Genomic DNA, 70,485 nt, shown 5'->3' on the forward strand with positions numbered 1-70,485 from the left:
TATTCTCTCCTCTGCCTCTTCAATCCGAGCCGTGGTTGTCTCCATTTTATTTTGCAGCTCATTGATAGCATTTTTTAGCTCCTCCTGGCTGTTCCTTAGTCCCTTGATCTCTGTAGCAAGAGATTCTCTGCTGTCCTTTATACTGTTTTCAAGCCCAGCAATTAATTTTATGACTATTATTCTAAATTTACTCTCTCTTATATTGTTTAAATCCTTTTTGATCAGTTCGTTAGCTGTTTTTTATTTCCTGGACTTTTTTTTAGGGGAATTCTTCCATTTCGTCAGACTGGTGTGTGCCTTCTCTTTCCCTCTCCTAGGAGCAGGATTCACTGTGGGGTGGCGTGGCCCATCTGGGCTACTTGCACACTGCCAGGCTTGTGGTGTTGGGGATCTGGCGTATTAGCTGGGGTGGATCAGCAAGGTGCACGTGGGCGGGAGGGGTAGGCTCAGCTCGCTTTTCCTTTGGAGATCCGCTTCGGGAGGGGCCCTGCGGCACCAGGAGGGAGTCAGACCCGCCGAGGGATGGATGGATGGATCCGCAGAAGCACAGTGTTGGGTGTTTGCGCGGTGCAAGCAAGTTCCCTGGCAGGAACCGGTTCCCTTTGGGATTTTGGCTGGGGGATGGGCGAGGGAGATGGCGCTGGTGAGCCCCTTTTTCCCCCCCAAGCAGCGCTCTCTTGTCCGGGGCTCAACAGCTCTCCCTCCCGTTGTCCTCCAGCCCTCCAGTTCTCCATGCAGAGCTGTTAGTTTATAACCTTCCAGATGTCAAGTCCCGCTTGCTGTCAGAACACACTCCATCTGGCCCGTTCGCTTTTGCAAGCCAAACTCCGGGCTCTGCTGGGCCACCCCTCCGCCCCAGCTCCCTCCCTCCAGTCCGTGTAGCGTGCACCACCTAGCCCCCTTCCTACCCTCTTCCATGGGCCCTCCTCTGTGCTTGGCTCTGGAGACTCCATTCTGCTAGTCTTCTGGCGGTTTTCTGGGTTATTTAGGCAGGTGTAGGTGGAATCTAAGTGATCAGCAGGACGCAGGGTGAGCCCAGCGTCCTCCTACGCCGCCATCTTACCAGGATCCTTCAATTTCTTTCATAAGTGTTCTATAGTTTTCAGAGTACAAGTTTTGTTTTTTTTGTTTTGTTTTGTTTTGTTTTGTTTTTTAATCTCTTTGGTTAGGTTTATTGTTAGGTATCTAATGTTTTTGGTGCAATTGTTAATGGAATTGATTCTTTGATTTCTTTTTCTACTGCTTCATTATCGGTGTATAGAAATGCAACAGATTTCTGTATTCCTTACATTGATTTTATATCCTGCAACTTTGCTGAATTCATGTATTCTAGGAATGTTTTGGTGGAGTCGTTTGGGTTTTCTACATAAAGTATCATGTCAACTGCAAATAGTGGAAGTTTGACTTCTTTCTTGCTGACTTGGATGCCTTTTGTTTCTTTTTGTTGTCTGACTGCTGAGGCTATGTTGACATATGTCAACACTATGTTGAACAACAGTGGTGAGAATGGACATCCTTGTCTTGCTCCTGACTATAGAGGAAAAGCTGTGGGTCTTTCATATATGTCCTTTATGATATTGAAGTATGTTCATCTATCCCTACTTTGTTGAGTGTTTTTATCAAGAATGGATGTGTATTTTGTCAAATGCTTTTTCTGCATCTATTGAGAGGATCGTGTGGTTCTTATCCTTTCTTTTATGAACGTGGTGTATTGATTTGCAAATATTGAACCACCCCTGCAGCCCAGGAATAAATCTCACTTGATGATGGTGACCAATTATTTTAATGTACCATTGGATTCAATTTCCTAGTATCTTGTTGAGAATTTTTGCATCCATGTTCATTAGGGATATTGGCCTGTAATTCTCCTTTTTAGGGGTGGGTCTTTGGTTTTAGAATCAAGATAATGTTGGCCTCATAGAAGGAGTTTGGAAGTTTTCCTTCTATTTCTATTTTTGGAACAATTTGAGAAGAGTAGGTATCAACTCTTCTTTATGTGTCTGGTGGAATTCCTCTGGGAATCCATCTGGCCTGAGGCACTTGTTGGAGACTTTTTATTACTGATTCAATTTCTTTGCTGGTTATGAGTTTGTTCAAATTTTACATTTCTTCCTGTTTCAGTTTTGGTAATGTGTATTTTTTTTACGAATTTATCCATTTCTTCTAGATTGCCCAGTTTGTTGGCATATAATTTTTCAAAATATTCTCATGATTATTTGTATTTCTGTGGTAGTAGTTTTGATCTCTCCTTTTTCATTCATGATTTTATTTATTTGGGTCCTTTCTGTTTTTGACATGTCTGGCAAGTGGTTTATCAATTTTATTAATTCTTTCCAAGAAAGAGCTCTTAGTTTCATTGATCTGTTCTAGTATTTTGTTTGTTTGTTTGTTTCTATATCAGTTATTTCTGTTGTATCTTTATTATTTCCCCTCTTCTGGCCTTATGCTTTATTTGCTATTACTTTTCTAGCCCCTTTAGATGTAAGATCAGGTTGTGTATTTGAGACTTTTCTTGCTTCTTGAGCTAGGCTTGTATTGCAATATTCTTCACTCGTAAGAACTGTCTTTGCTGCATCCCAAACGTTTTGGACTGTCATGTTTTCATTTTCATTTGTTTCCATATACTTTTTAGTTTCTTCTTTAATTCCCTGGTTAACCCATTCGTTCTTTAGTAGGATATTCTTTAAGTTCCATGTATTTGTGGCCTTTTCAAATTTTTTCTTGTGGTTGACTTCAAGTTTGATAGCATTGTGATTGGAAAATATGCATGGTGTGATCTCAGTTTTTTTGTGCTTATTGTTGATTTGTGAACCAGTATGTCATCTATCCTGGAGAATGTTCCATGTGTACTCAAAAAGAATGTGTATTCTGCTGCTTTTGTACAAAATGTTCTGAATATATCTGTTAAGTCCATCTGATCCAGGGTATCATTCAAAGCCATTGTTTTCCTGGTGATTTTCTGCTTACATGATCTGTCCATTTCTATAAATGTGGTGTTCAAGTCCCCTACTATTATTATATTATTAATGAGTTTATGTTTGTGATTAATTGATTTATACATTTGTGTGCCACCAAGTTGGGGGCATAAATATTTACAATTGTTAGATCTTCTTGATGGATAGATCCCTTAATTATGATATAATGCCTTTCTTCATCTCTTGTTACAGTCTTTATTTTAAAATCTAGTTTGTCTGATACAAGTGTGGCTACTCTAGCTTTCTTTTGATGACCATTAGCATGATAGATGGTTCTCCATCCCCTTACTTTCAATCTGCAGGTGTCCTCAGGTCTAAAATGAGTCTCTTTTAGTCCAAATGTCCATTGATAGATGAATGGATAAAGAAGAAGTCGTATATACATACAATGGAGTATTACTTGGCAATCAAAAAGAATGAAATCTTGCCATTTGCATCTAAGTGGATGAGACTAGAGGGTATCATGCTAAGCGAAATTAGAGAAAGACAAATATCCTATGACTTTACTCATATGAGGACTTTAAGATACAAAATGGATGAATATAACGGAAGGGAAGCAAAAATAATATAAAAACAGGGAGGAAAACAAAACATAAGAGATTCTTAAATATGGAGAACAAACAGGGGTGCCTAGGTGGCCCAGTCAGTTGAACATCTGACTTTGGCTCAGGTCATAATCTCACAGTTCATGAGTTTGAGCCCCACATCGGGCTCTGTGCTGACAGCTCAGAGCCTGGAGCCTGCTTCGGATTCTGTGTCTCCATCTCTCTCTGCCTCTCTCCTGCTCACACTGTCTCTGTCTGTCTCTCAAAAAAATAAACGTTTAAAAAAAATTTTTTAAATATGGAGAATAAACACAGGGTTCCCAGAGGGGTTGTGGGAGTGGGGATGGGCTAAATGGGTAAGGATCATTAAGAAATCTCCTGAAGTCATTGTTGCACTATATGCTAAGTTGGATGTAAATTTAAAAATAAATTAATAAAAAAATTAAAACAAAATAAAGAGTCTCTTGTAAGCAGTATATATATGGGTCTTCGTTTTTTTATCCATTCTGATACCCTATGTCTTTTGATTGAAGCATTAAGCCCATTTATATTCAGAGCAACTTATTGAAAGATATGAATTTAGTGCCATGTGTTTGGCTCTGTAATGCTTGTGTTTCTGGTGATGTTCTCTATTCCTTTCTAGTCTTTGTTCCTTTTGGTCTTTTTGCCCCCACTCAGATAATCCCCTTAGGGTCAACCAGGTGGCCCAGTTAAGTTTACAACTTTAGCTCAGTTTATGATCTCACAGTTCATGATACCAAGCCCTACATCAGGCTCTCTGCTGCCAGCACAGAGCCCATGTCAGATTCTCTGTCCCCTTCTCTCTCTGCCCCTCCCACTCTCTCTTTCTCTCAAAAATAAATAAACATTAAAAAAAAAAAAGTCCCCTCTTGTATTTCTTGCAGGGCTGGTTTAGTGAACTCCTTTCATTTTTCTCTCTCTTTCCATCCCGAATGAGAGCCTTGCTGGGTAAAGTATTCTTGGCTGCATATTTTTCCCATTCATCACGTTGAATATATCCTGCCATTCCCTTCTGGTCAAGTTTCTATGGACAGATCTGCAAATCTGATCTGTCTTCCCTTGTAGGTTAAGGACTTTTTTTCCCTGCTGCTTTCAGGATTTTTTCCTTGTCTGTGTATTTTGTGAATTTGACTGTGATATGTCTAGGTGATGGCCAGTTTTTGTTGAATTTAACTGGAGTTTTCTGTGCTTTTTGGATTTAGATGTCTGTAACCTCCCCTGGATTAAGGAAATTTTCAGCTAAAATTTGCTCAAATAAACCTGCCCCTTTTCCCCGCTCTTCCTCTTTTGGGACTCATATGATATGAATTTTATTACATTTTAGGTAATTGCTGGGATTGGGGGGATAGGCTGGGTGATGGGAATTAAGTAGGGCACTTATTGTGATGACCACTGGGTGTTATATGTAAAGTAATGAATCACTAAATTCTACTGAAACCAATAAATAAAACAATAATAAAGTAATACTAATTATGAAAAAAAGTCTCAGAGTTCCTTAAGTCTACATTTGTGATCCATTACCATTGTTTCCCTTTTATTTTCAGCTTCATTATTTTCCATAATTTCATCTTCTATATCACTGATTATTCCTCTGCTTCATCCACCCTTGTTGTTTTGGCATCTATTTAGGTTTGCATCTCGGTTATAGGATTTTTAATTTTGGCGTGACTAGATTTTAGTTCTTTTATCTCTGCAGTAATGGATTCTCTAGTGTCTTCTATGCCTTTTTTCAAGCCCAGCTAGTATCCTTATAATTGTTGTTTTAAGTTTAAGATGTTTAGTTCAATACATCTGTATTGATTAAATCCCTGGTTGTAATTTCTACTTCCTATTCTTTTGCGGTGAATTCCTCCATCTTGTCATTTTTGCCCAGAAAAAAAAAAAAAAAAGATCGTATATGTATTTTGGTCTGCTTGTTAAAGGAAGCTAGATCCAAAAAATAGCAGTAAAACATATATATTTGAATGAATAAAAATTTTAAAAATTTAAAAATATATCAAAGAACAACTTTAAAAGTAAAAATAAATAAATAAAAAGGAAGCTATCCTATTTCCTCTAAAGGTAAAGCTTTGCAGGACTCTATGATCAGTAGACTTGGTTTGCCTTAGAGGTTTGTGCTGGTCTCCTGAGTGAAGGGCCTATTGCACTGATTCTCAGGGCAACTTGCCCTAGTGGAGATGAACCTGCTGAGCTCAGAGGAGCGGGGCTTGGTTTAGCCTCTCTGGTCTCCACTTGGTGGCACTGTTTAGCTCACCGAGGTCTGTCAGTGCTGGTGGGCAGGGGGTGAAAATGTCTTTGCTCCGCTCTCATTTCTGGAGTGGGGAGCTTGTACCCACCACTCCTCAGGAAGCTCTCAGACAAGCAATCAGCCGTCCTGTGTCACAGACTTCCCTTAGATCCGTCTTCACCCTGTGTCCAAGCTGTCTGCCTGCCAGGGAGCACAGCCCTCCTGTGTTTTATCTCAAACATGGCTGTGTTTCAAACTCTAAACTTCAAAGACCCCCATGGCCCAGACCTGCTCTGATCCTCTGGAGGAGGGTCTCACTGCTCTGTGGCTGGTGCCGGCTTGTCCCAGAAAATGGTTGCGTGACCACGCAGCAGTTAGGAATAATCACAGCACAAAGCTAGCACTAGAGTTTACTGCCCTCAGCCTGCGTCTTTGTTCCTATGCTGAGGAATGGGGTAGCTCAAAGCCCTGCAGGATCTTTTGCCACTGGAGAAGCCGTAATGTATCACCTCTCCCAAAAGGCACTCCAGGCAAGGGAACTTTCTCCCCGTGCAGCCAAGGGGATCTTCAGACCATGCTGCTGGCTGGTTGTCCTTCCTGCTCCCCAACGGGAACACTGCCAGGTATGAATGACCCTGGCCACGGCGCTAACCTCTGAAACTTCAGACTCTGTGCTCCACTGTTTGTTTTATGTTTTAACTTTTTTTAAATGTTTATTCATTTTTGAGAGACAGAGTGCGAGTGGGGGAGAGGCAGAGAGAGAGAGGGAGACACAGAATCTGAAGCAGGCTCCAGGCTCGGAGCTGTCAGCACAGAGCCCCATGCGGGGCTCGAACTCACAAATTGTGAGATCATGACCTGAGCCGAAGTCGGTTGCCCAACCACTGAGCAACCCAGGTGCCCCTGTGCTCCACTGTTTATAAAAAAAAACTTAATATTTAAATCATCCTCTTCCTCCCCCCCCCCCCCCCCCGTCTTTGGCTTTGAGGAAGAGTTTTTCCTGTGTAATCCCCTGCACATATTTTCTTTCTTTCTTTCTTTCCTTCTTCTTTCTTTCTTTCTTTCTTTCTTTTACTCTCGCTCTTCTCTCCACAGTCAGGGTTCCCTCCCATCAACAAGGCCCATAGCTCTTTTCACTCCCAAATCAACTCTCACAGTTCCTACCTTCCACCAGGTGGTTGTTTTTCTGCTCATCGATGTGCAGCTTTGTTGTCTCAGTCTTCAGATTGATTTCTTGTGTGTTCAGAATGATTTGATATTTATATAGCTGTGTTCGAGGGAGGAGGCAAGCTTAGGGCCATTCTACTCCTCTGCCATCCTAACCAAGCCCCTGAAGCTCCGTTCTTTAACACCTCTTTATGGTGTTTATTTAACTGATTTAAATTTTTTTTTCAACATTTATTTATTTTTGGGACAGAGAGAGACAGAGCATGAACGGGGGAGGGGCAGAGAGAGAGGGAGACACAGAATCAGAAACAGGCTCCAGGCTCTGAGCCATCAGCCCAGAGCCCGACACGGGGCTCGAACTCACGGACCGCGAGATCGTGACCTGGCTGAAGTCGGACGCTTAACCGACTGTGCCACCCAGGCGCCCCTATTTAACTGATTTAAAAACTTTATATCAAATGTATAGAATAGTAAAGAGAATAGTATAATGAAAATTTTCGAATGTATAGAATAAAGAGAACAGTATAATGAAACTCCATATAGATCACTCAGACCCAATTGTTAACAAAGATTTTACCACACTTACTTAACTGTATCCACTTTTTTCCTGAAGTCATTTAACCTACATTATAGCTACATTACCATTATCATACCTCACAAAATTAATAGAAATTAGAAATTCTATGTATTATTAAATATGCAATTTAGAATTTTATTTCTCTGGATGTCTCAGAAATATCTTTTACTGTTTGCTCAAATCAGTGTCAAAGCAAGGTCCACACTTGACATTGCATTGCTAATTTTTAATTATAAAAGCAATACATGCTCATTGTAAAAATAAAAATTCAAATTATTCAGAAAGTTGTGAAGTAAAAAGTGGAATTCCCCCTAGAAAATTTTAGAGGCACCTGAGTGGCTCAGTCAGTTAAGCGTCTGGCTTAGGTTTGGGTCATGATTTTGCAATTCAGCCCTGAGTTGGACTCTGTGCTTACAGCTTGGAGCCTGGAGCCTGCTTCAGATTCTGTGTCTCCTCTCTCTCTGCCTCTCCCCCACTTACACTTTCTTCTCTCTCAAAAATAAATGAACATTTAAAAAAATTTAATGCATGTATAAGCATATGTCTCTCCACAAATAGGATGATGCCATATATATATATATGTGTGTGTGTGTGTGTGTATATATATATATATATATATATAATAATAATTTTCCTGTAATGGAAAGATGGCTGTCAGTACATCTAGATCTATGTTTAACAGCTACAAGTTATTTCCCTATATGGATGTGGCAAAATTTATTTAACTAAATCCATACTGATAGGTAAATGAGATTGTTTTCATTCAGCCATTAGCAACAGTGCTACAGTTAACGTTTTGCATAGATCTCTGTTCAAGTGTTCTAGAAATGAAATTGCTGAGTGAAAGTGTGGGCATGACCACAATGGATACATATCCATCAAAAATGGAAGAATGCCTTTTACCCCACAAGCACACCAACCTGACCGTTATAAAAGTGGGTCCTATTTTTTACAGTTTCTCTGCCCAGCAATTTCCAATCACTCTTTATTCATTCAAATGGAAAGTCCATTAGAAATAGTCCATAGCAGCACAGTTGCAATCTAAAAATTTTTTGAGCTAAGTACATATCAGCAAAATAGAGGACCAAAAATATCCAAAAAATTAAAGCTTTAAAAGCTCCCTCAAATTTCAGATAAGGTAGGCTAAAATCACCTTAACTTAGATTTGTGTGGGCTTCACCTAAACAAAGCCCTGAAGGAGACTCTAGGTAAAGAATAACAGCATACAGGGAGAAAAAATTAAAATTTGACAGGTAAAGGATTCTATATCTACCCCATCCGATATAGAAGCCACTAACAACAACATGTGGCTATTAAGCACTTAAAATATGGCTAATGCAACTATAGGACTGAATTTCTATCTTTATTTAATTTAAATTAAATGTAAAAGTGGATATCTACTAGAAAACATTTAAGGTGTTTTGAACAACTTCAGTATCTGATTATATTTTTCCACAGTAAGTTTCATGAAATCTAAATCCAAACTAAGCATATCTGATGAAAATCTAGTATCTGAATTGAAATGTATTTTAAGTGTAAAATACACTCCAGATTTTGGGGATTCTGTGTGAGAAAAATAATAGAAAATACCTCATTAATAGTTTTTTATGTTGATTATAAATTGAAATAATATTTTTGACTTACTGTGTTAAATTATTAAAATTAATTTCACCAGGTTTTTTTGGAGGAGCTATTCAAAATTTTAAAATTATGTATATGGCTCATATATTTCTGACAGTGCTACTCTAGATCAAGGTAACTACATTTATCTGGGAAGAAGATTCATAGCACCAAGAGTCGGAAGTCCCAAAGAAGGTAAGACTCACCGTACCTGACAGAACTGTAAGATAACCTCTGTGGCTCCTTCTGGAGGCTGCCCTCATAAAACCTTTCCACAGAATAACTCTTGATTTAAAATAAGGTATTTTACCAAATCACTGTATTCTCCTACAAAAGGGAGGTTTCCAGCAGCCATCTCTTCTGATGTTCATTCACTAGGCCAGCTTGGCAGGCCTAGATATGCTGGTACTGAAAATCTTAGTTCCTGACAAGAGTTAGCCTTCCAAGGAAAGTTACAATTTGAGAACTGCAGCAGCAGGTTTCACCTCACCTCTTTCTGCCTCCCTCCCCACACCCGTTTCCTCTGCCAAAAACTGGTAAAGGGGGGTTCTTCATTTGGACAAAAATCCTGAAAGCCTATGAAACTGTTGCATGGCTAATTAAAAATTAAAGTAAGTACTCCTGGGGCTCTTGAGTGGCTCAGTCAGTTGAGCCTACAACTCTTGATTTCGGCTCAGGTCATGATCATAGGGTCATGGGATTGAGCCCCGCATCAGGCTCCACACTGAGCATGGAGCCTGCCTGAGATTCCTTCCATCCCTCCCTCTGCCCCTCTCCTGTGCTTGTGCTCTCTTTCAAAAATTAAAAAATAAAAATAAATAAATAAAAGTAACTACTCCTATTAAAACTGCTGACCCGAGGGGCACTTGGATGGCTCATTTGCACATCTGACTCTTGGTTTGGCTCAAATCATGATCTCACGGTTCGTGAGTTCAAGCCCTGCATAGGGCTCTGTGCTGGTGGCATGGAGCCTGCTTGGGATTCTCTCGCTCTCTTTCTGCCCCTCCAAGCACACACTCTCTCTCTCTCTCAAAATAAATACATAAACTTAAAAAAAAAAAAAAAACAGAAAACTGCTGACTTGAGAAGTTCATGGGAATAGCACAAAAATCAGGTTATAAGCGAGGAAATTAAAAGCATTCTTTACTTTCAAATAATAAAGTACTTCTTGTTAATCATTTTATAAGTTAGTTAAATGACAACATTAAAAGTGGTATATCCATAAAGCAGTAGAACAGCAGTTTATTGTCTCATGATGTATCATTCTGTGTTTCTCTCAGAAGACTGAAAATCATTTTACACTCTTATATCTCTTTTACATACTGCATATCAGTGTCCAGACTTCCTAGACCATAAATCTGAGGAAGGGAGGTCAGAAGTGAGACTACCAGTGCCAGAATAGGACCACTTAGGAGAGGGTGGAGATGTGTATGGATTTAAAAAGCACATTCAAAATGATCATTGTTCTGATTTAGCCATGACAGGTGATATGGTGTATTTTGAAGTTTCAAAGAATATTAAAGGATGCATGGTTTGTTTCCCAAAACGGAGCACAAGTTAAAACAAATTTGAGGATCACTACCCCTAAATCTACATTGCTTTCCACAAGAACAGGGTAGTACAATAAAATGTCAGCTCACACTTGAGCAAATCAAAATTCTAGGAATTCTTTGTACTGGAGGAGATAATGCTGCATAACATACCCCTGTGTAACAGTCTACTGAGTTCTCTAATCAGAGTAAGCTTAGACTTTAAATTTGACATATACAAAGTAGAAGCTTTCCTACCTACCTAAAGCATGCCTATACTTATCACCAAAAGTAGGTGTACTTGAGAAGTAAACACAGCATTTCAACTTAGTATGATCTTACAAGGCAGAAAAAAAAAGGTCGGGTCACTTTCCTTACAGCCACTTTTCACCCACAAGGAAGGCAACAGCCATAACCTTTCTTTACAAAAAAGATGAAATCAGTATCATTACAAGACTGGATTATTAAAAATCTTGAGTCATCACTTCACCACCAGTCCATAACTTCTGGGCCCATGGGAGCAGCCGAGTTGAGAATTAGGGACAAGTTGGAAATTTCCTTAGCCTGTTGGCAGCAGTCACCACGTAGAAATGTTTCTTGGTGTTAAAGAGGGGGAAAAAAGGATAAAAAGTATATTTTTAGACCAATTGTTTTAAGAAGAAATAAAAGGACTTACGCAAGTTTAGCCACTTGGGTTTGTTCAAAACTGAGAATCTAATGGGGAAAACAAGTTTGTGGCAAAATTCCAGTAGAACAGCCCCATGACTCTGGAGCATTTGGGAGCAAGTTATGAAGTGAGAAAATATACCCTCTTCTTGTGAAAAATGGAGCCCACTGGAATGGGACTTTTCAAATTGTGATTCAAAATCCACCAGTGAACTGGAGAGTGTGATGCTAAGTGAAATAAGCCATACAGAGAAAGACAGATACCATATGTTTTCACTCTTATGTGGATCCTGAGAAACTTAACAGAAACCCATGGGGGAGGGGAAGGAAAAAAAAAAAAAAAAGAGGTTAGAGTGGGAGAGAGCCAAAGCATAAGAGACACTTAAAAACTGAGAACAAACTGAGGGTTGATAGGGGGTGGGAGGGAGGGGAGGGGAGGTGATGGGCATTGAAGAGGGCATCTTTTGGGATGAGCACTGGGTGTTGTATGGAAATCAATTTGACAATAAATTTAATATATTTAAAAAAAAATCCACCAGTGGGTCATGAAGTCAAATTGGTGGGTTATGACCAGCACTTTTTTTAATGAAACCAAATACCATAGAACAGAAAATATCAGAGTGTATTTCACTCTGTTTAGCAAAGGCTGGGATGTTTTTGTTTCATATGTGTGTATGTATACATATTTTTATACACTGGCTCTCTAGGTAAAGGCTTTTATTTTTGTTTTTTAGTGAGGATCTGAGTTGATAACAAAATGTTGGAAAGCCACTTTTCCTGGAAGGCAATTTTTCTTTTTATATCCATGATACCAAAGGGTTCTGTTGTAAACAAAATTATGAAGCTTTTAAAACCTAATAGGGCTTTCCCAGCCCCTCTTTCTGAAATGTGGAGGAGTCAGATCTCAAGCTTCAGGCAGTAAGTTCCAAGCACTTCCCTACTACTGTTACTGAGAACATATGCTCAAACTTTATTCTGTCCTTTCAATTGTCCATATAAGTATGAACTAAATGCCACCTTTATACCAGTTGGTTTTGGTCTGTGGCATTCTTTAATCAAGATCACAGGCTTTGATATAAGAGACTTTTTTTTTCCCTCCCAAATAATCTATTTAGAATGAAAATGTAAGTTAAAACTTAGCAACATTTCTTTCAAAGGACACATTAAAAAGACAAATGCTACCTTAAAAAAACAAACAAAACAGATACCTTCCATTTCCTCTGAGCCATGTATTTCTGCAGTAATAATTGGGATTTGAGACAAACTTTGGATTTTGAAGCTTTGTCAGGCAAATTATTCAACCACTCATGTTTCAGGCACTGCGTGGCACTCATTCTGCAACTGTGAAATCAAACAGAGGTTGAAACTTTTAGTTAGGGTTGCCTTTTCTGGTTTTCCAGAAATTGGTTCAGCTGGGTAGGAAGTGTTAATCAGTGAATCGATTAATCATTCAAGCAGATTCATGCCACAAACTAAAAAGGAACTCCTTATGTCTAAAATTCCCTTCCTTAAAAGTAAAAGAAAGTCATCAACAAAAATGTTCCCTGCCTTCTACAGAGGGAATGTATCACAGTGATTAATCACCTCCTCCAGAAAGAGCTGGGAAATTGAGGCAGGAAGTAGGAAGGCCAGGTGGGCCTGCAATTGCTCTTAAGAAGAAAAAGAACATAACTCTTGAAAGAAGCTTGTCTCTCCTTCCAGAGAATGATGTCCTTTTTGTTCATTTGAATTAGAAATATTTTACCACTCATAACTTTTCACAATCAGAAGAACAAAATAGTAAAGGCCAGGGAACTATGGGCTGTCTCAGAGCTCAGACTCTTGGGCCTCACCCTGGGTCATTTGCCATTATTTCTTTATATCTGAGTCTCTGAGTATCAGAAAACTCCATGGTTCCACCCGTAACTTTGATATGCCTGCTGAAAACCAAGTAGGTCTTCATTATCAACAAATGAGGTTTTCTGGCTCTTATTCTGGGGAATAACATCTGCATATCTCAACCTTTTTTCAACATTAATCTATTAAAGTGATTACTTGATAACTTACCAAGGACTAATTTATATATGTGGTCCTTTTTAAAACTCTATCTAGATTTTATGCTCCTGTTGTTTATTTTTTTATTTCCTTCATCTCTTTCCCTGTTACCTTTTTTGTTCCAAAGCCATAGCAGACTAAGAAATCTTGGACAGAACTGGTCCAGAGAAAGCACAGCACCAGCCTGATCTTCACAGCACCCAGATGGATGGTCACCATCAGAATGGTTTCTGAATGACAAGCAATTAACAGTACCTCTTCTCTTTGACCAGCAGGCGGGAAACAAAGTCCTTGGCCTCTTCTGACAGCCCTTCAAAGGTGTCAGCGTCAAACTCCCAGCTACAGTTCACAATGAAATTCATGGTCTCTGCATCTGTTTCCCCTAGAAATGGGGATAAACCACTGAGTCTACAGAGGAGAAAAAGGACTGTCAGTATGTAGAAGCCATATCTGCCAAAATGCAATGATGGGATAGAGGTCTTACAAGGTACAAGCAGCTCTAACCAGAATTCAAAAGAAAAGTACCCCTATTACTTCTCAACAGGAGATAGTCCAGTGTGTTCTGTTAGGGGAGGAAGTGGCAGGACTAAAAATTTAGAGGCATGAAGAGTGTTTGAATAAATCCTCCGTCATGCTTACCTATTTTCCCCTTAGCCTGAAGTCTGAGAATAAATTGAGACCCAATCCAGTATGTCCATTTATGAAATACATGTTAACTTAATTTAAAAATATCCTAATATGTCTCTGATACAGCCTGGCTCATTTAAATATTACTCCAGGCCTCAGGGGCCAAAGGAAAACTGGCTTCATTAGGTCCCTCTAGAGTGAGGGTAGAGAGATAGGACACTCTGGCTGGCCTCGGGCCTCAGACTTCCCCCACCTGGTGAGGTACACACATACAAAGTGTGGGGACACAAGGTAGCAATTATGCCATAATGACAAATCTGGGAGCAAAGCATGACTTGATTGGACCTCTGAGGAAATAACCAAGGGAATTCACAGAGAGACAAGGATGCTTAGTCTGTGTACATATCTCCTCTCAGTCCATGCTAACTCTGCTTCCTCAGTCTATAGAAAACAGGAAGCACAGGACAGGAGGGACAAGTTAGATGATACATCAGACAGTGTTCTGCCCTGTCCATCTCCTCTCCTTACCGCTCTGGTGCACTCCAGCCCCACTTGTACTATAGCACATGCATTTCCTTGCTGGAGAGCTTCTTCTCTGGTGGGAGCTGCTTTATCCACCCAGAAGTTTCAAGGAACCAATGCTCTCAGGACCAGCTCACAAGCAATAACTGGTAAGAGTTGGTGTATAAACACCCTTACCCCCTCCCCCCTCAGAATAACTGTGAGGGGCTGTTCCACGATGGATCCCAGACTTCCCCGACAGTATTCAACTCCAGTTGCCTACAGTGGTAAGTGCTCAATAACACATGCTTTACTGGTGTCTTCTCCCATCTCACTCCCTTACTCCTCTGTTGGCGTTTCCTGGGAACAGCTCTCAAATAAATGACTCCACACTCAAATTTTCTCTGCTTCTAAGGATCCCAAACTAAAACAGATGGCCCCTATTCTCACTAGGAGCCAGGCTCCTGGGCACTCACAGCATGTAGGTAATGACCCCCACACTCCACATGTCTGTAGGGAAGGACACAAATTCATAGTTGACGACTTCTGGGGCCAGGAACTCTGGAGTGCCGAAGTTCACCTTAAGCTTCTCCCGAGGCTTGTACCTGGGGACAACAGGATGCAGAGGAACATGGGAGTGAGCCCTGAGAGAATTCCTGGGACTAATTCCTGGTCAGAGCTAGACATTCCCAACCCTTCCTGTCTGCCATGTTGTCTGGACCTCACATTTCACCACGTGTGGTTTTCTGGATAATCATCATACTCCCAGGCCCCAACTTTAGACTTTCCTAAGTCACTAGGGAGAATCAGAAAACCATAGTCCTCTTTCTCCTAGCAGTTACAATGTCAAAAGGAGAGAAGATCAGTGTATCTAATTTGGCATGCAACCACATGAGCAAACACAAACAAATTGGATAGCAGCTCTCTGTGGAGGTCCGCTCTGGTAGTGTGACCATTATTGTTGGAGAGATGACAGTAAGAATTAGAAAAAGCAAATATGTTCAATATCACAAATCATCAGGAAAATGCAAATCAAACCACAATGAGATACCACTGCACATCATTGCTACTATAAAACAACCAAACAAAAGATCAGAAAATAGCAAGAGTTGGCTAGGGTGTGGGGAAGTTAGAACCCTTGCTGGTGGGAATGTAAAATAGTGCAGTTGCTATGGAGAACAGTATGGCAGTTCCTCAAAAAATTAAAAGTAGAACTACCATATGATCCAGCAATCTTGCTTCTGGGTATATATCCAAAAAAATTGAAAGCAGAATCGTGAGGAGATATTTATATACCTGTGTTCATAGCAGCATTATTCACAATAGCCAAATGGAGGAAGTAACCCAAGTAAGTGTCTATCAATGGATGACTGCATAAGTAAAATGTGGTAGATAAAAATACATAATAATGTGGTAGGTAATAATATAGTGGAATATTATTCAGTCTTAAAATATAAGGCTATTCTGACACATGCTACAACATGGGTGAAACTCCAGGACATTATGCTAAGTGAAAGAAGTCATTTGCAAAAAAACCAAATACTATATAGTTCCACTTAGGTATGGTACCAAAAGTGGTCAAATTCAGAGACAGAGGACTTTTTAATTAATGGTGTGTTTTGACAACTGTTTACAGGTTCCTTGTCATGAGCTGCTGTGAGTTAGGTCCAGGATATCATGTACCACCCCCCACCACTGGTGATTCACACCAGTGTGGTTGAGAATAAATGATTGTTTTAAGCCTCTGCAGTTTTGAATCATTTGTTAAACAGCAGTACTGTGGCAGTAACTAAGCCTAAATGTCAAAATATCCACCAAGACCCCCTCTCCAAATTCCTAGCATAAGGCCCTCTGTGACCATAGGGTCACCTATGAGGTTGCAGCGTCACAAGGTTTGGGGTGGGCATCTTCTTTCCCTGCCAAAAGATCTGATGAAATAGGCTTGGATTCCAATCTGAGCACTGGAGCAACATTCTGGAGACCAAGAGTAAACTTACCATCCTGTCCCTATCCTTGACCCTTGACATGAACCTACTTAGACCCACCGATGGCTCTCACTGCCCAACCTGGGGTAATGTTGGTCCCTCTTGCTGGATGTCACAGCCTCTGAACATCCGTATGTGCCCCCTACATGACCATAACCCCACTGACAATCTCAGTACCTTCTAATAGCTCCACCCAGAAATACAACTTTACTTTCTATGGTTTGTATTACAGGAAAAAATTGGCTTTTCCTCCCTCTTTATAAACATTTAATTCCTGTGACATATAAAATATGCTCAACCTGCACTTTCCCCCACAGATTGTTCCTGCTTCCGAGGAAGCAGGCCAATTTGGCAAAACCCAATTTGCCAAATGATCCTTTCGCCCAATGGCCAGTTTGCTGGACTGTTGAGGATGTTTTTGATGTTTTCCTTTTGCCTCACAGCCAGAGCCTGTGACTCTGTCAGCACAGCTCTGCTGAGTGCGGTTTCCTGAGTACCACGTGTTCCAGACACCTGCACTTCCCCAGTGCCCAGCAGTTTTATGTGGGTGGCCTTCTCTTAAATGTGGCTCTGCATGTTTATTTTCTTGAACTTGCTCTCTGCCTCTGGTTCATCAGCAAAAATTATTGTCATCAATGCCTTTGACTATGTTAATGAATTTATCAGACAGTTTGGGATGGATGACTCAGATTTTGACTAACTGATGCTTGGTAAGTTGACCTACAGCCTTTTTCACCTCTCCAGCAGGCAACACTCAGTGGCCTATAGTATAATGTTCCAGCTTAGCCATGACATTCAGGACTCCCTATTAATGCCCTCATCTTCATTGTATCTCCCTCCCCCATCCCCACCCCAGCTCCTACCTTCCCCGAGAAAGCCTGCACATGTGCAGTGTACATCCTATACTGACACCACCCCAGCCCCTCACCCTCCCATCCCCCCCACCACCCTCACCCTCACCCCCAGCAGTGTTGTGCTGGAGCCACTTCTCATGGGTGCATGAGAGTCAATTGTGTACATCTCCTCCCAACTCTGTATTCAGTGATGTCATGTCAGTAGTTTGAAGTCAGCCAAAATTAGCAAAGGTTACAGATCAAACCCCATCCCCATCCCGCCTGCCCCTACAACTGATTGTTAAACATTTACCAGTATCCTACCGCCCACAGATAACAACACCTTGTCCATCGCTCCTTTTTAGCTGCTCAGAGACTTCCCAGAACCCAGGAGCCTCAGCTGGTTAATTTTTGCTCTGAATTCACAGTTTGTCACTGTAAATACTCATTTTGCAATTGGACATCTGGCATTTGTGAGGGTACTACATACACATCTGGGAGGGTGTACATTCCTGATGAAGACAATATTACCCCAAGGGGGTGAACACCAATTCTTGGAAGAGCAAAAAGTCTTAGCTATTACAATGGTTTCTGGCTTTCCAAAGGGCCACAGAACATAAAAAGATACAAAGGACAATTGTAGCATTAAATTTCATGAGGAGGGGCCTGGCGATTAGGAGAGAAATGTCTTAAAAGTCTCTTTGGAAGCCAGGCAGTGATAATAAAAAATAGATTCAGAGACATTGCTCTAGTGTATAAGACACACAAGTGTATAGGATGCATCCCAACTTTATAAGACATTATTTGCAAAAATATTAAACAATTATTTACATTATGAATTGAATGTGATTTTGAAGCATTTGGGTTGGGGGATTTGGCACTGTTCATGAAAAGCAGTACTGTACATTTGGTACAGTAGGATGATATGAACTTCCCTCTGCTGTTACTCTCATGACATTATCTGTGGCCTCCCATCCATCATGGGAGCACTGAAAATGCATCTTTGACCCCTGCAAAGAGGTAAATTTACCACTTGACCCAGGAAGATTGCCACTATGGTTTTGAATGCTACTTGTGGGAGGCAGGTCTGGACATCAGAGGCTGAGCTCAGGCAAGTGGCTGTCTCCACTAGGACAAGGTTTTGCTTTCTTCCCCTTGTGGATGGAGCGGAAGATACCATTAGGCCTATAAAATGGCAAAAACAACTTCTTTGTGGAAAATGACCATCAGGGTGAGAGAAGTTTTAAAGAGTTTAAATTTAAAGAAAATTCAGCTGTGGTGTGAAGACCTACCTAGAAAATATGTGATTCCCAGAGAAATGTCATTCTTGGTGGAAATAGAATTCTGGAGGAGTCTTGGAGGATGGGCATACAACTGTTGCCATGTTTGTAGACTATGGATGCTTGAAGGTTTGGGGGACATTCCCTCCCCAATATGAAGGGTCTGTTACTACCATTGCTAAAAACCTGCACCATTGGGTGTGCGTGCCAGGGAGCAGAACCCTGCAGAGGCACGGCATTCATCATACATTGGTCTGGACAGGTTTGTAAAACTATGGACATACTGATCTTCACCAGGCTTTGGGCATTTTAAGGGACTTCAAGATATTTTTTAAATTATATATGATGTTTATGTACTCAAACTTGAGAACCTAACCACCTTCATAGGATGGGTCTGCAATCTCTATGTATTATTTCATTTAACCTTCCTAACTGCCCGTGTCAGCAAGTATTTCATGTTATCATCACTTTACCAAGATTTAACCAGTCTTGAGTGGCCCCAAACCACATACCCCAACATCACCCTACACTGGTACATATGCACCTTCCTATTTAAACCACTCACTTCCTGACAGGGAAGGTGCTAGATCCCTCACATAGCTCAGCACACCTTGGCCCCAGGCCTGGGGGATGAATAGAACTGATCTGAGGACACCCACCCAGTGGCACTCCTTGAACCGTCCCACCCTCTCTGCTCACACTGGGGTTTGAAGTACAATTAATCCCACAGCCTGTTAAGGAGAAGCAGAGTCATGCAAAGTCTGCATGAAGCCACCCCTGGGGTAGTAACAAGGCCTATCTGTACAACTGAAGGCCACCAGCCTCTCAGTGAAAAAGTTTTCTGTGTCAGTCCCAAAACTCAAAAATTATCTGAACTGTAACCACATCCAAGAGAGCCACAAGCAGTTCCCAAGGAGTTCTGTCAAAGTGTCAAACCACAACCCCTTACCTTCTGGCCAGCCCAAAGTCAATGATCTTAATTTGATGTCCTGTCTGATTGACACACAGTATGTTCTCTGGCTGGAAAAGAAACAGATGTCTGCTTAGCTCAGCCAACAGCTAAGAAGGTGTCAACTCCCATGCTTATGTCAACAGACCTCAGTTTCCCAGCCTCCAAGACAATAAATGGCCCAGGGCAGCCCTACAGGGATATATAGATCATGAAAACAAAGTGGGCTGGTGTGAGACACTAAAGAACTGTGTAGACTGTGGAGAACTGGTGGCCTCCTGCCCTGTGAAAAGCAGCTCCAGCCACCAGTCACAATAAAGGAACGCAGGCCCAGTTGCCAAAATTCCCCAGTCCTCAAGAGAAGCCAGAATACATATTTTTATGTGAAAAATCCATGCTTTTAAATACTGGCAACTCAAATTTAAACATATACCCAAGTGCAGGTGTCAAACAGAACACTTCTGTGATGCAGACTTGACCCACAAGCTGCTTGTGTTGAGACTGTTGGATCAGGGTCATGGTTTCAAAGCCTAGCTGCACATTATAATTATCAGAGGATCCCTCAAAAGTCCCAGTGTCCAGGCCCCAACCCCGACCAATTACATCAGAATCTCAGGGGTGGGAACCAAAGCTTCAGAATTCCAGTCAAGGAGATCAGAGCTGCTCAATGTCAGTCAGTCTGCCATGTTATGGTGACAGCTGTGACCCACAGGGTAGAGATGGTGGTCTTGGGATGCTTCTCCTCTTAAGTCCTTCAGATCAGCTCTGAGGCCTGGAACGATGCTTGCTGCTTATGCAAAACAAATTTGGATATGGGTAGGGTGGTGTACACATATAGGGTGTACGGTAGAAATGCCCTGGAGACCCAAGGCCCAGTGCCTGAGGCCAAGGGGTCTTTTATCTGGGTCTGTGGCCTTAGGTGAGCCCATTCCCATTCCTGAAACCTCAGTGTCTCCATCAATAAAATGGGAATAATAACCACTTCCTGCTTTCCTCCTGGGAAGGTATGAGGATTGAATCACATAATATGCATGAAAACACTGTACAGATTCCAAAGCAAATGTCAGGTACTATTTCTCTCAACAGAAGGTTTTATTGGTGCAATGGAATTAGGCAATGAATGCCTCAGATAGGAGCAGGAGATTTAAAGTCTCCATGTCTTCTTCATGAGGTCTGGAAAAACACTGTCTGATAGAAATATAATGTTAGCTACATACATAATTTAAAATTTTTCCAGCAGCCACATTAAAAAATTAAAATTAAATAAGTGAACTTAATATTTATAGCAGCATTATTGGAGTATAAATAATAAATATAAATAATAATGATGATATCATAAAATTCACCATTTTTAAAGTGTAAAATTCCCTGGATTTTAGTACATTCACAGAGTTATGTAATAATCCTTACTATCCAACTTTAGAATATTTTTATCACATCAAAAAAAAAAACAACCTCATACCCATCTGCAGTCACTCTCCATCTCCCTCACCCCTAAATCTTGGCAAGAACTAACATGTTTTCTGTCTCTGTGGCTTTGCCTATTCTGGACATTTCATATAAATGACCATACAAATGCTGGCCTTTTACATCTGTCTTCTTTCACTCAGCATAATGTCCTCAAGGTTCATCCATGTTGTAGTATGTATCAGTACCTCATTCTTTTTCATAGCTGAATAATATTCCATTGTATGGATGTACCATATTTGTGTATCTATTCATCTGTTAGTGAATATTCAAGCTGTTTTCACTTTGGAACTATAATGCATAATGCTGCTAAGAACACTTATGTACAAGTTTTGGTGTCAACTTATGTTTTCAGTTCTCTTGAATACATACCTAGAGTTAAAATGACTAGGTCATATGGTGATGCTACGTTTAACATTTTAAAAACTGCCGAACCGTTTTCTAAAGTGGATGCACAATTTTACAATCTTACCAGCAATGTATGAGAGTTCTAATTTCTCCACATCATAGCCAACACTTCTTATTGTCTGTCACTTTTTTTTTTTTTATTTTAGCTGGTCTAATGAATATAACATAGTATCTCACTGCAATTTTGATTTGTGTTTCTCTAGTGACTGATGATGTTGAGAACTTTTCATGTGCTTATTGCCCATTTGCATATCTTTATTGGATAAATGTCTGTTCAAATCCTGTGCCCATTTTAATTTGTCTTTTAATTATTGGTGTGTAAGAGTTCTTTATATATTATAGATATAAGTCCCTTATCAAATCTATTGTTTGGAAATATTTCTCTCATTGTGTGGGCTGTCATTTCACTTTCATGATATCATTTGGAGCATAAAGGTTTTTAATTTTGATAAAGTCTAATTTATCTTTCTTTTCTAGCTTTTTCTTTTGAGTCATATCTAAGAAATCATCACCTAATAATCTGAGGTCACAAAGATTTACTCCTAGGTGTTCTTCTAAGAATTGTATAAGTTTAGGTCTTACATTTAAGTCTACAATCTATTTTGAGTTAGTTTTTGTTTACAATATGAGTGTATTCTTTTGCATATGGATACCAAGCATGGGATCGTAGCACCATCTGTTGAAAAGATTATTCTTTCCCCGTTGAATTATCATGACACAGTTATCAAAAAATCAATTGACCAAATATATAAGGGTTTGGTTTTGAACTCTCAGTTGTATGCCATTGGGTTATCTATTCATCTTTATACACATAACTCATTGTTTTGATTTCTGTAGCTTAGCTGTAAATTTTGAAATTGGGAAATGTGTATCCTCCAGCTTGCTTTCTTTTTCAAGATTGTTTTTGCTATTCTGCATTCCTTGAATTTCCATCTCAGTTTTAGGATCAGTTCATTGATTTCTGCAAAGAAGCCAGCTGCAATTTTGACAGAGATTGTGTTCAATCTATAGATCAATTTGGAGAGTATTGTCATCTTCACAATATTGTCTTTCAACCCATGACCATGGGATGTCTTTCATTTATTAGGTCTTCTTTAAATTCTTTTAATAATGTTCTGTGGTTTTAAGAAAATAAATCTTGCACTTCACCTGTTAAATTTATTCCTAACTATTTTATTTGATTATATATTACAGTAGTCCCTCTTATTCATGGAGGATACATTCTAAGATGCCCCATGGATGCCTGAGACCACAGATAGTACCAAACCTTATATATGCTATGTTCCTTCCTATATATATGTATCTATGATAAAATTTAACTTATAAATTAGGCACAGTAAGATAAAAACAACTAATAATAAAACAGAACAATTATAAAAATACTACTGGGGTGCCTGGGTGGCTCAGTCAGTTGAGCGTCTGACTTCGGCTCAGGTCATGATCTCGTAGTCTGTGAGTTCGAGCCCCATGTTGGACTCTGTGCTGACAGCTCAGAGCCTGGAGCCTGCTTCAGATTCTGGGTCTCCCTCTCTCTCTGCCCCTCCCCCGCTCATGCTTTGTCTCTCTCTCTCTCTGTCAAAAATAAATAAACATTTAAAAATTTTTAATTAAAAAAATAAAAAATAAATAAAAATCTACTGCTAATAAAAATTATGTGAATGTGCCCCCCCTCAAACTATCTTATTGCACTATACTCAGTCTTCTTCTTGGAATGAAGTGAGACGATAAAATGCCTATGTGATGACAAGAAGTGAGGTGAATGACATAGGCATTATGATGCAGTGTTAGGCAGCTATTGACCTAACTGTATGTCAGAAGGAGGATCATCTGCTTCTGAACTGTGGTCAACCATAGGTGACTGAAACCATGGGAAATGAAACCAGGGATAAGGGGAGGACTACTGTATTGTAAATGGAATCTTTTTCTTAATTTTATTTACAGATTATTGATTGCTAGTATATAGAAATACAATTGATATTTATACATTTGTCTTATATCCTTTAACTTTGCTGAACCTGCGTATTTGTTCTAATAGTTTCCCTCCACCCTTCTTAGGATTTTCTATACACAAGATCATGTCATCTGTGAATAGAGACAGTTTTGCTTCTGCCTTTCCAATCGGGATGCTTTCTACCTCTTTTCTTGCCTAATTGTCCTGGTAAGAACCTCAAGTACAATGTTTAATAGCAGCAGCAAGAACAGACATCCTTGTCTTGTACCTGATCTTAAGGGGAAAGCATTCAACCTTTTACCATTAAGTATAATATTAGCTGTGGGTTTTCCATAGATGGCCTTTATCAAGCTGAGAAAGTTCCCTTCTATACCTAGTTCATTCTGTGTTTTCATCATGAAAAGTTGTCTGGTTTTTGTTAAGTCTTTTTCTACATCTATTGAAATGATCATGTGGTTTTGTCCTATATTCTATTGATGTGGCATATTACATTGATTACTTTCATATGTTAAGCCAACCTTGCATTCTTAGGATAAATCCCACTTTGTCATGTGTACAATCCTTTTTATATGTTGTTGTATTCAGTTAGCTAATATATTACTGAGGATTTTTGCATATATATTCATAAGGGATATTGGTCTATAGTTTTTGTGTGTGTGTGATATCTTTGTCCAGTTTGGTTTCAAAGATGAGACTGGCCTCATAAAATGAGTTAGGAAGTGTTCCCTTATCTTCTATTTTTTGGAAGAGTTTGTGAAGAACTGGTATTAATTCTTCTTTAAATTAGATCTTCTTGGGGCGCCTGGGTGGCGCAGTCGGTTAAGCGTCCGACTTCAGCCAGGTCACGATCTCGTGGTCCGTGAGTTCGAGCCCCGCGTCGGGCTCTGGGCTGATGGCTCAGAGCCTGGAGCCTGTTTCTGATTCTGTGTCTCCCTCTCTCTCTGCCCCTCCCCCGTTCATGCTATGTCTCTCTCTGTCCCAAAAATAAATAAACGTTGAAAAAAAAATTTAAAAAAATAAATAAATAAATTAGATCTTCTTTAGGGACACCTGGGTGGCTCAGTCTGTTAAGTGTCCTACTTCAGCTCAGGTCATGATCTCACAGTCTATGAGTTCAAGCCCCGTGTCGGGGCTCTGTGCTGATAGCCTAGAGCCTGCTTCAGATTCTGTTTCTCCCTCCCTCTCTGCCCTTCCCCTGCTTATACTCTCTCTCTCTCTCTCTCTCTCTCTCTCTCTCTCAAATAAACATTTAGAAAAACACATAAATTAGATCTTCTTTAAATTGGTAGAATTAAATTGGGCCTAGGCTCTTCTTTGTGGGTGATTTTTGATATTAATTCCATCTCTTTACTTGTTACAGGTTGATTCAGATTTTCTATTTTTTTCAGTTTTCAGTAGTTTGTGTCTTCCTAGGATTTGTTCCATTTTATCTAACTTGTTGGCATACAATTTTTGACATTATTGATTTATAATCCTTCTTTCTTTCTACAGTTTTCATCACTACAGCTAGTAGTGATGTCCCTCTTTCAATCCTGATTTTAGTAATTTATTTTCTCCTTTTGTCTTGGCCAATATAGCTAAAGATTTAACAATTTATTGATCTTTTCAAAGAGTCAGCTCTTGGTTTCATTGATTTTCTCTATTGGTTTTTGTTTGTTTATTTACTTATTTAGAGAGAGAGAGAGCATGTAAGCAGGGGAGAAGCAGAAAGAGAAGGAGAGAGAGAATCCCAAGCAGGCTCCACCCTGTCAGCATGGAGCCCAATGCTGGGCTCTATCTCACTAACTTGAGATCAGGACCTGAGCCAAAATCAAGAGTTGGATGCTTAACTGATTGAGCCACCCAGGTGCCCCTGATTTTCTGCTTTGTTTTTTTTTCTTTTTTTAATTTACATCCAAATTAGTTAGCATATAGTGCAACAATGATTTCAGGAGTAGATTCCTTAATGCCCCTTACCCATTTAGCTCACCCCCCCCCATCCCTTCTGTGTTGTTTATCTATTCTCTGTTTCATTCATTTCTGCTCTAATCTTTAGTATTTCCTTTCTTCTGCTTGCTTTGAGTGTAACTTGCCTTCTTTTTCTAGTTTCTTAAGGTAGGATGTTAAATTATTGATTTGAGATGATATCCATATTTGCAGCTACAAATTTCCTCCTGATTTAGATGCATCCTAGTATGTTCTAGTTCTAGTATGTTGTGTTCTCATTTTCATTCATCTTAAAATATTTTCTAAAACTCAACTTCAGTAATATATTTTATTTAATGCAATATGTCCAATATTTCATCATTTTGATAGGTTATCAATATGAAAAAATATTAATGAGATATTTTTCATTCTTTTTTCATATTAAGACTTAGAAATCTAATGTGTATTTTATATTTACAGCACATTTCAATTCAGATACTAAATTTTCATCAGAAATATTTTAGATGTATTTAGATTTCATGAATTAATTGTATTGAAATTTCATAAAATTTATAGGTGAAAAGGAAATTCACATAGTGAAGTCATCCCAAATATACTTAAAAGTTTACCAATAACTAAACTGACAGTTTTTAAATTTAAACAAGTTAAAAATAATAAAATTTAAAATTCAGTTCCTCAGTCACACTAGCCACATTCCCAAGTATTTAATAGCCACATGTGGGCTTATGGTTATTGTATGGGACAGCAGCTCTGGGGCTTTTTCTCCATGCTTTAATCCATGCAACACCCCTAAGAGGAAGATACTATTATTCCCCATTTTGCAACTGATGAGCTTATGCAAGATCAATCAATATGATCAAGGAACTTAGGCAAGATCCTTTGGCCACGAAGGAACTGAACCAACACAAGCCCTACTCTTGCCTGGGAAATGGGCCTTTGCAATAATCAACTCCTGCTGCAGAGACACAGGGTTGCCCCAACAGCAGGTCTTTGACCCAGAACCACAGAGCTGAAGCCTGTGCTTCCCCCAACTGCCAACCTCACAGAGCAGCTAATCCAGAGGGCTTGGAATTAGCTGTAGGGATCTGGGAAGCCAGAGGTCAATTCCCTACTATCGCTACCATTTTTCTAAGAAGTCCAACTTTACAGTCTGGTGTCAATCAGGAAATATGGTCAGAAGAAGCAATGTGCACCCACAAAGTTCTGGCCAACCTACTTCCCACCTTCTGTGGGGAGCCACTGAAATTCCTGAAAGGAGTTGTTGAAAAACACCCTCCTGCTTGCCCAGCAGAGTAGGAAACCACAGAAATGGCTGCCATGTATCAAGTGCTTACTACCAGCCAGGCATGACACTCCTAGGACGATCCTAGTAGACAAAAGAGAGTGTAACACATTCACTCACTGGAATATCACATGGCCCTTAAAGAGAATGAGAAAAGATGTCTATAATGTACTGTTAACTGAAAAAAAGGTAAGTTTAAAAACAGGATGTATATCGCATGATCACTTTTGTATATATTTGTGTATCATGCCAAACTGCTAATAGAGAAGACCTCTTAGAATGGACACTGGATGGGAAGAACTTTTACTGTGTATTTTATACATTTCTATATTGTCTATATTTGTTACCACAGCATATGTTCCTATTTTAATTTTTTTAAAACTAATCTTAAATGTTTTTAAGTTTTTATTTAAATTCCAGTTAGGTAACATACAGTATAAGATTTCAGGTGTACAATTTAGTGATTCAGCACTTCCATACAACACCTGGTACTCATCACAAGTGCCCTCCTTAATCCCTACCCCCCATCTAACCCATCCCCCACCTCCCATCTGGTAACCATCATTTTCTTCTCTATCGCTAATGGTTTGTTTCTTGGTTTGCCTCTCTCTAAAGATATTTTTAAAGAAAAGAAGGTCACTGTATCATTTAATCTTCAAATAACACTTAAAGAGTTACAATTGTCCACATTTTATAGTGGAAGAACTGAGGTTCAGAGAGGCAGCATGACTCATTTACTCCAGAGCTAGGAAATGGCAGAGAGCCAGGAATGGAAGCCAGGATGGTCTGTTGATAGAGTTATTTAAGGTAAGAAAGCAGCAGAAGCTCAGGAACCCTGGAGGCCCACCCACCACATGCCCAGGTGGAGCCTGACCTTGAGGTCCAAGTGCAGGATATAGTGCTGATGGAGGTAATGCACACCCTCGCAGATCTGCTTGGTGAACAAGATCACATCCAGTTCAGTCAGCTGGTACTTCTCCTCTGTGATCCGGTCAAAGAGCTCACCTCCATCCACACTGCCAGGGCAAAGAGAGAGGTAGGCACTGGCCTGAGCAAGGCTCCCAGAGGACTTGTCCACTCATATCACCAAGGTTCAAAAGAGGCCAACCCACGTAAGCCCGAGGGTTACAATTAAGGAGGGCCACTGCCATCTGGGGTTTTTATGGAGATCTTTGTTCTGGCCCATTGCCAGCTCAGAGTGCAGGTGGTAAAAAGAAACTGATGGGCCAAAGGGAATCCTGGGGATTGTCTTCAGTGTTGATGATCCAGGCTCACTCTGGTGACTCTGTACCAAGATTATAAACTTGTTTGGCTACAATGTTGTTTTTTCACTCTTGGTAGAGACATGACATGACATGATATTACAAACCCTACCAGAAGGAAAATAGCAACACAAGCACAAAAATAAATGGCCTCTGAGGCCCTGGTCTCAGCTTCAGGGGTGGTTGGGAGTGGTGGGGACTGTGTCAAATGGGAGACTGGCGACCCTGTCTACAGAGTCAGCAAGTAGGAGCTCCAGCACACCAGTTCCAGCTGAAACGCAGGTCCAACATTACTAGATTGTTCACATTTGTAAGAAAAGAAAGATATCTGGGTTTTAATGTGAAATTTCCCAATTTCCAACTGTTAATGCTTAAATCAAAATTATTACAAACTGTGTACGCTAAACCAACATACATCTACAGGTCAGTCAGGTTTACTGCTGGTTTATGACAAATGACTTTGTCCCCCATGCTGCATATTGGAGGTGATGATATTCCTTAGATGTCCCAGAGAGGGGAGGGGAAAGGGAGAGCTTTGCCTGGAACCACGGCTCCAAGCCCCAGCACTGAGTCTGGGCCCATAGAGAAGCCACTGCTCCACCTCCTGAGACACTCACTATTCCATGACGAGGGTGAAGCTGTTCTTGCTTTCAAAGGCATCATAGAGCTGGATCAGGTTCACGTGGCTGAGCTGGTTCATGATGTAGACCTCATTCTTCACATCCTCCTTGTGGAGTCGGATGGGAGAGGAGTTTCCAAGAAATGGGTCAGGAAGATGAGCCAGCTGTACCTCCCGAGACACATGCCCTTCCAAGGTGCATGCCCACCCTGTTTCCTCATTTCCTACTCTCACATCAGGTTTCCAACTCAGCACCCAAACCAGGTTCTTACAACAGACCCACCGTTCCACATATAGGAAACCTGAGGCCCAAGAAGGAAGCCTGGAAATCCAGAGGGACCCTGCTGTCCAAGGTATGAGGTGATGTGCTGGGCAGAGTGTGGGACTCACGGAAAAGAGGCAGGGAAGGTGGCAGGGTTCCTGATCAGCATGCAGGGGGCTGGGGAAGTGTAGGGCCAAGGGGCCAATAAGGAAGTATAGGAGCCCTGAACTGGCCCAAGGCACCAGTGGTCCAGGGCAGATGCCTCACCCGGTCCTTGGCACTCTTCACTTTGATGATCTTAGCTGCCAGTGAGAGGCCTGTGGACTTCTCTGTGCACCTGTGGACCTGGCCAAACCGGCCCCTGCAGAAACATGACACAGCAGACTGAGACCCCAACAGGCTCACTCCATACATGGTGGGCCATCCTGTACCCTGGACTTTCTGGTCCTGCCCTCTGTCCATAAACACCATGGGATTATCCTACACCCCAGAGGTACTATAGTCATCACCCCAACACCACATTGGTTATCCTGAAACTTAGAGAAGACCTTCTTCATCCTCTCATAAAGTATCTATCTATACCCTGGGGACTACCTCCCTCATTCCACACCACTCAGATTGCCCTACCACCACTAGTATATGGTTCCCATGCCCATACTGTGTGGGCCTCCTGCACCCTATACTTCATCTCACACCATGTGGGCTCTTCTGCACTCTAGAGGTATTCTCTTCACCTACTCTCTGTGGACTATCCATTTCCTAGTACACTGTGTGGTATATATACCACTCCTGGCTTTGGCTCCTGGTCAACCCCTTCCTGAGAAGCATCCAACAGCATGCCATACAAGGTCTCCAAGTGTCTCTGCCCCCAAGCCTCTTGCTCCCACTCTCTCATCAAGGTGGAAGCCCACCTACCCTCCCAAGACGTCATGCTGGCACACTGTGTAAACTGCTGAGGTCGCGGTCTCCTTGACACTCACCACGCGGTGTTCAAAAGGGGCTGGTGGGGCTGGACTGTCATCTGTTTGGGAGACAACACCTTGTAAGCCTCCTAAGTGGTTGGTTTAAGTGACAAGCCCTTCACTCTTCTCAAGGAACACCTCATTGGAGTCACCCACTCAGCAGAGGAGCAAGCTGAGTCTCAGAGATGTGAGGTACTAGCCCAAGGTCACACAGCAAGTCAGTGACAGATGGGATTCAAACCCAGGTCTCCCATCACCTACAACAGTGCTCTTTGAAAGATGGAGAAGTTATACCCAGTCTGTTCATTGAAGTTAAAAGGGGATCCACAGTGGATCAGTATAGTCAGTAGGAAACAGAAGGTGCACTTGAACGGGGTAATTGAGAGAATTTAATGACAGGACTATGTTTGAAGGTCCAGGCAGGGCTGTGGACATCAGTGACGCTAGTGTGACAGGGAGGCAGCTGGAGACAAACACCCACCCTTCCTCTTCTTGCACCCTCTGATCTCCTGATAGGGCAAGTAGCCTGTGATGTAGCCTGTAGCAGGTGTGCTCAGAGGGGTTTGGTGGTATCTGGGGAACAGAGGGGGAAACAGGACACCAGCACTTGGAAAGATAAAAATGTCTGAGTGTTTTTGAAAAATCTTGTCCTTCAGAGGTAATAGGAATCTAGAAGTGTTGCATGAAATAAAGCACAGGAATGAAGCAAAACAGCAAACACAATGACTGAAGCTGGTTTGTGCATTAAGGACTGTGGTGGGAAGTCAGCGGCCTGGGTTGAAATTTTGTCTGGATTTGTCATAGTTCACTCAGAGTGTTCCACCCACAGCTCTCATACCTCTGAAACCATACACCCGGTGCAGTGCAAACACAGCTTAGTTTGTCTTAGTAAAAATACTCTTTGCTCCCCAGAATAGAAGTTTGAATTTGCCTTGAGAGAATATTGCTTATTCTTTTTTTGCATCTGCAAAGCAAACCGTGGGCCCTGGGCCACAAAGGTAATATATATGGGCTATTGTTGCTACAGCTGCTATTTTTCTGGGACCCTAGAAAAGCTGGGATTCTGAGTGTGTGTCACAGGGATTCCAAATCTAGAATTTGGTCTGCAGTTTCTTTGCCGCACACTAAGTGTTCAGAGTGGCTGCAGAGCCATGAGGTTTGTACACATGGTTCCAGAGCCAGTCAGGGTTAGATCCTGGCTCTGTCAACACTGACTCTGGCCCTGAGCATGTTCCTTGACCTCTCTTGTATATCCATTTATCCCCACTCAACAGGCCTGTGGGAGTAAATGCCTGCACAAATGCACATGTCTTGGCACACAGAGAGCCCTGAGTTCACGTTGGCTTTATCACCATTCCAAGCCTCAGAAAAGATTCTGGAGACTCCATTTGCTTTCAGCTGTGTTTCAAGAATTAAAGGAAGCCCTTGTCCACATTTGGACCAAGTCGTACAGGTGAAGAGGAAGCAACTAGAGATGTCACTATGACAGGGCAACTGCGGAGTCCAGAAGTGGCAAGGGGCCCCAGATGACCTGCAGCCCTTCCTCAGGGACTTCCAGAAATTCCAGGGCAGGAAACCAGCAAAGGGTGGCCTTTCTGCTGGCCTTCATGAGATGAGGGTTTACACCAAGGAGGGTAGGACCCTAATGCTGGAACAGTTGAGGGCATTTCAGTCACATGAACACAAGGATGTTTCCCACCATTACTGGGATCCTCACTACACCCTTCCATACCCCAGGATGAGAACTTACTCATTGGGCATGGTGGCCAATAATGGGTCCATTAGTTAATAGAAGTTCTTTTTAACAGGAGCCTTCTCTGGCTCAATCCAGAATGACACCAATGGTGAAGAGCTCAGGTGGGCTGGTGGCTTGGAGAAATCCACCCTGTTGAGCCACAGGGCTCCCCTACTGCTACAGTCACTCCAAATCCAGCCTGCTGCATCTCCAGCCCTTGCTCTTTAGCTCCAGCAGTTACTGGCAGGCTGTTCTAAGTCTTGGGCTCCCCCAGACCCACATTCTCTTGCCCTGAAAGCAGAAAGGTCCCCTGGGTGTAGGTCCCCCAAACCCACTTACCAGGCACACAGCAATGGACTCACCCAGAACCACACTGCCAGCCTCGGCTCCCAGGGGGGTCTTCCTTCCTGCTTCAGCTTTGCCCATGCCTCTGGATGTGCAGTCCTTTCCAGGCTCAGGGTGTCCTGTCCCTGGGTCTTTGTCCTGCTGCCGGCCCAGGGATCCAGCATGGTCTCCCATGTTCCTCCTGGCCCCTCTTGGTCCCACGGTGGACTCAGCCCCAGGCCCCTGCTTCTCCTCTGCCTTTGCTCCCTCATTGCTGCTCTGCTTCTGCAGTGGGGAAATCTTTCCAGCTCCTTTTGGGATCTGTTTTTCTGACTTGGTCACAGGGGTCTGGGGGGTGGGCCCAGGTGGGTCCTGCTCACCTGGATAGGCAGCTGCTGGAGCCTCCTCAGGGGGTATGTGTCTGAGGCTGCCCCCTCGTGTCACAAGCAGCTCCCCAGGGGTGTCTGTTTCCTGCACATGGATGGAGATCCTGGAGCAGAGATAAAATAAGGCCTTAAAACCAAGGACTTTTGAGTCACCACAGACCTGGGGTCAAATGCCTGCTGCTGCCACTCAATGATTATGGCCTGTTGGTCTCAGTTTTCTCATCCATAAAAAGGGTCCTTCAGGTTGTTATAATAGTAAGGTAGACTGTGTTTGAAACAAGCAGACCCCAACCCCAGCCTCTCCGGATACCCTGATTACCTCTGCACAGACAGGACACCTGGGAGAGGCTGGATTCAGTGAGATGGTACCATTTGCTCTCAGAATTCCAGGGGATGAGTGTCTGAGGAAGACTGATGTAACCTGTGTTGGACAGTGAGCACCAGCTGCCTCTGAAGTCCTTGGAAACCTGCTTCTGCCCCAGGAGGACTGTGGCCTGGAGGCAGGAGACCTGGGCTCTTCCCACCCTCTCTAGGCCTCAGTTTCCCTTTCAGTTAAATGAAGAAAGGGTGAAGCAAGTCAAATATCACACTGGAAGCCCCAGGTCAGACATATTTTATTAAAATCAGGTAAATGCTCATAGAGACTGGACTTCTTTTTTTTTTATTTTTTTTTTTATTTTTTTTTTCAACGTTTATTTATTTTTGGGACAGAGAGAGACAGAGCATGAACAGGGGAGGGGCAGAGAGAGAGGGAGACACAGAATCGGAAACAGGCTCCAGACTCTGAGCCATCAGCCCAGAGCCCGACGCGGGGCTCGAACTCACGGACCGCGAGATCGTGACCTGGCTGAAGTCGGACGCTTAACCGACTGCGCCACCCAGGCGCCCCGAGACTGGACTTCTTATTTCTCTTGAACAAACGGTTCTGGCTGAGCTGGGCAGGTCCGCAGAGCTGAGATGCAGCTCCACTTCCTCACAGACCCTGCTGCACCCCGGCAATGCCACAGAGCCCACTTCATCCATTCTCATTGCCCAGACCTTGTGACATTTGGATTTGGGGGCCCAGATGGAGGTCAGGAAGGCCCTCTGAACCCTGACAATATTCAGAAGGAAGGACCCTGACCCTGGGAGCTATGACCCCCAGGGGTTCGGACCCTCCCTCTCAGAGTTGCCCCTGCTCTGATTGTTCTTCACAACTCACTGCCAGAGTGTATGTGTGTTGGGGTGGGGGTGAGGCGGTGAGGGTCTGGCATGGACTAAGTCTCAGGAGGGAGCCAGGCAGCCTCCTTTCTGGTCTTAGCTCTGGACCATGTTGCTGGACAACTTTGGACAAGGCCAGTGCCAGTTCCTTCTTCTGTCAAACAGAGACATTGATACCTTGCAGAAGTGCTGAGTTTCCACAAAGTGGGGAAAGGTCCCAAAGTGAGACCCAAATGGTCCAGCTGATGTGGACAACAGGAAGGTGGTTCCTCAAAAATTTAGAAAAAAACCCTACCAAATGACCCAGCAATCCCACTTCTTAAGTTCCAAACCCATGCTCATAGCAGCATTATTCACAACAGCCAAAGGTGGAGGCCACCCAGGTGTCCATCAATGGGTGAATGGATAAACAAAATGTGTAATATCCATACAGTGGAAAATTATTGAGCCTTAAAGAGGAAGGAAATCCTGTTGCATTCTACTACCTGGATAAACCTCAAGGACATTATGCTAAGTGAAATAAGCCAGGCACAAAAATTCTGCTTCCACTTATATAATTCCACTTATATGAGGTACCCACAGTAGTCAAGTTCAGAGACAGAAAGTACAATGGTGGTTGCCAGGATCTAGGGTAGGGGTAGTAAGAATTGTTTGACGGTTGTAGAGTTTCAGATTTTCAAGATGAAAATGTTCTGGAGATGTGTGTCACAACAACCCAAATATACTTAATACCACTGAACTGCACATTTAAAAATGGTTAACTTAGTAAATGTTATGTTACATGTTTTTTTACCATAATGAAAAAACAAAGTGAGGCTTTTCCATAGCAGTCGAAAGCCCAGCCCCTCCCTGAGCTGCAGCAGGTCCTCTGAAAGCAGTGCCTATTCCTAAATGCACTGATTCTGTGCAAGCCTGTCCACAGCCAGACTTAGGCAAAAAGTCCCTGCACCGTGGCCCTCGGGAGTGAATACGGGTTGGTGATGACAAGGTAGGGTGGGAAGGTGGCATCCAAGCCTGGCTCAGGCCTCATCTCAACTGAAGGACACAGGAAACTGCAGGAAGCCAGTTGCTGGAACAGTATCCAGGTGGTCAGGTGGCCAGCTGATAAGGCCACGAGTCACTGTTGTCCCACTTGGTCTTCATACCCAGCAGGGCATGGGATGCCCCAAATGCACTGACATGCATTCCCATGTCACTGAGTATCCAACGTTTTTCCTCCTCCTGCAAAGCACACCCAGGGCAGAGGGCAGGCATGACTAATCAATTACAGCACCATGTCCCTCCAACTGCAGCTAGGGCCTCAGGATCCTCTAGACAGGCAGCCACTGCCAATCAACCTACCTTCCCCCTAATGCAGAATCTTTTTGAGGACCCTAACAAGTTCATGGCAAGTTCATCCCTATCCCTAGATTCCATATTTATAGCCCTGGCCAGGATCCAGGGATGCCTGCCAGGATTCCCTCCTTTTGGCCGGTTAAGGCTCTCATTTCCTTCCAGAACAAAGGCAGACAAACCATCTGGGCTTCCCTGCCAGTCACCACAGTACACAGACAGCAGCGTCCCTCCCTATGCCAGGCCCAGGGAAGGGATGGGGCTCTGTTACAGGTCAAGATGACCCAGGACAGGTGCAGGAGGGCACCAGGCCCCCTTGAGAAAAGACAGGTAAGCACAAGTACCCTTAAGCGGGCCAACCTGGGGGGCAAGATGTACTGTTCCCCAGGGCTGGGGAACACAGGGCTGGGGAGAGCTTGGCAGTCATCAGGTTCTGGGTCTTCCTGCACTGTGTCTGCTGAGGGCTGGGGCTGGTCCTGAGGACACAACACCACCTTCAGGGCCCCAAGCATAATTCTGAAAGCTACCTAGATTGATTCAGCCTATACCAACCTCTTTCTGAAAGCCCATCCTTTCCTCCCTACCTTAGTATTTGGGTCTTAATTAAATGCTGACCTGAGGAAAGAGGCTGGTGCAGTAGTTAGGAGATTTCTGGAGTCCATAAACCTAGATTCAGATTTCAACTTTGTGAATCCCTAGCCATGTGGCCCTGGCTACTCTCAGCCTATTTCCTTATCAATAAAATGGGAAGGCAACCATGCTCATCTCCTGGGAATGTTGTGAGACTACAGAGATATGATGGCTGTGAAAAGCTTGGTCAATTCCAGCACCTAGGAGAGTTCAGTGAGCCCCAGCCTGTAGCTATTATAATTGCTCTAAGAGCCGGTGGTTCTCAGCCCTGCTCCACATTGGAATCACCCAAGGAGCTTGTAAGAAAGAGAAAGAGAGAAAGGGAGAAAGAGAGGGAGGGAGGGAGGAAGGAAGGAAGTGGGGGGAGGGAGGTGGGGGAGGGAAGGAGGGGAGAAGGAGGGAAGGAGGGAGGGAGGGAGGGAGGGAGGGAAGGAAGGAAGGAAGGAAGGAAGGAAGGAAGGAAGGAAGGAAGACCAAGAAAGCAAGAAAATATCTGAGCCTTACTCCAGACTGAATAAATCAGACTCTCTGAGCACTGGTATTTTAAGAATTCCTTTCAGGGGGCACCTGAGTGGCTCAGTCGGTTAAGCATCCGACTTTGGCTCAGGTCATGATCTCACGGTTTGTTGAGTTTAAGCACTGCGTCAGGCTCTGGGCTGACAGCTCGGAGCGTGGGGCCCACTTCGGATTCTGTGTCTCCCTCTGTCTGCCCCTGCACTGCTTGCACTCTATCTCTCGCATTGTCTCAAAAATAAATAAACATTAAAAAAAAATTCTTTCAGGTAATTGTAATGGGCACCAGGTGAGAAACAGTGCTCTAAATTCCCAAAAGCATTGCCTGCACCTTCTCCTGTCTTCCCCTCATGAAGCTAGCCAGCACTGTGCAGACAGTGACACTCAGCCTCAGCAGCTAGTCTCTTGGCCATGTTCCAGCTGAGGGGCTGCTGTTAACTCCCTCCCTTGCCCACCATGGAGGAACACCCCTTACCTCGGAGGTGTTTCTACACCACTGTAAGCTGCCTTGGCCTGGACTGGCAGCCCTGGAGTCAGCCTCATGCCTGCCTCTGTGGGCCGAGAGTCAGGTCTGCTGAATGATGATCCTCGTGCTGTACTGGGTAAAGTCTCCTGGCTGGTTGGGGCCTCCTTGACCCTCTTGGGTGCTGCAGACAATTCCAGGTCAGTCCCAGGGTTCTCAATGAATGCTCTAGGAACTTTGGCTTCCACCTCTGTGGGCAGCGGCAGGTGGCCAGGGGGCACTTCTGCCTGCCCTAGTGAAGCCTCTTCCTGGGTGAGAAGATCAGATCCTATCCCTGAAGCATTGATGGGAGTCAGCGTCTCCACTGTCCCCTCTGGCAAGTTTTCCTTCTGGCTCTCTACAGGAAAATAGGCAGCATAAAAATGCATTCCTATATGGAGAACTCTGTGCTAAAGATATTGTAACGAATGTGCAAAGGCCGTTCTGTGCAGCATCTTTATAATAGGCAGACTAGAAATAACCCAAGTGACCACCAGTAGGAGGCTGGTTGACTAAACCATGGCCCATCACACAGGAGTACTGCACAGCCATGAAAATAGAAAGATGCAAATATCTCCTTATGTGGCTATGAAGCCATCTCAGGATATACAGTGAAAAAAAAGTCAGGTGGAGAAAAGTATGTGCTTCTCTTTATCTAGGAAAGGAGGATATGTGAGTGTGTGTTCACAACCACTTAGAAGATGGTAAAAATGTTCATGCTTAAACTCTCATGCCTAAAAAGGCAGAAAGAAGGATAAGACAAAAACTTTTTTAAATGCTTTCATATGCAAGGGAGGGAACACAATGCAGAGAACAAGGACAGAAGCTAGACTTCTCTTAATATACCTTGTTCTGTCTATTTGACTTTAGAACTATGTCAATATTACACAAAATTGTAAAAGAAAATGAAACTTTAATAAAAGTAATCCATAAAGATTTAAAGCAAAGTGAAATAGACCTGAGGTTGGTGGCATAGCTTACACAAGAAGAAGCTATTCCAAGTGACTTTAAAACAGTAACACAGGGCACCTGGGTGGCTCAGTCAGATAAATGTCTGACTCTTGAGTCTTGATTTTGGCTCAGGGCAGAATCACATAGTCATAAGATCGAGCCCCATTTTGGGTTCTGCAATGACAGTGCAGAAATATAAATAAACATTAAAAAATGTTTTTATTTTATTTATTTTTTTTTAATTTTTTTTCAACGTTTATTTATTTTTGGGACAGAGAGAGACAGAGCATGAATGGGGGAGGGGCAGAGAGAAAGAGGGAGACACAGAATCAGAAACAGGCTCCAGGCTCTGAGCCATCAGCCCAGAGCCCGATGCGGGGCTCGAACTCACGGACCACGAGATCGTGACCTGGCTGAAGTCAGACGCTTAACCAACTGTGTCACCCAGGCGCCCCAAAAAATGTTTTTAAATAAATAAATAAATAAATAAATAAATAAATAAATAAATAAAATAGGAATACATAGTGGGATATACATACAGGACAAAAGAAAAAAGAAAAAAAGCAGCAGCTTCAACAGTTTTTCAGTGATCACATTGTCGCCATTGGTATTTTTATTTTGAAACTATTATGTGTGTGATGTGAAATAAAGCAAATAGGGTCCCACTCACCCTCCGGAGACCCCCTGATCTCGGCCTGCACGGCTCTGGTGCTCAGCACATGCTTTGGTTTTGCTCCTTTCTCTTCCACTTGATCTTTGTTCTAAAAGAAACACCATAAAAACCACCACGATCATCATCACCATCATTGTTCAGGCCACAGAAGGTGGAACACCTACCATATGCTAAAGGTAGAAGTACTTAGGTTATTTCACGTGGTCTCACAGTAATACTAGAGTGTAGATATCACTATTGTCATCATAGGGACAAAGACACTTACCCAAGGTCATCAAGTTCTTTGTAATATGTCTCATATTGTCAGTAAGGAGCAGACCTGACAGGGGCTCTAAACAGACTGGACCCCAAAGCACATAGACCAGTAATGGAAAATAAATTTAATCATAAAGTGTTAATAATTCAGATCAGTCAGTTATGGCTATTGCTTGGATTCTAAAATCAAATTAACCCATGCTTGTTTAAGGGGTGGGGATGGGTAGAGGGGAAAGAAGGGTAGGGAGAATGCCACAATCAATGAATAGTGTCTGCCAGGAAACTGGGTTGATGCATCCTATGGTCACCCCTTTACAGTACGGTAGTGTGGCAGGAAGCACAGCCTCTCAGACTCTTGAGCCAGACCTGCTGGGTTTAAACCCCATCTTCACCACTCAGCAGAGATCCTTAACTGCTCTGTATCTCACTTTCCTCATCTGTGAAATGGGGAGAATAATATTATCTGACTCATAGAGTTAGTGAGACGATTGGGGAGTTAATTTGTGAAAGGTCCTGACAAGTGTGTCCAGCACATGGTAAGTGCTCAGTAGCTCTGGTGATTTTATCCTGCCTGAGACAGGGAGCTATCTGTCTTCGATGAGCCAGTTGATTGATCCATGGATGGATTGTGTAAGGACACTCAAAGTCTGACCTAGAGAAGCCCTCAGCAGCTCTCCCTTAAACTCTAAGTGGTCTGCATGAGGCCAGTGATCTTACTCCTGAAATAGTAGGAGTACTCAGTGTTTTTAAGTGCAAATATTTCTAGATGACCTGACCCGTTGCTGGGTGCCCCTGGTGTTTGTAGAGGTTTTGAGCCTTTGACTGGTGCAGCCCCTAAAACTCCTCCTGGCTCTTATCACAGCAGCAGTTCTGGTCACAGCACAGCCCTGAGCCTGGGCTGAGACCCTGGGCCCCACTCACTGCTGAAGGCCCTTTCCCTTGACTTGGCCACAGACACCCCAACTGGGAGCCAAAAAGAGCTTGAGACACATTTTGTTTGGCATGCACAGCATTTTAATTTTTTAAATTTGTTATCAACACTTTAAATCTAGGAGACTTTTATATTAAAATTCTAAGTTCCATTTTGGGGCTTAGAATTGCTCTGTGTTTTGATTATGATGGTGTTGATTTGGATGTACACACTTGTTGAACTATGTTGAACTATGTACATAGTTTGTGTGTATGTGCCATTTATTGTATGTAAATTATATATTAATAAAACTGATTATAAACAAGTCTAGGTTCCCAAATTCTCCTAAAAAAAAAAAAAAACTGAAGATCTGGCAACTTTAGGGCCACATGGCAAAAATCAGCTGGAGCAGTTCCCTCTAACTGGGGCACCACAGTCCTCACCTCTCCAGAAAGTCTCCCTGGCACTAAGGATGAGGGTTGGTTCCACTGTTTTTCCTACACTGTACCTGCTTTGTTCAATCCTACTACGTGCTCATCCCTTTGGGATCCCAGCACACCAAGCTTTGTCTTCTTGAAGGTAACAACACATGGGAACACCCAGCCCCACCCCTGGCGTGTGCTAGGCACCTAATAAATAAATGTCAGCTGCTGTTATTATGATTAGCACCAGCACATCAATGTGACCAGGGCCCCCTACTCAGCAGAGACCTCTACGTTGGCCTCCTGCAGACTCTGTCCTTCCACCCCCGTAGCTGGGGGGAACAGGAAGCATTATCACGGGATGCCTCCTGTTTCACCCCGGCGGAGAGGCACACAAACAAACTCTCCTTTGGCAGACCTTGATGGGCTCAGAGTGTCCTCTGCCTCTTTCCACTCTTGGTGTAGGCAGTACACACGCACCTAAACATGCAAACACACACACACACACACACAGCTGAGTCGTGTCTTCAGGACTCAACCTTTTGGTTCCAGTTCATCCAGAGGAAGGAGAAGAGACCCTAAACACCATTCTAAAGGACTGGTGTCTTCTGAACAGTTTGCCTATGATTTGGGCCCACCCCTGGCTGAGCCTGGCCCTGTCCTTCATGAAAGAGCACCTGACTTCTAGAAATACTCTAATTCATTTTTACAACCAAACTGAAGTACCACTGGGCACTTCAGAAAACCCAAGGAGGAACTTTGTGACGTCCTGGCACAATTTTCTTTTTTCTTTCTTTCTTTTTTTGGACATTTAAAAATGTTTTAATTCCAATATAGTTAACATACAGTTAACTACAGTGTTACATTAGTCTCAGGTGTACAATACAGTGATTCAACACTTCCATACAATCCCCAGTGCTCATGGCAAAGTGCGCTCCTTAATCCCCATCACCTATTTCTCCTGTCCCCCCTGCCACCTTCCCCTCTGGTAACCGTCAGTTTGTTCTCTGTAATTAAGAGTCCACTTCTTGGTTTCTCTCTCTCTCTCTCTCTCTCTCTCTCTCTCTCTCTCTCTCTTTCTTCCTTTGCTCATTTGTTTCTTAAATTCCATAGTCCCGGCACAATTTTCAAATTTAGGAGCCAATGCTAGGATTTAATTCAATCCCATAAATCATTACTATGCCCCTACCCTCTTAAGGAAACATGAACAGGATCCCCAGAAAGTCTCTTTTCAACACCAACAATATGTTAAATAGCTAGGGGTCTGTCTCAGTTCATTACCCATTCTCTGACACCTCCTATGAGACCCGCTCTGGCCACAGTACACAGAGGGAAGTAGAGGCCTCTTGTCATGGATCAAATAGGAACTGACAGTCTGATTGGGGTGCTAGACCCAAACCTATAGATGGTTACTGATAGCTGTATTAAACACAAAGACCAGAAAAGAGATCAATCACATGCCAGTTGACCAGAACAGACAAGAAGAAATGTTGCAAGAACTCAGAAAAGAAAATGTTCTATGATTTCCCCTATTCAGAAATGCCTGCAACACATATAATATAGAGCTAATTTCACTAATATATGAAGAGCTCTTACAAATCAATAAGTACAAAAAAATGAAACAGAAAAGTGGGAAAAGAACATGAGCAGTTCACAGAAAAATATAGCAAATACAAATTAAAACTACAATGATATATGCTATTCTATCTATTTCTGGCTACATTTGAAATTTTCCATAATTAAAAGTTTTAATTTTTTTTATGAATTAAAGAAAAAGAATTAGCTTTGAGAGGCATATAACCAGTTGTCTTATTTAAATATTGATTCAAATAAACAAACTGTAAGGGGAAAAAAAGCATAAGACAATTAGGAAAATTTGAACACTGACTTTGGTAATATTAAATTACTATGTACGTTTTGGTCATGATAATGGTATCATGATTACGAGTATTTTGTTTTTTTTTAATATTTATTTATTTCGAGACAGAGCACACATGAGCAGGGGAGAGAGAGAGAGGGAGAAAGAGAATCCCAAACAGGCTCTGCACTGACAAATTGACACAGGGCTCAATCCCACAATTGTGAGATCATGACCTGAACTGAAACCAAGAGTCAGACGCTCAAATGATTGAGCCACCCAAGCCCCCCTTGTGATTACATTTTTTAAAAGAGCCCTTATCTTCTAGATATAACTGCTAGTTTTTTTGGATGAAATGATCCAATGTCTCAGATTTGCTTCAAAATAATCTAGAGAGAGGGAAGTAGGTGAGGATATATGCAACAACATCGGCCTCCCCTTGTGGGTTCACAGGGTGCATGATACTAATCTCTACTATAAGTGCTCTACTATAAGTTTGCATTTCGCAAAATTTTTCAGAATGTTAAAAAACACACACACAATAAGATCTCAGTTTTCAATCCCCACACAGGCAAAGAATAAACAAATTGGATGGTATGCTTTGTCAGCCAAAGGGGAGGTCACAACCATTCCCATATGCTATTGACAGGAGACCAAATTGGAAAAACTCCTTTGAAGGCCAGTTTTGCTTTATATACACAAATGGCATTGCTACATCTAGGAGTGTATTGTAGACATAAGCTCACACTTCTATGGATATTTGCTGCATCGTTATGTATAACAGCTAAAAATAAGAAATAATATAAAAAAACAATGACGCAGGGCTAGATAACAAATTAAGACACACCCCCCCCCAACTGGAGAACTTTGCAACTTGCAGAAAGAGGAAGATTTCTATGTATAAATATGAAACAGAGCATGTGGGTGGCTCAGTCGGTTAAGCATCTGACTTGATTTTGGTTCAGGTCATGATCTCACGGTTTGTGGGTCCAAGCCCCATGTCAGATTCTGTGCTGACAGTGCAGAACCTCTTGGGATTCTCTCTCCCTCTCTCTCTGCCCCTTCCCTGCTCTCTCTCTATCTCAAAATAAGTAAATAAATTTTGAAAAAAATTTTAAATATGAAACGATGCCTAAAATATATTAAGTTAAAAAAAAATCAAGGCCAGAATAATGTGAATGATTTGAGTTAAAATAGAACAAAGAGGTGTGTTATAAACAGACTCCGTCTGCGAGGTTTTGCAGGAAATTGGCACCTATCACTGCTCGAGGAGGAGTCTTGGGGACTGGGGATGGGGGAATGGAGTAGAAGGGACACGATGATGTTTTTTACCACATGAATGTTTTCATCATGTGCATTTATTAGAGTCATTTTCTTCTTTAAAGCTGAGGTTGGTTATCAGTGAAAAAGGGGGAGGTCACCTCTCCCCTGCAGGCCAGACTCACAGGACAGCTGCAGGAAGCAAGGAGCTACTGGAGAGGGGCATCCTCTGGAAGAAGGTGAGGGGCAGGGAGAGGAAGGGGCCAGCAGGGTGAGCTCTGGCCTGGCTGCAGATGAGGAAGGAAGGCAAACCCTGCAGCCTTTCCCCTGAAAGCCTCACTGCTGACAGAGTCCAGCACAGCCTCCTGCGGACCTCAGCTTATCTCTTGCCAGAGGCTGGTGAATAACAGCAGGGATCTGAGATGGTGGCTCCAGGCCGTCTGAGTGTTGCTAAGTGGCTGACTCTTAGCTGTTCCCAAACAGAATGTTGCTTCTATACACCTCACACATACACAAACACCCCCACCCCAGCCAAACTTCCATTAGCCAGCAGGTTTGATTATGCAATCTTTGGGAACAGTCCTCCCAGAAATGCCATACTCCACCCCCAGGCTCCGGCTTCTTCATAGCCTGTGTCCCCTAGGGGTCATTGTCAACACTCATCTTCAAACAAGCAGCTGCACACTCTGCCCACTCTGGGACACAGCACAAGATTGGGGACAGGAAGGTGAGGGTTCTAAAAGGGGGTTCTAATAGGTAAGCTGGCTCCCACCTGTTTCCTACTCCAGGTGTGAAGGACAAAAGGAAACAAAAAGAAGTTACTAGAATGTCCAATAAGCTTCACTGTCCTCCTCTCCCTAATGGCCCATTTCTCCCCACTAGGTGTTCTGACACTGGCCAAGGCCCCACAGACCTCACTGAGGCACTGCCTCTTCCTTTCCCTGGGAAGAGCAGCCAGTCAGTGACCTGTGTGAAAATCCACCTATGAACTCTCAGGTTCACCCTCTTCTTTCTCCATCCACAGGTCATGCAGGTGGCACAGGAAGAGAACAACAGCTCCTGCTGCTCCTAAGACTAGCTGCCTGGCCAGTGTCCCCACCAGAGTCACTGGGGTCTCCCTTTCAGCCAGAAGGGTTACTGGGATAGGGAAGCAAGAACCAACCTCTGAAGAGCCATCAGCCAGGCTTCCTTTCCTCCAAGGGACACTCCCTTGCATGATGAAATCCATCACCTTCGAGTTCTGGAACACAGCCCCCACCAAAGCTATGGCCTTGTCCACGGCCACGACCATCCTGAATAGGGCTTCAAGCCTGGCACCATGCTGGGCAGCATCCTGACGCACATTCCTCACCAGCTCCAGGACCTCTGGCCACCCAGCCTGTGCGTCAGCTGGAGGAGTATGGTCAGCCCCACCTGGGCCCAGGATGTGAGAGGCCTCCAGGCGGTGTAGGCCCTGCTCCAGGTGGCCCATGCCTTGGTACACACACTGCAATTTCTCCGTGACATCTTCCTGGAAATGCAAGAGTTTGTCAACCTTCTCGTTTAGCACATTAAGCTTTTTGTCCATGGTTGTTAAGCAGGCCTTGCCTGACACCAGCAGCCCCCAGGTCTCCACACCCTCCTTGGAGGCTTCAGACATCCTGAAGCAAGCTTGACAAGGATGAGGAATCAGAAAATCCACAGACTCCTAGTTTTCACTTGGGCAGTGATATCTGGAAGTTTCATTGTTCTTGGTAGCTAACAGCCTCGCCCCACAGCGCCTGGGTTGTTTAGGGAGCTCAGAGGACCAGACTCTCTCTGAGCCTTGCTTATCTCCCACTCTGCTGTGGCTGAGTGATAGGCTGGGTTTGGCAAGGCCCTTCTCCTTGGGGCCCCTTTGACATCATGGCAGCATTTAACATTCCTCTCTGAGAGGGTGCTGATAGGCAAATATTTTAAGAATCTATCCAAGGCAGGCAGGAGTTTGGATAGTTGACTAAAGGTTAGAAGAAAGGGGGTCCTTTAGGTAATGAACCAGAAAGCTGGACTTTACAAGGGGTCCAGGGATCTCAGGGTAGACCTTTAGAGGCCCAAAGCACTGAGGAGCAGATGGTATCATACTTGCCACAAACACATTGAATTCATGATGGAAAGCAAAACCAAAAATAAATGTGAGGTCATTCTGATTTTTGCCATGATAAAAATTTTGATGCTTCCACAAATTAAAACCAATTTTTGGTGCTCCTATTTTGAAGGTGCCCCAAATATGTGTTTAAGCTGCCTTTGGGGTGAATTGGCAGATCCTTCCCCACAATGGGCCCTCAGTCACTAGCCACTTGTACCTAAAAATAGAAGTAAGGGAAAATGGCCTAGGCTACTTGCCAAGTGCCATTCTTCAGGTCAAGTTCCTCACAGAGCCCTTTGGAAAACACCCACCAGTGGTGCCCCCCCCACCCCTGCTCCTCCAGCATTGACCATGTAGGCATCAGGCACCCAATCTCTATACACTAGAACAAACATAGTAGCAGCCTAGAGAGCAAGTGGGCCTGTGTTTCCTGTAGTTTCCAAACATTTTAGCCTCAAAACCCTTGGTTTGAATACAGAAGCATCAATAAATAAAGCAAAGGAGATGCTCAGGCTGACACTGAGGTGGGGTGTTAGGAGCCACCAGAGAGTCCCTAAGCTGCCAGGGAACGATTGACTGACACCATTTTATTCCAGGCCCTCCTAGGGAGAAAGCAAAGGGTGAGAGAATTTGTCCAAGGTTGCCTCAACACGGGGTATCCTGAGGCTAGCTAAGCTGTAGCCAATGCTGGCCCCAGGGAGGGCCTTTGTAGTGTCCTGCTACACTTCCTCCTCTGGAATAAAAGCAATCATGAGGATAAACTTTGACCTGGAAACCTGACATCTAAAAGCACCTTTAGATCATTTTGCTATTTTAAGCTACGGGTGAGCTTGCTACACAAGTACAGCTTGACCACAAACCCCCTCACTACCTGACCCTCCATCGGGATAGCTGCCCTAAGCAGCCAGTATAGAAATTCAGACCCATTTCTGGAGAGCACAGGCCTGGGTGTCATTGGTAGAAATATCAGGAACATGCTCATAAAAATGCTAGTCTGTTATAGCACTGTGATTTAAAGCAAACATACAAACTCTTCTTGGGAAAAGAAGTTTGGGGAATGTTGTGCCCCAGCTCCTCTTGGGGATTCAAGATGTGCCTCAGCAGGATCTCATCTGCTACAGAAAGAAACCAGCACCTGACCAGGGAATCACCCCTTCCTCTACACTTACCACCTCATACTTCTCTGTGGAGCTAGGGGTCCCTGGATCACACTTAGGGAAGCGGCTACCCAGAGAAATCTCTGCATCTAACACCAGCCCAACACCTGTCCGACAGCAGGTATGGATAATCTTTGTGGGATGCAGTCCCCACCAGTCTAAAGAGACAAACCCAGCTTCTAGGAGGGGTTGACCGAGCCGAATTTACAAAAGCTGGAGGAGCATGCTTTTCAGGCATTCCTCATCCAAAGACAATCTTGTAAGTAAGTACTACGAAGCATTGTGATTTATAAGGCTAGAAGGTTTATTAACTCCAGGAGGGAGTTTCCACCAATGTGCACCACAGGCCACTGCTGCGGGGATTTTTGGAGCAGCCTACATCCTTGGCTTAATAAAACCTGGAAACATTGCTAAGCGAAATTAGTCAGAGAAAGACAAATATCATATGACTTCACTCATATGAGGAATTTAAGATACAAAACAGATGAACATAAGGGAAGGGAAGCAAAAATAACATAAAAACTGGGAGGAGGACAAAACATAAGAGACTCTTAAATATAAAGAACAAACAGAGGGTTGCTGGAAGGGTTGCAGGAGGGGGGATGGGCTAAAAGGGTAAGGGGCATTAAGGAATCTACTCTTGAAATCATTGCTGCACTATATGCTAACTAATTTGGATATAAATTTGAAAATTAAAAATTAAAAAAAAAAACCCTGGAAACCTATCTTGAAAGTCCATTTGAACCCAAAGGAAAACAAAATGTCCCAGACAGATGTCTATATCAAAAGCTAACTATTTAAATTACAAAAGGATTTACCCCTAGGTCTCCCTTAAGCAGCAAGTAATTGCAAGGCAGCTGGTTCACTAGAAATGTGGCTGCTGCATCCTCTACTGTTTCAGAACCAGTTCGTTGTTCCCTGGGGTCAGAACAGTCCTTGGACTTGCCTTAATCCTCAGGTGCACCAACATGCCTGGCAGGTTGTGGGTATTCAACACAAACGTATGGAAGAAATGAATTAAGGGGCTCCAGCTGTGCAGGAGGCTGGGCTGAGCATCAGGAGACTTATGGAAGGAGCAGCAGCTGGGGTTTTCCACAACAAACAAGTGCAGGGTAAGATGCCTTGACAATTCCCAGCAGTAAGCTCTGGGGCCTCATGGGAAAAAACTTGGAATATGCCGACAGGTGAATTCCTTGAGGGTTCTTTGATGAAAAAGAGCAGCCAGGAGGACTAGTTTGAATACCTGTCATTTCTCTGCCTTGAGGAGAAATGAGATCTGTGAGGGCTGACGCACAGCTTCTCTCCAACTCTCCCTGATGTACAGGGCACAGCAAGAGCCATGGGCAATTCTTTATGGGTAATGGCACCCGCCCAGAGGAGAAGGGGGCCATTCCATCCCTCAAGTCAAATCAACACAGACCAGAGAAGAGACAGCCATGCTGATTGGGTACAGAGTAGTAAATCCAGTGACACTTCATCTTTCCTGGGTAAGGACAGGACAGCTGATCCACTCCCAGAAAAACATAGACCGACCTCTGTTTGTCATAGGCTGGGGTCAACGTGCACTGAACCCAAGACTCTTCCCTGGCCTTTCTGGTGACAGCCAGCTTTCCCTGTACAACCCCTGTGGACCCTGAGACCCCAAGTAGAATAAGAAGGGAGGAGAAATGCAAGGCTAAGGAGTCCATTCCAAAGTAGTGGCTCTCCTCCTTCCCCACTTCTGCATAGAACAGGCATGGCCAGGAGAGCACCCACCCTCCATGGAGATCAGAGGTCTGTTTCTGGAGAAACTCAATAGTCCATAATACAATAGCTCTATGTACTGGCACTGGAGGTTCCTGGGAGCTTCTCATCTGGTCATCCTCAACAAAGCCAGCCAGTCCACAAGCCTCAACCACTCAGCCAGTTTTTTGTGCCTTACTCTGAAATATGCACAGATAAAAAAAATATATCACCAGGTATTCAAAGAAAGCCCCAAGGTGAAAAGGGGAGCACCCCAAAACAGAAATGTAATCATGGAGGAAACAGAGAAAACAAGCAACAGAAGAAAGTTTCAAAAAGGCTCTCATTAGTTGCCACAGAAAAGTATGAAACGCAATTCCATCCATTAAAAAAGAAGACGGTGTTATGGGAAAAGAACAGGCATAGAATAGAAGAGCAGTCTTGGAAATTAAAAATACAAATGTTAAAATTTTATTTTTTTTAAGTTGATTTATTTATTTTGAGAGGCTGGGGAGGGATAGAAAGAGACAGAGAATTCCAAGGAGGCTCCACACTGTCAGGGTGGAGCCCAACTGGGGGCTCGAACCCACAAATCATCAGATCATGACCTGAGCCAAAATCAAGAGTCAGATGCTTAACTAAATGAGCCATCCAGGCACCCCATGAATGTTAGCATTTTAAAATCCAGTATGGAGGGGCGCCTGGGTGGCGCAGTCGGTTAAGCGTCCGACTTCAGCCAGGTCACGATCTCGCGGTCCGTGAGTTCGAGCCCCGCGTCAGGCTCTGGGCTGATGGCTCAGAGCCTGGAGCCTGTTTCTGATTCTGTGTCTCCCTCTCTCTCTGCCCCTCCCCTGTTCATGCTCTGTCTCTCTCTGTCCCAAAAATAAATAAAAAACGTTGAAAAAATAATTTAAAAAAAAATCCAGTATGGAGATGAAAAAAATGAAGTTAAGATAATATCCCAGAAAGGAGAATTAAAAGATGAAGAGCCCTATGTAGAGAGAGAAAAGATAAGAGTAGATAATGGATCCAGCCCCATATCTAGTTAACTGGAATTTCAGGAGAAATGAAAGAGGGTAGGAATTTATCAAAGAAATACTACAGTCATCATGCAATTTTTGAACACAGAGATAAAGAGATTATAAAAGCTCCCCAAAATGTGAAAGAAAAAAATCATGTGCCAAAGAACCAGAATCAGGATGACATCAGACTTCTCGTTCTAAAACAACTGGACACTGGAACAGACTGAATGTAGTATATTCTAGATTAGAAATTTGAAGACACTGCACATTGTCAAAGGCCAGAAGGAAGCATTTTTAAGACTTGCAGAGATGTGGGGCACCTAGGTGGCTCAGTCAGTTAAGCCTCTGACTGTTGATTTTAGTCATGATCTCACCTTTGTGAGACTGAGCCTCCTCTTTGGCTCCTCACTGAGTGCAGAGCCTGCTTGGGATTCATTCTCTCTTCCTCTGCCCCTCCCCTTCCCATGCACGCGCGCGCGCGCGCGCGCGCGCTCTCTCTCTCTCAAGATAAATAAATAAACATTAAAAGGAAAAAAAAAAAGACTTTCAGAGATGTAAACAATTTAAGCACCTTTTGAAAGAAGGACATTAAAGTACATGATTGATTTTTTTAGTGAATACTATTTGCATAATATTGTTCACACTATTATGCTGTAATGAGGTCAACACTTTGCAAAGTTAAAACAGTGATGTTGTAAGGATGGGGGAGGGGAAGTGGGAAAGTGACAAAGCTGAATCATTTCTCTCAATAGGAAATGCACAGACAATGCACAAAATTGACAAGGAGGAAAGTGGAGGCAAATACCAGGAGAAACCACTGAAAGACTCCCCTGTGTTTGCTGCTGGGAAGCAGGAAGGGAAGTAGGTTTTGCAGAGCTCAGGGTACAACATGTACAACGTGTCCTATACTTTGCAGATGTGTATGGTCATAACAAGCGTTGCAGCACACCGCAGTGAGGGCACTAGCGAGGGTCTTGTAACGAAATCAAATATGACAGCTTTCTCAGAGATGGAGGCCACGTAGCTTGAGGAAGGGTATGCTTTTCTACTTCACAGAAAAGTGCCCCCTGGCCAGCTGCATAGCTGAAACTTAACCTCTCTGAATGCAGCTTTCCTCACCTGTAAAGGGGTGCAGGACAGTGCAGAAAGCACAGGGCTGTTTGAGTATTCATGTAAGTGAAACATTTTGCACCATACCTGGCACACGGTAAGTCCATGAAAACTTTGGAGATTACAACTCACACCCCCCACCCATTCCTGCTCCAGATGGTCAGCCAACAGGACAGCAGTGTGTCCAGCCACCTCATTGTGGGGTGGTAGGAGGGAAAGGAGTCATCTCCCCAGTCCTAAATCAGCTCCCACAGGTACCAGCCCACCCAGGCCATCTCCCTTGTATGCACAATTAGCTGATGTGCACTCAAAAAGTGCAAACCTGTCCTCCATTAAGCAGAGCTTATTCAGGAAAGGAAATCAGATATGAAACAGAACCCCAGAAAGTCTCACAGGTTCAACTCGGACAATTTAGGGGTTAGCAGCCACCAGGCCTTGTCTGCCCGCTACACCCTTAGTTGAGGAGGCCCAAGCTGACCATCCCTGGGCCGTATCCATCAACCAGAGCTTCCTGCTGACCGTGCTTCTTGGTCCAAGAGGACCTACGTCTGGGGGATAATTGTCACCAAGGCTTCCTTAGTCGCATGACCCTAACAATTGTCCCTCAGACTCCTACTTCAAAGCAGACCGGCCTGGAACGCCCTTACCGCAAATATCTGGATGTAATCTGACGCCCGCTGCTGGCCTCTGGCGCTGGAGCCGTGAAGTGCCTGAGTGGGGCACAGAGTCCCCTTCCTGCGGCTGCACCCGTTGTGCCAACTCAGTGTTTACTCTGCCTGGAGATGCCCAACCGCCCCGGGAGTGCTGGGAATGAGGTGGGCTGGCCAGCCAGGATGATTTCTCTAGAACTCAGGCAGCAGTGATAAGCCTGGCATTTCCGCTTATCTCTGACCCTGCCCCAGGCCCCAGAGGCATCCAGAGGCTTCGTTCTGTTATCTGGTTTGCTGGGTGGTATCTGCTTCCTGGGGGGCCTACTTCCTGCATCACTTAATGAAGTGTCCAGCTGTGAAACAAACACCGTGTGGTCTGAGGAGGGAGGAAAGAAGGGAGGGAGCCTAGGGCAGAACTGACCTGATTTCAAAACCCAGGATCCTGGTGCAAGGGGCCCAGGAGAGGAGCTGGGAATCACTCCCTGATTCAGGCAGCTCTCCAGGACAGAAGAAAGGTCCAATTAGCCAGAGTAGGGGACCCTTCTTTTCTTCGCAGGGGCTGCTTACACCCTGGCTGGGAGTCTGGTTAGTTATCTCCAGGCTGAGAGGGTCTAGCTGTTCCCTCTTTGAGTAAAACTATTCAGGAAGCAACAAAGACATACAGAGCCCCAGAGACTGGAGCTGCAGTGAGGGAGAAGGCATGACCTACTCCTGCTGCATGAGGTCAGTGTTCTCATTTTGTAGATGGAGAATCTGAAGCCATGAGAGGGGAAGGGACTTTCTGAAGGTCATATAGTAAGTTAATGGCAAAAACAGGACCAGATAGCAAAACTGTTGCCCTCAGAGTAGCCATGGAACTCTGGCCCCACGATGTGGGTGTAAGAGGGATATATACATTCATGTGCGTGCACGTGTGTGTGTGTGTGTGTGTGTGTGTGTGTGTGTGTAGACAAGATTAGGCTCTGCCCCACAGGCTTGGCTCTGACAGTTGTCTGGGTAGATGAGGAGGGGGCAAAGGGTCTGGGACCCCCAGATACAATATTGGTTGCTTATTTTTTCATAGAAAAATGTCTACAATGGTCTCAGAAAGATAGTAAAGCTACCCAGAAAGATAGTAAAACAACAGCCACAGTCCTGCCAAGATGAATCTAGGAACTAGGCTTGGGAATAAAACCAAAGTCAAGCTGGACTCTCTGAAGAAGCAGAGAGGGAAATGACAGCTACATGGAAACCTGGCCTGAGCTTGGGAAGTCCCCTGCCAGCTCTCAGGTGGCTAGTGGATTTGCCCCCAGGATGTCACTCTCTTCCATGGTCAGCATTCCAACCCCTGTGGGAAGCTTTTGTATTTAGTCAATTCCTTTCCCCCATGCCTAGTGAAAATTGTTCCCGGACTAATCAGATGGAACCAGTCTGAAAATACTAGAGAAGAACAAAAAAGCACTCACAGAAGCCAAATCCAGACCAACAGCCATTCATTCCTTCATTCCTTCATTCATTCAACACTTACCAAGCAACACCTGTTAGGGAGTAATGAAAGCACTAATATTTTCTGAGCACATCTATGTGTCCAGCACTGTGCTACAACTTTGCATAAATTACCTTTTGCACCTCAATAATTATAAGAGGAAGGGACTATTATCCCCACTTCACAGACAAGTAAACTGAGGCTTGGAGTAATAAAGCCACTTTCCAAAGTCAGAGTAAGACCCTATAATATAAATGCCGGCAGCCAGACTCCGAGTCAGCTTACAACTGAAAGGAATCTAACTAAAACATCTTCTATCTAGAACCCGACTTTGTCTCTGGGGAGCTGCATTTGCCAACTGCCAGTTCAAAAACACAATTATATGTGCAAGTTAGAATCAGGCCAACCCGTTTCATACCAACACATTGCATTGCTGGCCCTTCTACCAGCTCACACAGGGAAGATATCTCCCCTTGCAAAATACTTTGACATGTGCTCACATTTACATTTTTTTGAGGTGGATGGATTACATCCCCCATTTTCCCCAGTCAGAGACTGGGGCTCACAGTGAGAGTTTATGCAATGCTGGGACTTGGACCTGGCTCTATAGCTCTAGGGCCTGTGTTTGCAGCAGTGGACAGAGTTTCTAAACCTCTCTCCCTCCCCCACCCTCATCACTTTGGGACCCTGACTCAACTGGCCTGACTGAAAAGAGTCAGAGAAGGGGGTGTAGGCTTTTGATATGAGCTCACTTTTCTGAGCCTTATCAAAGGTAGACCTGTGGTAAGCAATCAGTGGCAATATCTTATTTAAACCCCTTGATTGTGCTAACCCTTGTGAGCTCAGAACTCTCTATGTGCCGTGGGAAACTCAGAAAGTCTGGGCAGGAGCAAAGTTAACTCCTTGGAACAACAGAGAAAATGAGGTAGTCACTAACTCCTAGACTCAAAGGCTGTGGGTGCAAGGGAGCAAAACTGTAAGATATATCAGAGTTTCCAGCCCTACCATATCTGATAAAAAGAATTCCTTCTTCATCTGCTTAGATTCTCTCTTCTCAGTCTATCCCTACCCTCTGAAGAGAGCCTGGTTTCAGGATTTTTTGTGTCAAATCCAAAGAAAGGATGGTAAGATGGGGCCTGAGGACTGGAAGAGGGCTGAGGACTGGCTGAGCGAGGGAGCAAAGTGCCAAGAGTACGGAAGGAAAGAAGAGGAGAGACAGATAGTGAGTAGGGACTGGAGTTGCAGAGCAGCAGACCTGGGGCAGTCCCACAATGTGAGAGAATGGGAGTGAAAAGAAAGGAGCATCTGGGGAATCTTGTGCTGCAGGACAGAAATGCTCAGCAGGGATCACAAGTAGGAACGGCATATTAGCTGGGCTCCCATGGCCCAAGTCTCTGCAGAAACTCAGTCATATGGTGTTAACTAATTCAGGTGTAAGAGGGATGCAAAGAACTTAGAAAAAAAATTGGCAAAGAGGGAAGATTTCGTGGAGGAAATGGGACTTGAGTTGAGCCTTGGAAGATGGGTGAGATCTGGGGAGGCCAAAGAAAGGGCAGTTTTTGTAAGGACACAGTGTGAACAGATCTCCAGCTGGAGCCTGGCAGGTGGGAGAGACAGTGCACAGGCTGGTCTCAGGCCAAGAGGTGTGGATGGAAAGTCAGATGATTCAGCAGGCAGGATCTGAAAGAGAGTGGACCCAGAAAATCGGGCAGCAACATTTAGACCCAAAGCAGCAAGATATAGGGACAACAATCCTATGGAATGTTTTTAGGTAGGAAATAACATGATAAAATTAGTGTTTAAGAATGTATGGAATAATTACCTAGGGGTGGGGGGCACTGACTCAGAGGAGACACAGAGCCACTTCGGAGATGCTGGAGATGTTTTATATCCTGAGTGGTGGTCACATCGGTGTACGCATGTGTGCATACAGGTCTGCTGTGTTCAATAGGCTCTAAGATTTGTACATTGTACTGCAGGTAAGGTATGCCTTAATCAAGTACCGCTAGCACGAAGGAGGGGCAGAGGGGACTAAAGCACCTGATAACAGGGTGCAAATGGATCAGGAGGCAGGATCATCATCTACACAGAAGCTAAAATCAGCAAGTGTTTACCAGTTCTGGGGTGTAGCTGTTGCCAAAACACAGGAGTGCTAAGGAAGTGGAGTGGAGTGACATCTGAGAGAACAAGTCTTTGAAAACCAGTGCTGACTGAAGTTCTAAGGTCCCCATCCACCCCCCCAACCCCCAGCACCACCACACATTCCCCCCCCCCCCGCAGCCTCCAGCATACAATAGAAGCAGGACCCCTCCCCTTGGCAGAGACTCTGAGGATCTATGATGTTCTCCTCAGACTCAATAGGTGAAAACCTCACCCCAAAAGCAGGTTGGACAACAGCAGATCATACATTAGGTCACATATTTGTCTGAAATATGCATATATACCAATATGGTTAATTGTAGATGATCTTTATTTTCCATATTGCTTTGATATAATTATTCTAAATCTTTTAATGTGTATTATTTGTGTTATTAAACAAGTTTGTTTTTCTATAATAATCAACATTTACCTGGACCCACAGGAATTACTAGAGAGACAATATGCAGCAGAGAGAGGTTTAATTAACCAAGAACAGAGTAATAGACTCCCTTGAGTCCCTAGCTGACAGAAAACAACATTTAATAACCTTATGGGGAGGTCTGAGATCAATTGCTTGGCCTTAAATGAACAGAACGTAGGGAGGTAAAACAGACTCAGAAGGACTCCTCAGATGTAGCAAACCCTAGGGGGGAAGATCAACAAATCCTCTTTACGCTTTGTTTTTTATACAGATTTTGGACCCTTCCAACTTGGAACCAAATGTCCCAGATACCACGTGCAACTCAAACTACACAGTAAAATTAACTTGAAAATTTTTTAGAGAGAAGTTGGCAAATGTTTGGGAACAATCCCCAACTACAGCATTCTCAGATGATAGAAGGACCTATCAGCACTAATCACAGCAGTAAGTTTGAAAAAGGTTCTGAAGTCTGAATTATACATGCAGTTCCCCCAAATATGCACAAAGCCAAAGACAAATCCATGCACCTAAAACTGTTAGCTTTTATTGTTGCTTGTTGTTTTTGATCAGATTCTACAAGTGTTTTCTGGAGGGTCTACGTCCCCCTAATGCACCTGCTAAAAGCACAAACACACAGTAAGTTTATCATCTGCACTTACATACCACCTTCCATCCATGGAGCCCCAGTGGTCTGTCAGAAATATTGTTTTCGTGAGTTCCCAGTGAGATGTGTAAATATTGTTGCCTCCATCTTATACCCAGATAAACTTAAATATGTGGGCAGTTAAGTGGCTTGTCAACGGTTATAACCCAAGACAAAATCCTTGCAAGCCGCCCTCTGGTCTCCCTTCCTCCCTTCCTCTGTTGACCGTCCCTTTGAGCTTTCTCGTTTGCCCTGGCTTAAATCATGCATGCAGACCACTGTTTCCCTGGTGATGGAGGTGGCATTCTATTTCATGCCCTGAATCTGGCACAGGGCCCCGGCTTCAACGCATTTAGCCACAAGTGCATCAGCCGTGCGTGAGTGGAGACAGCTTGGCTCCTTGGAAACCTAAGTGGCGTGTGTCAGCTGGCTGCAGCCCACTGAGAGCCACTCCAGGCCATGCTGCTAACTCCTCCATCACTAGCCCAGAACAACCCACAGTGCAGGTGATGACGTCTCTGGGAGCTGGGTGAACAAATGGAAACAGCTCAAAGGCAAATGTTCTGGCCCCGCTCCAGGGCAGCCCTCAGGGAGAAATAATCCATCATTGTTGGGGACCCCAGGCACTTAAGACGGGTTCGGCCTGCCCTCTGCTCATTTCCACAGAAAGCACAGCAAAGTGTGATGGTTGTTGATTACATTCCTAATAGGCAACTGAGTTTACATTTCCAAGTCCCAGTTAGCAGTCTTTATTCTTATGTTTCATTCATTAATTAATGTGTCCTTGAATGACCATTCAGAATCCAAGCCAGACAAATAGGAAAGTTGCTGGGGAATCCACCAGGGGACAAGTGACCACCTAAAAAGTGTTTCCCTGATGGTTGCAGTCACTCTTAAAAATTGGGGATGGAGGATTTTTTTATGGTCAATAAATGCCATATAACTTTTAAATAATTTCAACTTCTTTGCATCTAAAATGTCTTGTTAATCTTACTGGATGGTCATGTGCACCATACGAACTAGAGCCTGGGTTAGTTGCCCTTCCTTCCCATATGTTTCCAAAGCACCCCATACTTGTTCCTATCAGAGCCAATTGGTAATAATAACACTTAATCTCTGTTGAGTGTTTACCTTGTACCAGGCACCCTGTCAGACATTTTGCATTCATTAGTTTTTTCAAGTTCTAGGTATTGCCATTAAATGTCCTTATTTTGCAGATCAGGAAACTGGCCTAGAAAGGTCACAAAATCACTATGTTAGTTTCTCGTGGCCATAACAAATTACCACAAATTTAGTGACTTCAACCAATAGAAATTTATTCTCTCACAGGTCTGGAGGTCAAAAGTCCAAAACCAGTATCAGTGGACCAAACCAAGGTGTCAGCAGGTCTGTGATTCCTCTGGAGGGTCCAGGGGAAAATCTGTCCTTTGCCTCATCCAGTTTCTAGTAGCTGCTGGCACTTCTTGATTTATGGCCACAATACTTATTCTCTGCCTCCATGATCTCACTGCCTTATCTGCTCCTCCCTGTGTGAGTCAGATCTCCTTCTGCCTCCCTTTTATGATGATATATGTGATTACAGTTAGGGCCCACCTGGATAATTCAGGATAATCTTTGCATCTCAAGGTCCTTCACTTAATCATATCTGTGAAGTCCTTTTCTTCTTCTTCTTCTTCTTCTTCTTCTTCTTCTTCTTCTTCTTCTTCTTCTTCTTCTTTTTGCCATCTAACATAACATTCATAGGTTACAGGAATTAGAGTCTGAATAACTTTGGGGGGCCATTAGCCAGCCTACAAGTCACTCATCTAGTAGCTAGTGCCTTCAGGTGTCCCTTCCCATAGGCTCATGAGGATTCATCTGTGAAGTGGGGATTGGAGCCTAGAGATCAAGAGCTCAGGTGCATACATACAAATGCCTGCCTGTAGTTTCAAGCGTAAGCAATTGTAACTCTTGTCCTTTTTGTTAAAAGCAGAGTGTAAGCTGGAGTTCTGACCCAACCTTGCAGATGGACACCAGTGAACACCAGGCTTCTATAGATAAAGAAATATGAAAATGAAGAAAAAATAAAATTCTGCCAGAGAGCCCAAGAAAATCAATGCTAACCAAACATAGTCGAACTTTCAAAATATTTGTCATGGAACAATATAAAGACCTGCCAGAACTAGCCATGCAAAGGATTTCTGCTCTTCAAAAGTGGAGAATGTGACCTTTCTCCAGAGCGAGTAGGGATCAGGGTCCCCAAAATGTGTATTTTTGTCAATAGATATTCTTATACATTGTTATAAATGGGATTCATCTGGAAATTAACAATCTGGTGGTCCTCTTGATGTTAAATTGATTCCAGTTTCAAGACCTATAACAAAAACATGACCAGTAAAATCAACAGTTTAGAGCATGGAGAATAAACTAAGAAAAATAGGCAGCAAATAGTAGGAAAAGAACAGTAGAGGGGGAACAAGAACATTTAGAATCTGGGTGTTTGTTATTAGTATGTTTGAAAGATAATGCAAGCTGGCTTGCCTCAATGCTGAGCAAAATAAATGTGATTTGATTCTGATCCATTTATTAGCTGGGATAGGATAACATGAATTTTAACAAAGAAGTTTTAGTGCTGTACTTCTAAATATTGTCATATAGTATGATCTGTTCAACTTGCTATATTTCATTCAATTAGGTTTTTTAGTTTAATCGACTGGGATTCTTTACAGATATCACAAGGGTTTCTCAATTTGGGTAGAAAGTTGAAACAGGAAAGTAATAGATTTTGTCTTTTTAGAAAAAGAAAAACTAAACTACTTAAATGTCAACCAGTAGAGGAAAGAATTATAGCTCCACTTTTCCACTGCCAGAAAAGACATATAGGCAAGTTAAAATTCACATAAAACTGGATCCTACCTAAATTAAAAAGATAAATACCCTGACAACCATACTAATGAACACAGATATGTAAATCCATTAGCAATAGTGGAGGATATACACCCAATTATTAATAACAATTAATTCCTGGGCAGAGAGCAGAATTGGGTTAGGGAAATAAAGAAGGGAATAGCCAATTTCCCTGTATAGTCTACATCCTTTGATATTTGCATTTTTATAAGGAACCTGTTTTTGTATATTACTTGTTTACTTTTTTAAGCAATAAAAAATAAGTTATTTATATTAACGGAAATATCTCAGTAATTTATAGCGGTTTTTGTTAGAAATATTACTTGTGAGATAACAAACAGTAAATGTTTGGGGTTTTTTTAACCTTTATTAGTAAATCAGACATGCTCTCTCTGCCTTGACTCAGTATTAAAGGAACAGAAGTACACAAAGGAATAAACCCATACCTGAGGGAGAATAGGGTAAGGGAGTGTCACGTTAGGATGAGAGAGTGGACACACATCTGGAGGCCAGGAAGTTGATGGGAGAGGGTTCATAGGTAAGGAACATAGTAGAGAGTGGCGCTGTAAGGGCTGCAAAGGAGGGCAGCCAGTCAGCCTGAGGGGACCTGGGCAAGCTCTGACGGTGGATCAACTGTACCCACCTGCTTCCACCACCTCCCAACCCCACCGTAACCCAGTCCCTTGCACACATACCCAGCAAGTGCAGGCAGCTGGCATTTACCCTCAGGCAAAAACAAACAAGTCCCTGACAGCTCTTCTTCAAAGAAATTAAATAATCAGAGGCACCTGGGTGGCTCAATCAGTTAAGCATCTGACTTTGGCTCAGGTCATGATCTCACAGTTCATGAGTTCAAGCCCTGCAACCAGCTCTGTGCTGACAGCTCACAGCCTGGAGACTGTTTCAGATTCTGTGTCCCCTCTCTCTCTGCTCCTCCCCAGCTCATACTCAGTCTGTCTCTCTCTCTCTCAAAAATAAATAAACATTAAAAAAAAGAAATTAAACAATCCATATCAGAGAATCTAAGGTTTTTAGCATTCAACATTAAAGCCCTCATTCTGGCAGTTGGGTGCCTTCAGTCTCAAAATGAGTTCCCACTCACCTCCCCCACCTCACACCCAGAGCACCCAGTCAGATTTCTCATTGGGAAGATGCAGCCCAGGTGTGTGGACCTTCTTTCTCAAATATGACAAGACATGCAAAGATCACTGAGATATTAGCAGATCTAGCAGCTTGAGAGTGAAAGACCAAGATATTTAAATGTGAAAAACAAATTCTGGTGGAAAGAAGCATAATCAGGGAATAGAAAAAAACAACTCAAAGACATTTGAGAAAGATTTTATAAAGCCAGAAGAGGCTGATTTGGGGGAAAAAAAAATCAGAAAAGCGATTAGAGATTTAAAATACAATAGCTAAAATAAAATGTTCCAAATTAGAAACAAGGTAAAATAAAGGAGATCTTCCAGAGCATAAGATAAAAAAGAGAGAAAGTGTGAAAGAACAGATAAAATCCAGAAGTCCAATGTTCACCAAATGGAATCCCAGAAGGGAAGAGAGAAAAGGCTGGGAGGAGAAAAGCTGACTGAACTCCAGCTATTTACCCATCTTTGCATCACTCGTTTCCAAGGGAGCTCTGACAGGGGCCCCCCGGAATGCCATCCCATCAAGACTGGGGAATGCTATATTCAGGAAGAGGAGTTGAGTGTGGCCAAAAATGACATATGATTATAACTTTCTTAATGCAGCCTAATAGCACCAAGGAAGCCAGGACCATGACCTTTGTTCATGTAAGCACTTGGACTGTAAGGATAGCTCATCTGACTCATTGAGAGAAATGCTAAAATCAGGACAGGTTGAGCAGAGCCCTGAGATCATCATTAATGACATTCCTCCAGGCAAATACCACTTCATCCTCTTTAGATCTGGTTGTTCAATTGCCTATAATTTCACTCAACTCCCCAAGATTCAGCTCATGTTTCTCCATCTTGTTTACAAGGATGTCATCATTTTCTCCAATGCCTTGGTCTACAGAGTGTAGCAGGCGCTACACTCATTCAGGTGAGTGCCTGGTTAGTAAACATTCTGCCTCTTCCAGGAATGCCCCTAACACAGTCTACATTAGTAGACTCCCAGGAGTCATGTCTGTACCATGTGTTTCTGGTGACCACCCACTAGTCATGACTGACTAATCCAAGAGTAGATTTCTGATCAGTTCAAAATAACTGGATTTTCCATCCTAGAAAGTTGAAAATTGGTCCGGTAAGAGAGGGATTCTAGAGACAATCTTTAGGCTTCAACCTGCAGAAAAGGGCCATAAAATCCTATAAATTGAAAAAGATACAAATGAAGTCTAAGACAAAAGGCACAAAAGTATATTTTTCAAGAACCAAGAACTATGATGTAGGCAAAGGTAGATTCACTGGAGACTTTCAGACCTCAACTGAACAAGCAGCATTTATTAAAGAATTGAGATGAGGGCATGGTAAGAACTCTTAGGGAAGGAGAATTTGAGGAGGCATTTTTTCAGGAAAAGATGGTAAGGCCAATGAGTAGACCATAGTAATCAAGATGAAAGCCAGTCAAAATATGAACAAAATATTTTCATCCAAAATTTGCACCTGAAAAGAAACCCTGCAACACACTTGGAGAGGACACCTGTGTCAGTCAGGAAGGTTAAATGAGCACTTGGCTTTCTGCACTTTTATGTAATATTCCCAAAACAGTTTTTTAAAAAAGTTCTTTCTATCTACTTAAATCCCTTATTTTCCAGATGATGACCATGTCACTTTCCTGGCTAGTTGCAATAATATTATTTGAAATGCATTTCCTTGTTTGTCCTCCACCCTACAAGCTGTGGTACTTCTGTTAGGGGACTGGGGTCATACTAGCCTAGCTTTGTGTTCAGACTCTGCCATTTACCAAGTATATGACCCTGAGCAACTTTCTTAACTAACTCTTTGAGCTTCATTTTCCTGATTTATAATTATTAAACACAAGCATACATGGAAAAGTATGTGCCATAGTGCCTGGGACATAGTGAGTACTCCATAAACGGTAGCTCTTTTCTGTTGTTTTTGCTATTGTTCTTTTTAATCACATTCACATGTTGGCATTACCATAAAAACAAATAATTGTTCTCAGATGTGTTCCACTGATTCTTTTGTTACAAACGTGAGTGACATTTTTATGTGTTTTATATTTTTATAACTTCAAAATCACACTTTAAACTTTTAACTCTGAACTTGATGAAGGGCTGAAGTTACAGTTATCCATTTTATCTCTAGCACCAAATATATGTATCTCTCAACCCAGAAGAGGCACACAGAAAAAAATTGGGTCCAAGCTGCTGCCAGTGGAGCTAAAGCAGATTCACTTAATGATGACATGTGAAATTTACAAAATGAAATTTTCATTTGCAGGTCTAATTAGAAACCATATACCAGAGAGTGAAGGTGTTTTTGTTTGTTTTATGTTTTATATTTCATTGAGAGAGAAAATTTTCCAAACCAAAGAAAAGTGAAAGTTGACAGTCTATCACTGTTGAAGAGACTCACCCCCAAATGATGTCCATTAGTCCATTCAACCATCCTTTTCTGGAAGTTTGCCATGTAGAAATAGCAGGAGCACTCTCTGAAAATAGCCCACATACATGGGAAGCAACTTGGAATCACTATCTGTTTCATCTATTACAAAGAAACATCTTTCACCTATGTCACACATTTATCATAGAAACACAAAACATTTTCCTGTGGAATATTTCCTAGAAATGCCAGATGTAAAATATCAAAAGAAATATTAAAAATCCAGGAGAAGGGGTTGTGGGAGGGGGGATGGGCTAAATGGGTAAGGGGCATTAAGGAATCTACTCCTGAAATCATTGTTGCACTATATGCTAACTAACTTGGATGTAAATTTTTAAAAATAAAAAATAAAATAGAAAAAAAAAGAACTTCACTACAAAGACACAGATATTTAGAAGGGAAAAAAAAATCCAGGAGATCTTTTGGAGAGCAGATAGATTTGGGCATTAAAACATAACTCGACCCCAAAACAAACAACCCAATTCAAAAATGGGCAAAGGGTTTGAATAAACATTTCTTCAAAGAAGATACATAAACAGCCAGTGAGCACATGAAAAAATGCTCAAAATCACACTAGTCATTAGGGAAATGTAAATCAAAACTATAGGATACCATTTCATACTCATTAGGATGGGTATTAAAAAAGAAAAAAAAAGAGAGTAAAGCACACACATACATACACACACACACACACACACACACACACACACACACACACACCAGAAAATAACAAATATTGGTGAGACTGTGGAGAAACTGAAACTTTTGTGCATTGCTGGTGGGAATATAAAATGGTGCAGCCACCATGTAAAATAGTTTGGTGACTTCTCAAAAAGTTAAACATAAACTTACCATATGATCGAGCTATTCCACTCCTAGGTATGTATGCAAAAGAATTGAAAGCAGGGACTCAGACAGATACGTACACCCATGTTCATAGCAGTATATTCATAATAGCCAAAAGGTGGAAACAACCCAAGTGTCCATCAACAGATGAATGAATAAACAAAATGCATTATACACATACAATGGCATATTACTCAACCTTAAGAAGCAATGAAATTCTGATACATGCTACAATGTGGATGAAACTTGAAAGCGTTATGCTATTCAAGTGAAATAAGCCAGATAATAAAGGACAAACATTATATGAGTTCATTTATATGATATACTCAAACTATGCAAATTCATGTAGACACAAAGTAGAATAGAGGTTACAAGGAACTAGGAGCTGGGGGGAGGATGGCACGGGAAATTATTATTTAATGGACAGTCTATTTGGGATGATAAAAAAAATTCTGGAAGTAGTGGTGATTACTACACAGTGGGGATGTCTGGGTGGCTCAGTCAGTTAAGCATCCAACTTTAGCTCAGGTCATAATCTCATGAGTTCAAGCCCCATGTAGGGCTCTGTGCTGACAGCTCAGAGCCTGAAGTCTGCTTCAGATTCTCTCTCTCTTTCTCTCTCTCTCTCTCTCTCTCTCTCCCCCTCCCCTCTCTGCCCCTCCCCCACTTGCTCTCTCTCTCTCTCAAAGATAAACATTTTCAAAAAATTACCACACAATACTGTGAATGTAACTTATGTCACTGACTTGTACACTTAAAAATAATTAAAATGGGGGACCTAGGTGGCTCAGTTGGTTAAGTGTCCAACTCTTGGTTCTGGCTCAGGGCATGATCTCTTGGTTTCCTGAGTTCAAGCCCCACATTGGGCTCTGCACTGACCATGCAGAGCCTGCTTGGGATTCTCGCTCTCCCTCTCTCTCTGTCTCTCCCCTGCTCACACTGTCTCTGTCTCCTAAAAATAAATAAATAAACTTAAGAAAAATAGTTAAAATGGTAACTTTTGTTTTGTAGATTTTAACCAGAATAAAAATAAATAAATCCACCTCAACCTACACAAAACTAAAATAAAATTTCTAAACTTCTTGGGCCACGTATAATGCCATAAAAATGTTTGATAACTGCATCTAACAATCAGCTTAGCCCAGGAATGTGACAGCACAATTGCATCATAAAAACAAAATGACTCTGAAGCAGAATTCTTTACTGGTAAGAAGTGATTCTAATTAAAAAAAAAAAAGACAAAAATATCAGAAGTTTTTGATAGTTATGTTGTTAATAATTAGACTCTAAATGAGGATTAGTTTAGAAACCAAAGAGAGGGCATGTGCTTTATCACACAACAGGAAAGCATGTACAATTAGAATCTAAAGTGTTTTCTATTGACAGCAACTGGTTAAAACCAATATGAGCCTTTTTGCATACTTTAAAACCTGAGAATAAATATGAGCTAAATAATGGAGGCAGAGAACTTCTACTTTTAGGATAAAATAAGTACTGGATTGGGGCACCTGGGTGGCTCAGTCGGTTGAGTGTCTGACTCTTGATTTCAGCTCAGGTCATGAGATTGAGCCCCAAGTCGAGCTCTATCTGACAGCATGGAGCCTGCTTAGGATTCTCTCTCTGGTCATCTCTCTCTCTCTCTCTCTCTCTCAAACACATACACACACACACACACACACACACACACACCATGAATAAACTTTGAAAACAAAAATTTTAAAAAGAACTAGATTTACCCTCTTATCTGAAACAACTAGAAATATGGACAAAATATATGAAATAACAACAATGAAAAAGAAATAATAGTTCTCAAGACACTGGACATCAAGCAACATATGACAGTGATGCATAAGAGATGGGGAAGAAATAGGTGAACCCTACAATCGCTCCAGTTTTTAGAGAGCTAGAGAAAAAGTAAAATATATTAGAGACAGGAAATATTTTAAAAGCCTCAAAATGAAACTGTAGAGAGGAAAACTACAACATCTGAGATGAAAAATACACTGGATGGGATTAAGGGCAGGTTAAGTACTGCAGAAGAAAAGACTAGTGAACTTGAAGACATAGCAATAGAAACTATCCAAAAAGAAAAAGAGAAAAACAACTAAAAAGAAGAAGGATGAGGAGAAAAAGGGAAAGAACAGAGCAATAATGAGCCATGGGACTTCAAGTGGCCTAACATATGTATAATAAGAGTCTCTACAGGAAGAGAAAAAAACAATGGCCCCAAATTTCCAAATTTGATGAAAACCATAAATCCACTGACACAAGGTCAATGAACCCCAAGCATAAGCAGCATCACTCCTTGTCATTCAGCACTCAGCTGAAATGTCACCATCCCTGAGAAGCCTTCTCTTACCAACAAACCTTAAGTATTCATTATGCAATTATCTTATTTTTAAAATTGTCTACTTTTCATTACATATCCTTACTTCCACCCCAATGTAAGCTCTACAAAGAAGGGACCCTTGTCTTCATACAGAACCACTGTATTTCCAGAGCCTATCAGAGTCCCTAGCACTTAGAAGATGCTCAATACATATTTCATGAATAAATTAATGACTTCATTCATTCCTAACTTTCAGGAATAAATTCCTACATCAAAATCCTTCTCAAATGATCAAAACCGGTCTTTTTGTATTCCCAACATTTTCTTTTGCTCCCAGACTAATATAATATGGCATTATATTGGTACTAATTAGCAAATAATACGGCAATTATTTGTGCTAATTTTTTTTGTCTAATAGTTAAGTCACCTCACTATTTCTTGAGGAATTAGCTATAAGAAAATAATCGTGCCAGTCCAGACTGACTTCAGGTAAGTCTCTGGCAACACTACTTCCAGGCTTGACATGCAGCTTCCCAGAGAGTATATTCTCAGTTATACAGTAGAGCATCAATCCATCATGGCAGCAGTTTACTAAACAACTATTACTGGAAAACACTATAAACATTATCCATTTAATCTATAATGAGGTTACAGATGAGGAAACTGAGGCCTATGAAGGTGAAGTAACGTATCCAGTGACATGGCTAGTCGGTAGCAGAACCAGAATATAAACTCAAGTCTGTTTGACTCCAGGTGTTTTTCATATCACACTAAGATAAAATTGAAGCTGTTGTGAAATTGCAGCTACGTATTAAAACAGCATTCATCTCACCAGGAGAGATATAAATTTTCAGTCTTCTTTTCCATCTGATAAAAAGAAAAAGACCAAATTATTAATATGTACACCCAGCAACTCAAGGGGCCTCTGCTATTGTCTGAAATGAGAATCAATAACAAACACTTGCCTCAGCCAAGATATTTTCTCTTAAAGCCAAAACCTCTGGGATGCAGCAAAAGTGGCATAAGAGGGAAATATATAGCAACCCAGTCCTTCCTAAAGAAGGAAGAGAGGTCTCAGATACACAATATAACCTTACACCTAAAAGAGCTGGAAAAAGAACAGCAAGTAAAGCCCAAACCCAGCAGAAGAAGGGAAATAGTAAAGGTTAGAGCAGAAATCAATGATATTGAAATCAAACATAAGTGACCAATTAACCCAGCAGCTGGTTCTTTAAAAGACTTAGCAAAATTGGGGCACCTGGGTGGCTCAGTTGGTTAAGCATCCAACTTCAGATCAGGTCATGATCTTACAGTCAGTGAGTTCAGGCCCTGCATTGGGCTCTGCACTTACAGCTCAGAGTCTGGAGACTGCTTCAGATTCTGTGTTTCCCTCTCTCTCTGCTCCTCCCCCACTCATGCTCTGTCTCTGTCTCTCAAAAATAAACATTAAAAAATATTAAAAAGAAGACAACAAAATTGATAACCCCCTACCAGATCAAACAAAAAGAAAAAGGAAAGGACCCAAATAAATAAAATCAAGAATGAAAGAGGAGAGATCACAACCAACACTGCAGAAATACAAACAGTAAGAGAATATTATGAGCAATTATATGCCAAGAAATTGGGCAATCTGGAAGAAATGGACAAATTCCTAGACACATATAAAGTACCAAAACTGAAATAGGAGGAAATAGAAAATTTGAACAGACCCATAACCAGTAAGGAAATCGAATTAGTAATCAAAAATCTCCCAAAAAACAAGAGTCCAGGGCCAGATGGCTTTCCAGGGGAATTCTACCAAACATTTAAGGAAGAGTTAACACCTATTCTCTTGAAGCTGTTTCAAAAAATAGAAATAGAAGGAAAATGTTCAAACTCTTTCTATGAAGCCAGCATTACCTTGATTCTAAAACCAGAGACCCCACTAAAAAGGAGAACTATAGACCAATTTCCCTGATGAACAGACCAGGAGAGAATGGGATGACATATTCAAAATAAAAGAAAATAATGATCAATCAAGAATACAATACCCAGCAAAACTGTCCTTCAAAAAGAAAAGAGGGATAAAAACTTCCATGAACTAACAAAAGCTGAGGGAGTTCATTACCAATAGATCTGCCTTACATGAAACAGTAAAGACAGTTCTTTCAGTGGAAATAAATGGATGCTAATTAACATCATAAAAACATTAAAAATTAGTATAAAACTAATTGGTGATGGTAAATATATAGTCAAAGTTCAATTCTGAAATTTGGTGATGGTGGTGTATAGTTCACTTATAATTCTAGTTTAAAAGTTTGAAAAAATGAATATAGTAAAAATAACTGTATAATAATCTGTTACTAGTTACATAATATAAAAATATGTAAATTGTAACAGCAATAACTGAGAAAGTGAGAGAGAAAAGTAAAAGTGTTAAGTTTAGAAATTCTATTGAAGTTGTTATCAGCTTAAAATAGGTGTTATAATTTTAAGTTGCTTTCTGTAAGCCTCATGGTAACCTCAAGGGAAAAACCTGCAGCAATTACACAAAAGAACATAACAAAGAAGTCAAAACATACTGATACAAAGACATCAAACACAGAAGAGAGCAGGATAAGAAAAAGTAACAATGAACTCACAAAACAACCAGAAAACAATTAACAAAATGGCAATGGTGAGTCCTTACCTTCACTAATTAAAGTTTTTTTTTTTTTTTAAAGAAATTTCTACACCCAGCATCAGGCTCAAACTCAAGACCCTGAGATGAAGAGTCACATGCTTTTCCAACTAAGCCAGCCGGGAGCCAATATCAATCAATAATCACTTTAAATGTAAATGGATTAAATTCTCCAATCAAAAGACACCAAAGAGCCAAAAGGATCTCCATGTCCTTAAGGCTTATGCTATTGTAAATGGGATTGTTTTACTTATTTCTTTTTCAGAAAATTCATTACCCACAACTGTATGGTCAATTAATCTTCAACAAAGCAGAAAAGAGTATACAATGGGAAAAGACAGTCTCTTCAACCAATGGTGCTGGGAAAACTGGACAGCATCATGCAAAAGAATGAAACTGAACCACTTTCTTACATCATACACAAAAGTAAATTCAAAATGAATTAAAGCTCTAAATGTGAGACGTGAAACCATAAAAATTACAGAGGAGAACACAGGATGCTTTGACATCAGCCATAGCAACTTCTTTCTAGATATGTCTCTTGAGGCAAGAGAAACAAAAGCAAAAATAAACTATTGGGACTACATCAAAATAAAAATCTTCTGCATAACGAAGTAAACAATCACCAAAATGAAAAGGCAACCTACTGAATGGGAAAAGATATTTGCAAATAATATATCGGATAAAATGTTAGTATCCAAAATATATAAAGAACTTATACAACTCAACACCCCCAAAACGAATAAGCCAATTAAAAAATGGGCAGGAGACATGAATATACATTTTTCCAAAGACATACAGACAACCAACAGACACATGAAAAGATGCTTAACATCACTCATCATCAGGGAAACAGAAATCAAAACTACAATGAGATAACATCTCACACCTGTCAGAATGGCTAAAAGTAACAATACAAGAAACAACAGGTGCTGGCAAGGATGTGGAGAGAGAGGAACCCTCTTGCACCATTGGTGGGAATGCAAACTGGTGCAGCCACTGTGGAAAACAGTATGGAGGTTTCTCAAAAAGTTAACAATAGAAATACCCTATGATCCAGCAATTGCACTACTAGGTATTTACCCGAAGAATACAAAAATACTAATTTAAATGGATACGTGTACCCAAGGTTTATAGCAGCATTATTTACAATAGCCAAATTATGGAAAGAGCCTAAGTGTCCATCAACTAATGAATGGATAGAGAAGACATGTGTGTGTCACACACATACACAGGAATATTACTCAGCTACAAAAAAGAATAAAATCTTGGGGCGCCTGGGTGGCGCAGTCGGTTAAGCGTCCGACTTCAGCCAGGTCACGATCTCGCGGTCTGGGAGTTCGAGCCCCGCGTCGGGCTCTGGGCTGATGGCTCAGAGCCTGGAGCCTGTTTCCGATCTGTGTCTCCCTCTCTCTCTGCCCCTCGCCCGTTCATGCTCTGTCTCTCTCTGTCCCAAAAATAAAATAAACGTTGAAAAAAAATTAAAAAAAAAAAAAGAATAAAATCTTGGCATTTGCAATGACATGGATGGAGCTAGAGGGTATTATGCCAAGTAAAATAAGTTAGAGAAAGGCAAATACCATGGGATTTCACTCATATGTGTAATTTAAGAAACAAATGAACAAAGGGGGAAAAAAGAGATAGGGAGGCAAAGCAAGAAACAGACTCAATTATAGAGAACAAACTGATGGTCATCAGAGGGGAGGTGGGTTGGGGGTCAGGGGAAATAGGGGATAGGGATTAAGGAGTGCACTTGCTGTGATGAGCACCAGGTATTGTATGGAAGTGTTGAATTACTATATTATATACTTGAAACCAATATTACACTGTATGTTAACTAACTGGAATTTAAGTAAAAACTTAAAAAAAGTTTTGTTAGTGTATTGCAATGCTAATGATTTTGGTCTATTAATTTTATATCCTGAATTTTACTGAAATTATTGATAAGATCTAAAAGATTCAATAAAGGATGCATAATAATTGTTCTACAGATGCTCAGAGAGCTACAAGAAAATGCAGATGTAAAAAAATGCAGAAAAACAAGAACAAAATACAAAATTCAATAGATAAAAATATAAAAACAGAACCAAATAGGAATTCTGTGGCTGAAGAATACAATGACTGGAATGAAAAATTGAAGAGTTTCAAGAGCATACCTGAACAAGCAGAAGAGAGAATCAGTGATGTAGAAGACAGATCAATTGAAATTATACAAACAGAAGAAGAAAAACTAATGAATAAGAATGAAGAAAGCCTTGGAAGTTATGACACACCATCAAAAGAAATACTGTGTGCATTATTGGAGTCCCAGAAGAGAAGGTGAAAGGAGTAGAAAACTTATTTCAAGAAATAATGGCTGAGAACATCCCCCAAATGGGGAAAGATTTGGTCATCCAAGTTCATGAAGCAAATAGGTCACCTCAAAATGTCAATCCAAAATGTTCTTCTCCAAGACACAGTTATAAAACTGTCTAAAAACAAACAAGCAAACAAACAAACCACCACCACCACCATCACCAGAGAATTTTTACAGCAGCAGGAGAAAAAAATAATTGTCCCTGTAAAGTGGATGTCTTAGCAGAGACCTTACAGACAGGGGTAATAGAATGATATATTCATACTGCTAAAAGAAAGTAACCGCCAGTCAAGAATTCTTTACCCAGCAAAGTTGTCCTTCAGAGTTGAAGGCAAAAAGACTTTCCCTAATAAAATCAGAGAGAATTGATCACTACTAAACATGCCTTGCCAGCAATGTTGAGAAAAGTTTTTCAAGCTGAAACAAAAGGACACTAATTATTAACATGAAAACATACGAAAATATACAATACACTGGGGTAAAAGTAAACATAAAGAGATTCAAAATGCTTTAATACTGTAATATGTGCTAATTAACTCTAGAATAAAGATTTAAAAGCAAAGGTATTAAAAATAGTTATAGCTTAAATAGTTTAATGAATACACAATAAGCAAAATGTAAATAGTGACATCAGAAAAGTAAAAGGGGAGCTTTTGAGGGACAGAGGCAGAGTAGGTGCATATTTAGGTTGTGGAGCTACATGACCTTGCAGGGGTCCTGGGCAGGGCCTGTGCACCCTCCTTTTCTAGTTGGGGTTTGGTATGTAGTC

At 42.2% G+C, this 70,485-nt stretch overlaps 1 protein-coding gene and 1 non-coding gene across 4 annotated transcripts in view; one reads left to right on the plus strand and one right to left on the minus strand.

Annotated features, from left to right (window-relative positions):
* Positions 1-10,348: 10,348 nt before the first annotated feature.
* MYLK3 (myosin light chain kinase 3) lies at positions 10,349-55,274 on the minus strand. 3 transcript variants are annotated; one of them, XM_011290186.4, is made up of 13 exons: positions 55,076-55,274; positions 37,919-38,009; positions 36,271-36,655; positions 31,773-32,224; positions 29,629-29,734; positions 28,981-29,074; positions 28,450-28,559; positions 27,445-27,586; positions 19,537-19,607; positions 14,966-15,094; positions 13,617-13,769; positions 12,536-12,668; positions 10,349-11,257 (listed from the first exon to the last, which is right to left on the minus strand). In XM_011290186.4, the coding sequence occupies exons 1-13, from the start codon at positions 55,091-55,093 to the stop codon at positions 11,198-11,200; spliced, it is 1,944 nt and encodes a 647-aa protein (XP_011288488.2). In that variant the 5' UTR covers positions 55,094-55,274; the 3' UTR covers positions 10,349-11,197. The 3 variants fall into 3 exon arrangements, with proteins under 3 accessions (XP_011288488.2, XP_019675237.2, XP_011288487.3); XM_019819678.2 differs by lacking the exon at positions 55,076-55,274 and adding an exon at positions 50,389-50,496; XM_011290185.3 differs by lacking the exon at positions 55,076-55,274 and adding an exon at positions 43,789-44,462.
* A 15,178-nt stretch (positions 55,275-70,452) lies between these two features.
* The window catches only part of LOC111558200, a 148-nt gene continuing 115 nt past the window's right edge, over positions 70,453-70,485 (plus strand). Inside the window, exon 1 of the small nucleolar RNA XR_002738781.1 lies at positions 70,453-70,485. This exon is cut by the window's right edge and continues 115 nt beyond it. This is a non-coding gene — a small nucleolar RNA (small nucleolar RNA SNORA57).

This window comes from Felis catus, chromosome E2 (assembly GCF_018350175.1).
Source record: "Felis catus isolate Fca126 chromosome E2, F.catus_Fca126_mat1.0, whole genome shotgun sequence".
Classification (NCBI taxonomy): domain Eukaryota; kingdom Metazoa; phylum Chordata; class Mammalia; order Carnivora; family Felidae; genus Felis; species Felis catus.

Bases quoted from the DNA above. Each gene is read 5' to 3' on its own strand.
- MYLK3 (XM_011290185.3), bottom strand. From the start codon at position 44,265: ATGTCTGAAGCCTCCAAGGAGGGTGTGGAGACCTGGGGGCTGCTGGTG. The intron at 32,225-36,270 runs GTAAGGGGTGTT...TCTCTGCTCCAG, and splicing joins GGTGTAGAAACACCTCCGAG to GATCTCCATCCATGTGCAGG. The intron at 13,770-14,965 runs GTGAGTGCCCAG...TCTCCTCTGTAG, and splicing joins GGGGTCATTACCTACATGCT to ACTCAGTGGTTTATCCCCAT.